The 60,948-nt window shown below is 38.3% G+C and overlaps 1 protein-coding gene across 1 annotated transcript; it reads left to right on the top strand.

The window, feature by feature from the left end:
* Positions 1-2,169: 2,169 nt before the first annotated feature.
* Positions 2,170-43,473, top strand: lmx1a (LIM homeobox transcription factor 1 alpha). Its single transcript, XM_002934164.5, has 9 exons — positions 2,170-2,974; positions 3,439-3,523; positions 7,325-7,511; positions 35,974-36,206; positions 38,827-38,990; positions 39,489-39,566; positions 40,884-40,959; positions 41,548-41,715; positions 42,411-43,473. The coding sequence occupies exons 2-9, from the start codon at positions 3,448-3,450 to the stop codon at positions 42,569-42,571; spliced, it is 1,143 nt and encodes a 380-aa protein (XP_002934210.1). The 5' UTR covers positions 2,170-2,974; positions 3,439-3,447; the 3' UTR covers positions 42,572-43,473.
* Positions 43,474-60,948: the final 17,475 nt, after the last annotated feature.

Raw genomic sequence — 60,948 nt, 5'->3', positions numbered from 1 at the left:
ATTTAGTATCTTTTTAGGTTTTTCTCTTTTATTTGGTCCAGAGCCACTTGCCTGCCTGGACCCCCCACACCCCTGCAGCACTGGCTGCTGCCTTCTCATTTTGGCAGTGTTCTAAGGGTAATGCTCCTGGACAATTAAGTAAAGAATTTAAAAAAAAAATATTGTGTGAAGAAAAACAGTTAGGAATTCTGAAACTGAATTACAGGTTTTATTCCTAACCAAAAGCACTGTGTTAACTGCTGCAACACCAAACTGCAGACTGCCGAATCGATTCAGAGTGAATAGTAAGGGTTAAAATATAACTTTTATTTTTTACAAGTTAAAAAATATATAAATCCAATGTATGGGGTCAAACCTAAAATAAACTTGATACATACATACTGGTGTATGGATACAATTATTCGTTCCAGCATTTACTTAAACCAGCAAACCAGTATTATACTTTGTAAATTAGTGTTTGTGTAGTAAGTACCCTGTCTGTGTCCAGTTTTATACTCACTGGATTATTGGCTAAGGAAAAAATTGGAAATGCTGGTATTACTTAGCCTTATTTGGACATCTTTGCATTCTCAGGATTGTCTCACAGACCAAAAATAGAATTCGAGGTTTGGTCGAATTAGAAAATAGTGAATATAGTGCATCCTTACTAGAATCACTGTATTCCTATGAGTATCGAACATTTAAAACATTTTGGTAGGCTCTGTGCGGCAAGAAATGTGGGCAAGAAATAGGCAGTTTGGGGTCTCAGCTAATTGTCAAATAGACGGGTTTGGTAAGCTGGAGCGCAATTGCGCCTCTGTCCCGAAATTCCTGCATATGTCTGGTGTTTGGGCACCAGATCACTGACCTAAAAGGGAATGAGTGTTGCTCGTGTGTCACCTCCTTAGATAGCCAGTGAAAAAAAATCACTTAAAATCAACTGCGTTTTGGCTGTATATCATCGGGCACAGTGGCCACAGGGCCATCATCCGAGGGGTACTGCAGTCAGGGGGATCATGACAAAGGGTCCCCTAAGAGAACTAAAAGTTTAACCCAAAGGCCATGGAGGGGGTGACGTTTTTGGAGTAGTGGGTTAAGTTTGGGGGGGGGTTAGTATTATGGGGGTGTCTGAGGTAAATAAGGGTTGTGGCCATGCATTGGGTCTCCACTATTTTTGTTGACACGGCCCTCTACCCAGGGTCTCAGGTGACCAATGGATTTCACTTTGGGGGGAGGGCCCTGCTAACTTAGTAGTATGAAGCCCCTGTCCCATGATTCCTGATGGCAGCCCTAAATGGTCACACTGAGATTGGGCAGAAAGCTCCACCCAAGGCTACACTGCATTACAGAACACTGAGATTGGGCAAAAGATTCTACCAAAGGCTACACTGCATTACAGAACACTGAAATTGGGTAAAAGGCTCTACCAAAGGCTACACTACATTACAGACCAACCTGCATTTGTAAGTCAAGCATCTTCCTAAATTATAAGGAGACAGTATTAATCTTTAAGGTCTTTGTGGTGATTAAAAATGTGCACACCAAGGGTACTTCGTTTCATTGAGCCCTCAACTAGCTCTTTACTGAGCTTCCAGCAGTTCCCTCTCTCTCAATGAGCAAACAGCAGCTCTCTCTCACTGAATGACCAGTAGTCCTTACACTGAGCCTACGACCTGCTCTCTGTCACTGATCGACCAGCAGCTCTCTCTCACTGAGTCCCCCAGCAGCTGCAGCTGTCTATCTCTCACTGTCTCCTCTGCTCGGTTTTTATTTTGCATCAGGTTCTTTCTGTCCATCTGTTTCCAGCAGTCTCATGCCTCAGGTTATTCAGGTGTAAATAAAACTGATATATTATGATTCAACAGACACAAGTAGTTCTGTAAAGCTAGAGTGGAAAGATCGCATAGAAAAGTTTACAGTATGTACAGTGTTATAGGAGTAGGAAGCAGCGGCAGAGTGGAGAGGGGTAGGGAGGCAGCACACTAATGACTGATAGAGGGAGAAGGGGGAGCTATTGGGGAAAGGAAAGAAGAGAAGGGGCATATTGGGCGAGGGGTGGGTGCAGAAGGGGGGCACAGAGAAGGTTTGGGGAGGGTCGAAGTGAACATGCCAAGATGGAAGAAAGGATGCAAGTAATACAATAAAGAGAGAGGATTGTTCTATACTGGGAGAAGTGCATCTCCCTGTTCGGACTCTATGCAAATCAGATAGTTTTCAGGTATTCAGCAACAGTCTCCCCACACAGACTGATAAAAGCACAGGAGGGGCCAATATCCTCTCCGCCAGACTCTCTGCCTTCAGAAATCTGCATAAGAGTAAGGGGTGGGCTGCCAGCAGTGACAGGTGTCAAGAGGGTGGGTCACTGGACAAGCCTAGTGACAGCTCCATGCTAACCTGCACTCACTAGCTTCCTGACAGTCTGACAAGACTAAGAGAGTCCCTGGCACTTGCAAAGGGAGGATCCTTACAGCAGTCCTTGCTTATGGTGTATCCATAGCAGCCAGTCCATCTTAACAGGACCATCCCAGCACAGCTGTGTCAGTCAGTGTGCTTCTCGCTACCTGCTCCTGAGATCCTGTGGTACAGCTGTTTCTGTGGCTGTCATTTCCTACTGGGGACCTGATACAACTCCCACACACTCAGTAAGCCAGTGGGTACCGGCACTTACTGAGGAGTGGATCGGATTTCCATAGAAGCACTGTGTCAGTGTGTGGAGACCTACTGGGGAAGATTGTGTGGGTACATCCTGAAGAGGTGATTGGAGTCCTATAGGAGCAGAGTGTCACAGAGTAAAGAGACCTACTGAGCAGCTGATCAGATCCCATAGGAGCTCAGAGTCAGTGTGTAGGCATCTTCTACTGAGTAGCTGATCGGATAATAGCACTGGGTTAGTGTCTGTGAAGCTGCACCCCCATTCTACTGAGACCCCCACACCGGCCCTGGCCAGTTTTCTGTCCCTGTTGCGGAGCTGCTAGGTGCTTCCCTGCATAGCTAGGTAAGAACTTATTGCTCATATGTTATGTGTTATTTGCCTACATAAGTTTGTGTTAGATACTATCATCCATTTACTGTGCATCGCATTTGGGGTTTTATAGATAATAAATACAGTAGGTTTCAAGAAAATAATGATTTGGTGACACTGATAGGACTAAAAGAGAATACTGCCATATTCTTCCTATTCACCTGTTTGGGTTACAAGGGGCAGCTAGGGGTTCCCTGTCCGTGGGCTCATCATTTCATGAGGAAAGAGCTGCAATTTTTCTTGAAACTTACTTATTATATTAGAATTTGTAGCAGTAATAATCTTATACTAAACAATCAAATGTTTTTAGAGAGGCTCACATGCAAGTATGTGTGAATAAGCCTCTCTTTTTGATAAATGAAAGAAATTGCTATCTGTGCTCATATAAATACCCTGCACCTGTTGTATTTTCTACATTTTTATTTTATGGGATAAAGATTGTCAGAATGTTGGATGGACTGAAAATGGAAGAAAATATACAGAACGTCATTGAAACTTCAGCAGCACTTTCCTCCCTGTTCGGTAAGTCTTATAGAATGTTCTAATCCAGATCCAAGTTTACGGTACATATTATTATGTCTATCTATCCATCCAGCTTTAAGTGAATTCTAGATAACACCTTACAGTCTCTCATATATATGAGTTCATGTCAGACCACTAAGTGTATTTTATATCTAAATTCTGTAGATCACCACTCAGTGTTTCTGAATTCTAACAATAAATTGCGCTACTTTTGAGCAGAATTCAGATCTGGCAATAATTTCCTGTGTATATCTGTGAATTTTAGCTAATTCAGTACAAACCCAGATATCAGGCTCTTTCGTGGGGGCAATCAGAAGGCATTTCCCGATTGTAGCTGAATTCTAGATTCTTGTAGATCAAGTCTACTCTATTGTTTTTGGGACTCACACATCTATTTTGGGGGAAAAAAATTGCTTCTTTAGATATTTTTTGTTTATTCTCTAAGGTAATCTTACAAATAGCGCTGATACAGATATTCACTGTTGTATTTTGAAATAACTCAAATTTAGCCCATATCGAAGATTTTCAAGTAATTGAAAAAAATAATAATTTGTGGATCTAGACACATAAAGCCTTAAATTCTTAAAAGTTTAATTTCCCCTGCATTTATTATGTTATATTGGATAAATGTTTACATCCGGGGAACCAGAACGCTAGATGCTTAGGATGTAAATAATGTTGTGCACCTGCATTTATGGGAGTGCAGATTTCACAGATTTACAGTAAAATTCTGACCCTGCACTGTTTTTATACTACTGGAGTTGCATACATACATACTGATAGATATATATATATATATATATATATATATATATATATATATATGTAAGAAAATAACCCATATATGTTGGATAGTTTTAGGGTACAGCTCTGTATCAAAGCTGCATTCTGTTTTAAGCTGTCAGTAAATATTTCTAGTTTTTGATGTCACGATAGATAGAACGAACGAACAAACAATAGGTAGAGAAAATTAAAAAAAAAGATGGAAAAACAGACATTGCCATATTTACAGTAGATTGAATAGATGGATGTATGGGCAGATATGGATATATTTCTGGTAAACTATAGTTGCAATAGATTTGATAGAAAGAGCTGCATAAAAAAACAATGTAAAGCACAGATAAGTGGCATATCAGAATACTGATAATATTCAGAATACTAGAGAAAGAGAGTAATAGACACATAAATAGTAGAGACTGACATACAGAGAGTACAACAGTGAGAATATTTTCAATATTAGAGAGAGATAATATATAATGATAGAGAGAAGAATGCTGAGAATATTCTAAATATTATATAGAGTAATAGACGTGGATAGATGCTGGAGACTGACACAAAGATAGAATAAAGAGACTATTACTTTCCTAATTTCATTCTTCCCCCAAAAAAATCTAATTACCCAAATCCCCCACTATTATGAATTTTTTGGTTGTGTAAGTTTTTCTTCTTGATATCGCTTCTTCCTTTCCCCTCTTTTTTTCCCCTTAAGAGGGTGTTTTATTGGAGCCTCCCGCACAAAGAGTAATTACAGAGAGTCCGTCCGGTGCGGAGCAGCATTCTCACCCCGGGCTGCATAGAGCAGATTTAATAAAAGGGATGGCACGGAGCAGATTAACCCTTCTTCTTCATGATGCCCACTGGCTAATTTCTGTATTAGATTTCTTTATGAGATTATCTGGCAGCTCAGAGCACATTCGGCAGAATGTAGAGGAACAAAGTGTCTGAATTAGTAAACTGCTATTTTACTGAGAAAGGGATATATCTTCTAAATCACCTAACAACTATTTATAGATACAGAATTGCATAAGACTGAGCAATATCTATCTATCTGTCTATCATCTATCTATCTATCTATCTATCTATCTATTCTCTATCATCTATCTATCAATCAATCTATCTATCTATGCATCTATCTATCTATCTATCTCTTTATCTATCTATCTAAAATCATGGAATAATAATATGCATTATATAGTGGTGGGACCACAAAAAATGTGTAAAATGAGGAAAACTTAAAATCAGGCTATGTAAATTGAGGTCTATCTATCTATCTATCTATCTATCTATCTATCTATCATCTATATCTCTATCAATCTATCTATCTCTATTTAAATGTTTTTGTGCTTATGTATAAATATATTGGCTATGTTCTCTTCATATGAACGTTCTGTGTCCTGTGAATGCATTGACTGTTATCTCCTAATTATATGGTGTGGTTCCCAGGTATAATAATGAGTAGGGCACTTGTACTGAAAGTCTCTACTCTCTGTGACTGGATCAAAGGCAGCAGGATGTATCTGACAATATAAATATTTGTATTACTAGATATGGATACCCCTAAATCTGAATTTTTCAGACTCATTTTGTTTAGAACCCACTTTATGAACCAACAATGTGGTGTATGCAAGTCTGTTTTTGAAAAAGGTTTCATAATAAATCCCACATTATACTGTAATTGTTATAAGTTTGAAAACTTTTTTATATTGTAGTCAATATGTTTATTTTCTTCATGCACTGGTATGAGCCACATAGTACAATACAGTGCACTCCTGCTGACACAAAGCTATATAAGTAAAGACTTGTAAAGCACTTAGGGGATACAATCTCATTATCAGGTCCACTGCTAAAAAGGAAATATATCTTCAATATACTTTAATTACAAAATCTGTACAGATTTCTGTTTATGTTAAAAACCCAGATCTTCTGCACTTCAGTTCTCCCTTCTCTCCTCTCACACGGACTTCAGCCTGCACAAATCTTAAACAGCGGGGCTGGTGGCTGCAGTGATTCAAACTGATCTCTCCGAGTTCTGAAGGGCAGGGAAGCAGCCAGGTTAGCCTTAGTGAGAACCAAACACATAAATTAACCCCAAAGCTGCTTCTCTGCCCTTCAGGACTCGGAGGAGGGGGAATCGTTTTGAAGCAGAGCAGCCACTGGCTGTTTAAGATTTGTTAAGGCTAAAGTCCATGAGTGAAGAGGAGGAGTAACTGAAGGGCAGAACATTGTTTTTTTTTTTTTAAAAGTACAGATTTTGTAATTAAAATATATTGAAGATATGTTTCTTTTTCAGCAATTGACCTGATAAGATTTCATTATTTATAATAATAAATGTATTTTTTTTTTATTTAAATCACAACAGGTAAAGGAAAACTATAGAAATGTACAGTTACTAAAAACACTTTAAATGAGAAATGATGTACCCCTTGTAAAATATAAGAATATTAGAAGTCACTAAGGATTTCCATGGCCATATATAAGCAAGAGTCAAGTCTTTGTATACACATCAGAACCTTCTATACACCAGGCTCAATGAGTTATGTGACGCAATGGGAGTTGATGACATAACTTAGAACCTATTATAAAGGTTTAATAGACAGGTTAGTCATGGCAAGTGTGTATTATATCCTAGCAAGTAAAAGCATATACCCTTCCACACACTTTATTGGCAGCACTCTCTAAGAACTCAACTAATTCAACTGGATCTTATAGTCCAAATAATCTGCTGTTGTTTGTAGAACTTATCTCTGCTCTCTCTTCTCTCTTTAACCTTTTGCATTGGCACTTGGTATAGGTTTGAAGAAAAGTATAATAGCCACTGATGTGATTCTCTTGTTACACCCATGGCTACAATTAATTTAAGCCCCTTTTAGTTCAGATTGCGTAATATATATAAATATATATATATATATATATACAGTATATATGTATATTTAGTAACTTGCCAAGCAACCAGAGAACATATGCACCACAGGTTATTACGCATTGAGCTTTAGTAAATTGCACTTTTGTTTGGTGTTGCAGGTCGAGGCATGGAGCAGAAGTGGGTATGTGAGGGATGCGAGAGGGTCATTTGTGACCGATTTCTTCTCCGAATAAGTGACAGTCTATGGCATGAACAGTGTGCCCAATGCTGCACCTGCAAAGAACCCCTGGAAAGCAGCTGTTTCTACCGAGACAAAAAGCTTTACTGTAGGAACGACTATGAGAAGTAAGTGATAGTGTCATCCCATTACTTATATACAGTTTAAAAAAAAAAAAAATCCACAATACCCATTTCAAAATTTCACATATTTTGTTTTTTTTATTGCCATTCAACCAATTAGACGTGTGACTTATAAGATTTTTGTTGATATTCGATTAAGTATGTTACTGACATTTTGGCAAAATGCTGGGATTGGTCACAGATTTTACAATGTGCTAATTCTCCTCATTCAAAGAAAGAACGATTTAATCTGTTTCCTCTGCTTTCTTTGCATTTGTTAAATAGCATTTACAAAAAATGACATTTTTTTAATGAATGTATATTGAAAAGCTGCTTGGAATTACTTTTTCATTCACAACAGTTTCTGGAGAAGGAACCCTTTTACCATTTGATCTATTAGATTATGTTCTTCTTGATCATTGAAAGAATTATAAAGAAACATTTTAAAGATTTCTGGGTCAATTTAGTTGGTAAAACAGTAATTTTAGAATTTTGAAATAAAAATATATGTTGTGTGGCTCCATGCATTATTTGGCATCTTGGCCATGATTTGTTGATAATGGCAACTCCAGTTGTGTTGTTTAGCAGTTATGCTTGTAAATGACCCCTTTTGTGTATTAAATGCATTTTGACTGTGCTGCTAGTGCAGTATTAATATCATTCCTAAACTAGACGCAAAGTGATGTAATATACCCTGCTATGTCATTTATCGCATAAAGCAAGTGCAAGTAGAATGTATTTAATAGCCATCTGTGTGCATTACAAAGAATGTTTTAATGCCTCTGTGGGTGCAGTCTTTAGCTCTTGTAGGCTAGTAGCTTGCCTCGAGGTACCTTGCTACCTTTATATGTTGCTAAAACCAATTTACACAACCTGTGTGCCATTAGTTAAAACCTAGAGTTTGCTGTGGGTTGTGCTTGGAACAAAGAAGATCTTGGCAATGGTCAAAAGGAGATGACATTAATCCAATCCACGGTTTCCTCTTCCTCTATGCTATGCTATGTTTTTTAATGTATGTGCTATACTGAGGGTTTCTTTGTTTGGGATTGCGGCTGCTTGGGTCCATCATTGCATCTTTCATGTAATCCATGGGATTCAGGGCTATAAAAGTGTCCATACATATAGATGGTTTTAAGTACTAATTGCGAAAGAAATATCATGTTGACTATTCTGGTGAATAAGATTACTAATGTATTTATATAGATGCACTGTCAGAATAAAGTAAACAAAATGATGTATGTATGAGCATCTAAAGAGCGTATGATTGCACAATGTAGTTCTATTTTTCCCATGTCTGTCCTATTCTATTTTTGTCTCAGGTTGGGATCATTTTGCTCAAGGGGTTAATTAGCCAACTCTTTGAACCTGCTGTTTTATACACTGGGAGGGATAACTGAAGTTATTCCTGGAATGTCCCGGAGGGACACAATAAGATGCCCCTGCTGGGTGGCAGCCCCTATAGTCTTAGCTTTTGTCTTCAAATACCGGTCACTTTTACTCTGCTCTTTTGGCCTAAAAGGTTATAAAAGTGTTAAATATACAAGATAGAAAAGCTAATTCACACATAAAGGGGCTGTGCCAGTGACATGAGTCTGTCAGGGATCCCATGTGATATTCTTTCATTACCTGCAGTCTTGTTTGCTTTGGTGCTGTTTCATAAAATGCCATCTCACACTTCCATTGTTTAGTATAATGTGATATCTAGTGACCATCACCTCCCAGCCACACTGATACCAGAATTAAATCAGTAGTAACTACTTTCGTCTGAGGTTACTTTGTGACAAACCATCTTCCTCCTGTGTGTTTAGCTGCAAAATATACTAAATTAGGATTCCATGTTTCAGCTTTCATTGGTTGCCTCATTAAGAATGAATGCATTATGAGGTTAGAAAGTGTGAACATAATAAACCTTCTGGGCACTAAACTGCTTCAAGTTATGGAAGAGGTGGAGTGTTTTATCCCCACCCACAGAGTTACTAAATGCTAGGGAGAGAAAATGATTTAAGTCTCCAAGTTAACCAGTACCCTTAGTGAAATACTTGCCTCTGTTGAGATGATCTCCATAGCAATCAAAGAATCAGAACAATTTTGAGGTAATAAACTAAAGTGTTATACTGAAGTCAAGGGAAAGTTTTTGGGTCAACTGTATGGCAATATGGCAGTTCCTCTTTATCTGTTTAAAGGCACATCCACAGAGTATCCTATGTCATTACATTGTACTTCAAAGGCAATATAAACAAATATTTTTAGAGTTATTTCCTCTCTGTGCCCTAAATAGACCTCTGTGCTCTGTACTTTTCACTTAAAGGTCCTATGTCAAATAAGTGCCAAAGTGTTGTGTAAATCAAGAGAAGCATTAAATAGCCATTTTAGGTAGGTCTTTACATAACTACATATTTATGTTAAGTAGGAAGAGGAGTAGTTCTTCCCTTAAATTTTAGACAGGATTATCTGTTCTATTGAGAGAAGGTATCTCATTGTTTTCATTTGTTTGCTCTATGTTCAGCCTTCATGTTATTTTTGCCCCAGGCTGCATGTTATCACTTCATGACCCCTTACTCCCTACTGCGACTCTCACAATAATTTCTCTTCCCCCTCAATCTTTCTTTCCAAATTCTGGTGACTTATGTGACTTAGTGGAGACTACCCTCTGTGGGGCAGCGTAACAAATCCCGTTTACTGAGGCCATCACTGTTGCTCACTGGACCTCCTGCCCCTCCTCACATACCAGATTAATATCATTCATGTGCTAGGGGAAAGCAAAAACCTGAACTTTGGGTGACACATAGCCAAGGATGGGGTGCAGTAAATCACAGAGGAGGCAACTTCCAATATAGAAAATGGGTGATATGCAAGACATTTCTTCTAATCAACATCTGTAGATATTTCCTTTGGCACTTGAGAAATAAAATGTTATCCTACACTTTCTTTGAAGGCAGTTTGTTACTAAAATGTATATCATATAATATATAGTACTGCCAGTCATAACTATCAAAAAAGATGCACGGCAACTTTTGCTAAACATTGTCAATGGTAAACTATAGCAAAAATATGTTAACTTTATATATGAGGCAGCTTTTTGCAATATTCATGTTTTTACATTTTAAAAAATATTTTAAAGTGTAATTTGGGTTGTTTCTTATAAAAACTGATATGCAGATTCTTTTTATATTCTTTACTGATTCTTGGTCAACTGGAAAGAAACCTGCTCATGGCATCCTCTTTTGTGGGTATTGTACAACACAATAGGAAATTTCTGCAGGAACATATGTCTTACTAGATACATCTACTCAACACTATCACTGAAACTGTGTTTAGTAAGATCATAACATTAGATTGTCTGTTGTCCAGGTAACTTGAGGGGTTACCAAGAGATGCCTGTGGTAGACCTGCCTGTGGTATTCTGACATTCTGATACCATTTCAGTCATAGGTCTTGATAGGATAAATTCACCTAAAAGTTGGTTCCTCATTTATAAAGTTTGGATTCAGTTCTACAGTCCTGAATAATTCCCAGCACATATGATTAGTTTCATTGCTTGTGTTGAAATGTATCGGAAACTTAGCAGTTGCATTGGAGATGCAGTGACTGCCAGTGCTATATAAAGCCCTTGCACCTGGGTGACCTTATGGGAGTAAATGTTCAGTATTGTGCATAGGGGCCAAAACAAAATCCCAGATGCAGAGGTTTATCCTAAAATATTCATTTTCATGGAATACTCTAGAGACTAAGCCTCGCCCACTTGGTTTTAGTGCTCGGCCAGGGCAGTATGATGATCGTATTCCCAAATGCAGACCAGTTTCACCATTATTGTGGCTAACAGTGAAATGGAATGATGAGCCACAATAAGGTGGAGTATGGTGGCATAGGAGTCTGCATGGTAAGGAATCGTCAAGTTTCCAAATTGATAGCAGTGTATTTAGGCCTCTCCTTATGGCACTGCTTCTTGGCCAGTAGTTCCACCTCAAGCATTTGCTATCCATTGCGTAAATAATGTACTTTTAACATTTCTTGTATTTGAATCATTTTTTTCTGCTCTCCTTCCAAATTCCTTTGTTTACTTATTTTCCTTTCTGCACGTGGGTGAATAACAGAACAATTGGATGCTATTTCTCTGCAGCTGTAGCAGATGCTAGATACTGGTTAATCCTTGTTATCTAACACAGTTCTTCAGCTTGCCTTTGTCACTTTGATCTGCCCACTAATCTCCACAGCCCTCCAAATTTTCAGATCCTTTTGTATCCCTTTTTTGTGCTGGGTTTACATCTCAATACTGAGTAGGGTGTCATTTGCAGGTGACATTTTACCTATGCTGTTTAAAAGCTCCTATCCGGAGATACTTTGCTATCTGAACCTGGAGATGAGTAAGTCATTTTCCTGATCATTAATCTTTAAAGATGAACTAATGTTTCATATGGAGGTAAAGCTTTAATGATGATGAGGATGAATAGCAAAGGGGTCCTGGATGAACATGAGGGATTTCTGACCACTAATAGCTCCTTTATAAATTTATTGAGCTGATCATAATATATTAATTGAAGCATTTAACCCAGGTGCGTTTTGTGCTTTAATTGCTTTTGCTTAGCTATTATAATAATAGAATATTTATAGTTTCTTTCTGTATGAAATTTCAGTCTGTAAAACTAGTGTACTTAAAAGGCAGATCATAGAAGCTATGGACAGGTAGGAGAAAATAATGGCATGTAATAGGATATTTCATCTGGGGTATAAGGACATTTACCTGTGATGTATTCCTAGGCTCTTAATTCCTAAGAACCTTAGCTTTCGCAAATAAGCCGGTATCCTGGCACAGCTCTTCTTATATCAGTGACTATAAAAAAAATACTGTTATAGCTGCTAGGGACTCTTTCTAATATGTGCCGCCTTGTGGAGAATAATAAAACCCAATTCTGGTGATTTCTAATGACACACACTTAGTTTTGTCACGTGCCTAATGGGGAAAAGGGCAAGAGATAAAGTCTAATTTTCATATGGAGCCTTATACCACTAGGTTTTTGCAGCTACCATATTGCATACCACAATAACAAGGCTGGGACCAGATGGCTCCTGGAGCATATTATTAGCACTTTTTTACTTTTAGGGTTAAAAAAATATTTAATGCTTTCAGTGACTAGTCTGCAGGAGTCCTACAATCCTTTTCTACAGGTCCATACCATCGATCTGCAAATTTCAGTAAAAGACATGTTTACTGGTACCATATCTACCGGACTCACTTATTAGTGCCCCCGATGCAAGAGCAGTGAAAGAGCAATAAAGGGGTTCAAACTTGCACCCCATAGGAACCATTTAAGAGCACTTGCATCTGGGCCAATAGTCTGTGCAGGCTGTGCTTTGCACTTTACACCAGATTAAAAGGGGCAGGGGACACCCACATCCCAAGAGGACATTCATGTGCTACCACCTGTTCTTTATGAATGCAGGGATGCCAAAAACCTTTGGTTTCTTTTAGTAATCCAGGGCCAACCTAAAGCGTGCAAAAAAATGGGTGCTTTTTAATACATTGCTTTTAATACAGCACTGCTACCATTCGGTATTGCTGCATTTAAAGGGGCAGGTACACCCAGGCATTGGAGCACCAGAACCTAAAAGGCACAGCTGCATTGCCCTCTGCATATTGTGTTATACTGTAAAACACAAGTCTCCTAAGAAAAAAAGGAGTTTTGTACTGCACGGAAGAGCGCAGTACAAAAGAATCATCAAAAGGTTAATTAGTTTTACCATAAAAATGTACATATATGGGGTCGATAAATATACAAACCAAACTCTTTCTGTGGGCACTTAAAGATGATAGGCTAAACTAAACACATGCCAACAGAGTGAAATAATACTAACTGTAACGTAGAGTTAATTAAAGTTAAGAAGTAGTGACACTGACTTCTGGGCAGAAAATGATGTGTGTCCCTGCATATGCTCTCTGATTTCTGCACCATTAGACTGGAACTGTTCATGGTTAAGTTCCTAACTTATGGCACCCTTGTGTGATATCTGTCACCTATCCTTTCTTGGGGTGATGTGATCATTCTGCCTCTTCGCAATTAGCTGCAGGCGTGTGGAAGTGTTTGCCTGTCCCTATCCACATAAATTCATCCATGTACTTGTAGCTTCCCTCAGTTTGCTGTAAGACATTACAAAGCTGTGATGATTCTCCAAGCCATCCAAAAGTTACACAAATGCAGTGATCTTGGTCTAAATTTCCTCATTAGAGTAAGGATTGAGCCTCTATTCTCAGAATCGGCCCTTGGGCAGAAAGGCTTTAGGAATGCATCCATGCAATGTGCAGTTTTGGATATTAGGTGCCTTCTGTGCTATTCTTTGAACATTCATAAATGGATCCCAGGAAGCCCTAATCAATGTTATCGCTATGTTACTATGTTATTGATATGTTAGCAAATTTTACTAAATAATTCCTTTTACTTTGACCTTGTCTTTTTTCTTATGAACACACCTATCCATAAAGCGTGGCACAGCTGAAAAAATGTAATTATAGGTCCAAAGTGAGGTCCAGGTATAGCAGCCCATAGCAATCATCTGTTGGATTGCTGTAAGTTACTTGACCTGGAGCAAATCTTGTGCCTGTTATTGCATTAGCCGCCATCAGCAAAGCTGACATTATACCTAAAGTGATTTTGTCCCCTTGGGAAACATGAGTAGTTGTGCAAATTTCTGGTATGCAATATAAAACAAATGCATGTACAGATAAGCCTGTATTGGAGGTCTCTCTTTGTGACTATGTTCAGTGGCAGTATTCACCAAACCAAGATAAATAAAATGGTATTTTGCTAGAAAGCATGGATAATTGTGTGCTTTGCTACTAATTCAGTTTAATGGGGGTTATGTAATAAAAGGCACTAAGTTTGCCCAGGTGCCTTATATTACATATGGGGAAAGGTGTTTAGCTGCTGTCCTAACACAATTGGGGCACAGGGTAAGTAAATAAGTGCAGATTTTATTCAATCATTGTCAACAAAAATGCATGTATACTGGCTGGGCTGTCATTAGTAGTGCCAAGGCCTGACACTGGTTTTCTTGCATGTCATACACCACTCTGTTCATATACAGTTTCATGCTTTACACCATTGCATGATATTTTATGCAGTGTTATTCTTGGGAGATTCAAACAAAATAGCTCTCCTGTTTCAGGGAATGCAACACTGATGGCACTGTTGCTACATTTATTTAGGGTGCAAATATATTCATTGACATTTTGTGAGGTCACATTCGTGTTCTAATCTTGGCCTGCATTTTGCTAGCTGGACCAGATGTCTTTACTCACAATAGAACTTTTTATGTGGAAGAAACACCAGAGGTCCTGTGTCAGTCTAGAAAGCATTTCAAGATGTAGCATAACCTGGGGGCAGGGATGATCAGACAAACAGAACTTGTTAGAAGCTTAACCTGAGAGAAGCAGAACATCTTCCCCACCTGTGCTCTCCCTTCAACCAGAAAAGTTTGAGAGAAAAAGCCTTTCAGTTCTGTAGGACATGCCAAAATGATGTCATAAAACATAAAATAAATGTCATCTGGTCATATTGAATGCAAAATATATGTGGAATGTAGGAAATGACTTAAAAAAAATGATCTCTTACGCTAAAACCAATAATCTATATGTATATAGGTATTTGTATATACTTTTGTGTACATTATATGAACCTCTGGTGCAATCAAAGATTCAGTAACATATTGGCTAAACAGCGCAAAATTAAATTTTCTCACAAGCCTCCCAAAGTGAGCAGTTTAGTACCTACCCAGTATTTTCAATAAAGCATTCTGATCATTTCTATATGGCTTGCAACATTGCACTCTTTGTTTTTAACATGACTGGCTAATATTGTTTTGACTGACACCAAGGAAAGCAGGCAGCGTGCTCCAGGGACAAGCCACCAGATGCAGGTACTGGCAATAGAATTTGTGAGTCCGTTTTATTGACAAAGTCCGTTTTATTGACAAAACACTTTTACGGCTATCATCAAGTCAGCAGCATGCCAGATAGCCTGTGTGTTTCATCCCAAGACACTTAATCATAGCCTGTTGTGTGCAAATGGAGGGATGTATTAATGGACAAATAATCCATCTCTCTTTACTACTGTATGTGAGACAGAGCATGGTATTGTTATTAAGTAAAAAAAGTTCTACAAAAAATGAAATATCAGTTTTAAAACTTCTAACCATAGGTGAATTTGTCACCTCATGATAAGGAAATCTAAAGGGAACTGATCTGACCTGACTTTTATTCTCTCAACATAACTCACACTGTAGATATTTTATGAACAGTAAATATTTCTATATAGTTTAAAAATAATTTTTATTTATATAATATAAAATGAATTATAAAAATGCTGCTATTAAGCTTTAGGTTCTGACCAGGAGAGTTCTAGGCCTCTACTATATGTACATGGAAGAGGCCATATTTACCATAGCAGACCCAGTGAATAGTAGACAGATGCATGTAAATGAGTCATCATTAACTTCACAGTAGCTAGGAAATACATTGGTCTGTTATCTAAACCAAAAAAATAAAGAAGAAAAATGTTAATATTTTTGTATATAAATTTTTCATTGTTAAATAAAATGAACCTACATTTGCTGCAACAGTCAGTAGTAGCCTAATCAGAGGTACCTCTTCTGGTAATAAACTGGTTAAACCAGCCCAGCCCAATCAGGTCATCCAGTGAGGGAGACAAAGCTTTTGGACATCAAGCAAGAAGCGCTCTAGGGATTGGCCAGATGTTTCCTAAGTTCATCCATCCAGCTGTGTAGAAACCATTTATATACCTGGACAGAGTTCCAGAATTTAGTCATTCTGTATTAACTCTTGGTTGGTTGAACAGCACAAAGACAGGCTATTTACCTTGAGTAGTACAGCCCAGGGTCGGACTGGGGGGTGCAGAACCCACCAGGACTGCCACCCAAGGGGCCCTGCCAGCCACGTCCACCGCACCCCATAGGGGCCCCCACTGCACCCCCTAACCCCCCATAGGGGCCTCCACTGAGCCTCCCTAACCCCCCGCAGGGGCCCCCGCCCGACATCCTCTCCTAAGCATGCGTAAATTTTAGGTGTCAGGGGATGAACACTGTCGGCCGTGGGAGCGCCAGCAAGGGTCGGGTCTGGGCTGCTGGGTCCTACCAAGTTTTTTCCTGGTGTCCTGGTAGCCCAGTCCGACCCTGGTACAGCCCGAGGAACATAGCATAACTCACCAGAATCTCTGAACACATTTAAATGCTCTATTGAGCTACAGCTGTGATGTTCCACACCTCTACTCTGTAAATTCTTCAAGCTGCACCATTTGCCACTTGCAGCTCCACTTTGGAATTTGTTACATAACACATTTGAATAGGAAATTCTTTTGCCACAATTGTAAATTTTATATGTAGTATCATCTCTATCGGCAGTAACCATGTTATGCTTCAAAAATTTGCAAGGGAAGTCTACTAAAACCCAAAAGGTCCTAATAGCATCTGACCAGTGAAAACTAATGGTTGAGCGGTTCCTATAGATTATTGGAAGGGTCACATTTTTGGACATGTTAAGACACAACAGTGTACATCTATAGTGGCACATATAGACCAGGTGCACATGTTTCTATGATAAGAACTTTATACTGAAAAAGGAAAGTGATCATCTATATAGTATGACAACACTCACTCGCTTTCATCTATGGATTTTCTTCCAAAGCCATATGTGCATGGGCTGTTGTAATTCTAATGGTTGATTTTCTAAATGTTAAATAGAAGGAATATGAAGCATCTTTTATCTGCATGTGTACAGAGAAATATTTATGTTAAAGGGTAAACTGATATTTTATGTACTCTATTTAACCTCTATTTTAATGTATGGGGTGGTAACATTATAGTATGGAACCCTTTTTATGTAAAATCATATCTAGTGGTTCAGGGTAGAAGAGCTGAAGGCCTGTGGGCCGAATATGGTTCAATATAGGATTTTTGGGTCTGTGTATGGCATCATTATTTTAATTAAATAAAAGAATTTAATTACATAATCACTGTAACATAGATTAACGAATATACATGTATACATTTTGCTGGATATTTGGATCACTATAAGGTGACATTTTGAAGGCATTGCTATAGTGCAGACAGATCATTTCTCATATGCAGATTTAGAATCCAGTGGATCCCCATTTATATTTGGCTTGACTGGATTACCCAAAACAATGCCTTTGGAATAAGAAAATGCACATATATGGCATTGTCCAGTTTTATTTTAGCAAGTAATCCATATCAATAGGAAGCAGCTCATATGTGTCATTGCCCTTTAAGCATGGATTGTACTAACATTCTTCTAGCCCTCTGGAGATTCTTGTTCTGGTTCCACCCCTGTGCTGTGTCACTCCAATGGATCTTCAAGTAGTTTACTTCTGTAACTATTTAACTATTTCAAACTAACAGCAATTTGCAATTCATGGTCATCCAGATGAAGATGGCAACTCTCAGGATCCCTTTTGGGGAGGGGGTTATATTTCAGCAAGATCTGAAAGGCTGAAGGTTGTCTATCCCTGAACTAAACTTTAGTATCTTCTGCCCTCCAAACACACAAAGATTAAATGCAGATTGTTTTAGGATTAAGGGTACAGAGGGCTAATGAATAATAGACTGTGCTGGAGGCCTGGCAGGCTATCTGTTTTATTTGGGCACAGTTAATATTCTGAAAATATTCAGTGCTGTAGATCAGCAGATTTTACAGCTCCAGGAGGTAAAATGTTTGAGATTATGGAATGAAAATATAATCAACATTCATACTGGCTGGATACTAATCACACAGTTTAACCATAGAGTCTAGCAATTGTATTTGATATTAAAGATAGACAAGCACATGGAGATTTTTGGACTATCCACTTGATTGGTTGGATATTGTGCAATTTGGTTACACGCATAGATGCTGAATGGTATAAAACTATGGGCAGACAATCAGTTGAATACCACTGGTCTGTCCCCATCATAACCAAGCACCAATAGTTTTGCTGAGACAGCCAATCAGATTTTCTCTTTAGAACAAACTGCTCTAAAGCAATCTTGTTAGAGGCTCATATCTGTTTTCATGGGGCTCCATGCAGCTGAGAGGTTAAATGAGTATGGCTGAACATCTCATAGAAATATATTAGTCCACTGTGATAGTTATTTAGGGGGCTCCCATGTGGAATACTGAGTCTGCTTTGATATTGTGAAAGTATCATGGTTCATGCCAAAATGAACACTATTTAAACATTAATAAAACACTTTTGATATTCTGAATTTATTTACAGCCTCACAGTAGGGGCAGTTCTTAAAAGGGGACCTATTTCAAAATGTAAAACTTAACATAATCTTCAGCAAATGAATATAATATTTGTTTTAAATACAATCATTTAAAGATTCTGTGCTGTTTCTGAAATAATCAACACTCTACATGCAGCTTTGTGCCGGAGCTAGTTAATCTGAAAGACAGGTCCATCTAATACATTATATAGGGTGCACACAACAAAGAATTTGACCTGTCAATCAAAATCTGACTCCAACTCCTGCATGAAGAAAGACAGATTGCTAAGAGGAGGATATCAAAGTGTAACAGTACAGAATTTCTAATTGGATATATTTAGAGGATTACTTTTTTCATGAGATGAACCCATGTTAAATGTAATTTTCTCATGTTCCCCTTTAACACAATACCCAGTTGTTTTTGTGGATTTTTGAAAAGTTTAGGTGTTTTAGGTATGGTTAAACTTCTGGCTAGCCTAGCTCTATATGGACAGGTGTAAGTATTGCTAGTTCTGACGGGCTATTGCACTCTAGAGGTCAATATTTAAAATATTTTAGACATGAATATTCCCATTTGGCAACAAAAATCATCTAGCTCAGTTCCCTGTTACCATAAGAAACTTGTGATGCTTTTAGCTTATACTTGAGTATATCTTTGCTGAATCCATCTTGGAATCCGACTGTGAGTTTTGACACCACAGAAACACATTTAGCAAAGTGCTTCTATATTTTACCAGGGAGAAATTCAGCACAGAACACAGAGATACAAAATCAACATAGAGGCACTGCCCTAATGTCTATAACCTCAGCTTCATTTGAGTTATGCCTTAACCAAACGAGTGCCAGCATATTCTGGGGATCTTGTTCTGTCTTCCAGCCCACTATAAATTCAGTCACTTATTGCAATTTGGTATTCACTTTTATTGAACAGACTGAGCATTTATGAACAGGTATTCCTTATTGGTAATGTAAATATTACTAGCACTTTAAATGTCCTGAGCTTCTTAACAACATTGCCTTTTACATCAGGGAACTCAGAATTCTCGTCTGAAAGGCAAAGCATATAAGTAGTTCCGTAATCTGTAATTCCCCAAGCCATGCTCTGAGCTCATAGAGGAAACGCTTTACATTAAAACAGACATTCATTATTTATGGCCACTGTAGGTTGAAGCACGATTATCTCCAGACAAGTTGAACAGTGCTGATATCTCAATTGTTATTAAGAGTAAAATTATCTCATAAGGGGGCTGATAGCCAGAGGACAGATTGATACACATGCAGCTGTGCTGTTGTAATGATTTCTCTGCTTTAAACTGTTATATTAATTGTTTTCTTAAACAAAATGTGTGTGCTGTTTTCAGTGAGGATCAATTTAAATTAAACTGGAATTTTGCACAAATGTCAGTACAGTTTATTAGCATGCTTTTTTTAAAAACCCCTTGCAACACAAAACATTTAAAATGCCTTTTACTACAGTATATTAGTTGATCCTCATAGCCATGGCAAAGGCCTTTAGCCTGAAATGGGAGGTGGGGCTGGGGGGTATTAATCCTTGTCACTGTCATAATACTTGTAGGCAGTGTCGGACTGGCCCACCAGGATACCAGGAAAACTCCCGGTGGGCCCAGGTGTCAGTGGGCCCTCCTGCCTGATCATTAGTCCTGCTTCATGGTCATTCCCAATTTCTGAATGGAAACAAAGAGGAGAAATAGATGGAAGTATAGATGCTAGCATGTAAATAAAAGAGACTAGGAGAATATAGATGTTGGGTGGGGAAAGGAGGAAAAATAGTTTGAAGAGTGGGCCTAGGGTCTAAGGTTTTCTGGTGGGCCCCTGAGGGCCCAGTCCGACACTGCTTGTAGGGTGTAGTTTGCTGACACTCACAGTGTAGGTCCACCTTCAGGCAGTGAGTGGCATTTACAGCCAATCACAGGATGAGCTATACACACCTGCTCCTAGTATACCTATCAGATGGAGGCCTTTGCAAAGCAGGACTGTTATACTCTGTGAATCCTGGAGATACCTACAAATAGATCTCCTTTAATGATGATTTTGTGATTTTAGTTCCTCCTTTCCAGACTAAAAAGTATATATAATTGTACTTTTAATAATTCTGTGGGGGCAACTGGGCAAATTTTTGGGGGATTTTCTTAATAAGAAATAGGGATGCACCGAATCAGGTTTTTTGGGTTCGGCTGAACCCCCGAATCCCACCATAAGGGATCCTAATTAGCATATACTAATTGGGATTTGGAAGCGCTCATGGCAAAAAGTTTTCATGTGATTTTTAGGATTTGGATTTGGTTCAGCCAGTAGTGTGGATTTGGCCAAATCCTGCTGAAAAAGGCTGAATCGTGGCCGAATACCTAACCGAATCCTGAATTTGGTGCATCCCTAATAAGAAAGTTAGATATGTAGCATATTCCACCCACATGGACAAAAAATGGCAATAAGTGACTATCTATATTTATTCAGCAGTGATCAGAGGCATTTAAGTGAATCAAAAGTAGCACACTTTCCATTGTCTGGAATGGGTGGCATCTACTGGTGGGTAAGGGTTTTGCATTTGGCACATATAGTATTGTCCCCTGTGAAACAATGGCAGTAGTCATAAAATGTAATGTGCTAGACTAGAGCATAATGGAGCCCTAGGATGCAGGAAAATAAGGTAAATTCTAAAGGAGAATAAAATAGGTGAAGCTAATCACAGTTTAAATCCTGCATCAATTATCTTGCTGTCCAATAGCATGGTAGCCCAGTGCATGAACAATCCTAGGTATGAGTTAGTCTATTTTAATTTGAAATACTATCTGTTTACAAAACACAAATTGTTGTCATGACAATCAACACGTACAGCAGTCTACAACTGAAACCCTTGTGGCCTACCTCTCTGGGAAGCTGAAGCTGTATTTAACTTTCCAGCCAGGGGCTATAATTGCTATAATAAACATAAGCTATAAAATGTAATTGGGGGAAAAGGGTTTATTTACAAAACAGGAAATTAACACAACCATAAAAATGGAAGCAAAATCTCCCTATGATGACTCTTTTAATTACAAACCAAATATTGATAGAGACAGTGGTAATAAAAAAACACGGCCAAAATGTTAATAAGCCTTGATGCACGCATGGCTGGCTACATTGCCACATATATACAGTTTGCTTTTCTGGCCCTCTAATTAACTCCTACCACAGTAGCAGTAAGCACAGTAACGTGTGCTCTTTTGTAAATCCCAGTCACTGGAAGCGGGTTATTAACCAACCAGGCAATCAATCACTTTGAGGCTAAACTCTGGAGGCTACATTAGGACAAGGATACAGAAGGGTTACAGACCTTATTCATGTTCTGTGGAAGTGATTGCTGTTCTCTTGTATTACTAGTCAATGTTATCAGTACAATGCAGTAAACCCACTGTGATGCACACAATCACGTCACATATTTCCCTTTCAATCAAGTTAGGCAAATACCTTTTTTGTTCAACAGAGAGATAGTATATGCAAGTACTGTTAGAAATATGATTTTTGAGAAAAAAAAGTTTATTGCATAGTAAAAAGTTTGAAACCCTAAACTTCAAGTATGGGGAAAACTGAATGTAAAAAACACTCTGCCAGTTGAGAGATAAATAATGTAGCTAATAAAAGGAATCTGGTATGTACTGGTTTTGTGTGTTTTCTCATTGTGTTGAATTCTCATTTAAGCACCAGTATGTGTTTATTTTATACTTGTTTATTATCTATGGTTGGGGAGCGCAAGCACTTTTCCATGCACTTACACAGTGCTATGCATTCCAGGGTAGGAAGTCTTATTGTAATCACTATGGTACCCATATGTAATAAACATAAAGGATATGGTAAATTAAGAATGTATTTTTATTAAAGTACATTTAGTTAGCCACTAACATTGATTTAGTAAAAATATTTCCACCCAATCAGCAAATCATAGAATCCCTTTAAGTCAAGAACTTGGCATCAGCATCACATATTAATTCCCCAAATGCAAGACTGCTTCCCTAGTTCAACAAGCCTTCCGCCTTTACACCTCATGCCAAGTACATAGTGTCATAAGGATGGACACAAGGAAGACCTGTACCCCCTGGGACCTGGGTGCAGGATGTAAGGACAAAGCTTTTTGAATCCTGTGCCCATTGGTTCTCCAAAACGTGTGTCCGAATTTTGAACAAGTTATGGGGCAGGAATGGGGGTGTCTATATGCTTCCCCCCACCCTGCACCCCATGAATGCACTACTACTCACCTGCACTACAGAACACAGGCATTGTAGGTCCTCTGTTCCATTTTTGTTCCTTTGGGCACTTATCATGGGACAGCCTGCTTGGCTGCCTCAGGTGGCATATAATGCAGAAAGGCCCCCTTCTAAAGTGAATGATGGTTAAAAAAGTGAATGAAAAATCGATGGATGGAATAATGTTCATCAGACAGTTTTGAGGAATAATTGTAACATTGTTTATCTAGAAGAAACCAGCAACTTACTCAGGGCTTTGTAGCAGTCCATGTTATGGTGCTGGGGTGTCATTCCTATTTAGAAAATCAGTCCATTAATTGTGACACAATGATGCAACCCCAAAATAACCAGAAATAATGACACTGAGCCTGACCCATGTGTTATAGAGACATTCAGTGGGAAACTGCAGGAAACGCAACACGTATAGCCTACTGTAAAAGGCGACGCCATGTGGCATTTTGTCATAACTCTATTTTTGTTTTGCTAACAGGTCACCAATAATCATTGTAAATTTTCTACTCTATATAGTCTAGAGGAATCACACTGCATATGGCTTGTAGGTGCTACATTAACCCACAAGTGATAACTGCCATGTTTTTAGACATGTATCTTGCTGTGTAACATATCAATGTGATTATTTACTAAAAAGATAACTGATGTGTGACAATTTTAGGCTTTTTGTCAATTGCCCTTGTATGGTGTGTACACCTTATTATGTATGTTTGTTTTTTTTCTTTTTTTGCTTGCTAGAAATTTAACACATTTCAATTAATATATATAATCCAGGATACAAACCCCAAGACATTTTAATCCTAAATCCCTTCGATAGCAGTTGCACTATATTCATACTAAAGGTATGCAGCATAGAGAACACGCAAGCCCCTGGAGGGCCAAAGAAATGGATAAGAAATGCAGCAAATTGTAGCTAGGGGCAAAATGTATTTACATCCTGCCGTGCCTGAGTCATCACATAGTCATTCTATTATTGCTCAGCTGGAGTCGTCGCCATGTTGACTTGTTTCCGTGAGTGACAAGAACACTTTCTGCTCATGGTTGGAGGAGACCATAGAGAAGCTACACATCCTATCACTGATGCTGTCTTACATCTAGAAACTGAGATTATTGTTTAGAAGGGAGGAAGAAAAAACTAGTTACAATATGCTCACGCAGTGTACAACAGAGAATGTTATCCATGCTCATGATACCAACAATGGCACTACACTGGTAACACAGTAGTTACAAGTCAAACACAAAGGTTACACAGAGACTGAAATGTCAGAGGAAAGAAGAAGGATAGAAAGGGATTGAAACCAATGACTGGTGATACAATGCAACTCCTGCTGGGCTCACAGTGGGATGGAGGGAATCGCTGTGCAAGCTTAATAATGACAACAGTGTCATTGACAGTTCAGCTATTAGTCATTAAATAGGCACAGACACACACACAATTACAAATTAGATTATATATGTGCAGTCAATGGCATTGGTGGAGAATAATACAAATTTAGGATGCCCTAGCATTGTTAAGGGGGACCAATAGCTATATATTTATATATAATTAAGTGCAAATCTTTATATTTGTGACCTCCTCTGCTGGTTAATGGTCCAGTTCATCTTTATGTCATATCAAAAAATGATAATTGAACACGTTAATAAACGTGTTATATTTGTCAGTATTATAACTATCAACAGCCAAATGCATTCTGATAAACTAACACTTTATCAGCTTTACTACAGACAGTATTCAAACTGTTTAGTTCAAGTGTTCAGGAAATTACCATTTATTTATAAAGCACCATTCATCTTGCAAATAATTGCTATAGTAACTTGAAATGAAGAAGATAAAGGGTCACTATTGCAAATGAATTCTATGTTGAATAACACGTTAACACGTAAAGCAATAAAAATGCAGAGAATTAAGTTATCCTCCAATATACTCTGGGAAGGTTGTGTGGTAAGTTGAACATTACAACCATATAATATCAATTGTTTACTTCCTGAATTTCCTGAACTATTTACTGCAAATACTGAAATTAATCTAAGACATCACCTGCATAATATACTCAGGGACTGAATTTTATGGCTGAGACAGTAACTGTTAGAATATATACAAGAACAGGATATTGAATCTGTCCACTTAATTTAAAAGTGCTCGTTCAAATAGCAGCCACCTGTAGACTCTTTGCTCTTCTGGTAAACCCTTTAGCCAGTCTATTTCTGGCATGTTTTTTTCATCATCAAATATTCCTCCCATTAGCCGTGTATCAGAAATGTGGTGCTCAATGCACTTTGAGGCGTTCAGGTCCTGTAATTGCAAACTTTCCTCTTCCCCTTACTTACCCACGGAATTCCAGTCCACAGTTAATGTATCTCTGCATCTTTAGTGCCCATGAGATGAAGGTCCCTAGAGGGTGTCATGACAATTTGCTATTTATTGAGGTCAGAAGGGACTAGAGTGGGCAAAAGGGCACACATGCACAAAGGCAGTATTGGACAGATTTAATTAAATCAAACTATTGTTGTGCAATAGATTAATACTCATGACAGACTGCTCAATTTTATTTAGCATGAGATTATTTAGAATAACTTACATGTTAGCAAATTTAACATTACTTTGTGAAAAATGTATTTTTCTAAAAGCTGTTTATATTTGTTATATAATATTATATTAATAAATATATAATATATTTATTACATCTGATGATTTTATGCCATGTGACATTTAATGAATTTACATGGAAATAAATAGAGAACTGACATGCAAGTTTTGTTCTAAAGCAGCTTGTGTTGTTTTTCAGTTAACAGAACAAAGTGTTTTTTCTTTGCACTGCTCACTTCCTATACAAAAGGCAGGGGAATCCACATGCACGGACAGTCGCTTCCTTTATATAATATTGGAATATGATTCATTTATGCAAATCAGCATACACTTAGGGGCACATTTACTAATCCACGAATCCGAATCACGAATGGGAAAAAAACGGATTGGAAACGAAAATTTCTGAAGATCGCAAATATCCCGAAAATGCTTACGAAAAAATAGTATTAGTCACGATAATATCATATTGGCGATCCGAAAGTCACGAAATTTTCGTACCGAACAATTGTAAACATCGGTCCGAAAAAGTCATGCGGCGTACGAAAAAGTCGTGCGGACGCCCGAAAAAATCGGCAAAAATATGCTCGAGCGTTCGTGCTTTTGTAAATGTGCCCCTTAGGGTCACATTCATTAAAGTACAAATCCGAATCACGAAATCCGATAATTTCTGATGATTGCAAAATTCACAAAAATTTTGTTCGCTTAAATACGAAGATTTCGTACTTACAATCCGTAAGTTCCGAAATTTTCGCATTGAAACGATCGTTTACAATTGGCGATCCAAAAGTCACAAAATTATTGTCAGACCAATTTAATTGCTTTTTATGATGAGGTAAGTAAGAAGCTGGACAGTGGGGATGCAGTAGATATAATCTATTTGGATTTTGCCAAAGCATTTGATACCGTTCCCCACAAACGACTGCTTTCTAAACTAAGGTCTATTGGTCTTAGTGAAGTCATTTGCACATGGATAGAAAACTGGCTACAGGATCGGGTACAGAGGGTGGTTGTTAATGGCACATTCTCTACTTGGAATAAGGTTCTCAGTGGGGTCCCTCAGGGTTCTGTACTGGGTGCCACTGGGTGATCGTAAACGGTGCAAAGCTCTTCCTGACTTTGAACCGGCCCAGGGTATTTCTGTAGAAGCTCACTTGTTGCAGTCTTATTCCTCTTCTCTATTTTTCTATTCAGGCCCAGGTAGGTGTATGTGCAATACTGCATTTTTGCATCTGTGTTTGGCTTTTCACTCTGTACATGTGCATCCAGACTGTAATGAAGAAGATAGTGGTGAGTGAGCTCCCACAGAAGTACCCCGGGCTGGTGCAGTTTTTAGCAATTAGGTGCACTGTTCGGGGTGTGCAACATTTTGGCACCACCAAGTGATTAAACCTTTAGTTGCCCTTTAAAAGGTAGAAAGAGGCAGAGTGGGAAGGCAAATAATTAAAAATGGATATGGATAACCCTATTCCTTTGTGTTGGCCCATCATTTATTATTATTTCTAGAAAATAATCTTGAATCCAGGTAAACCTATGCATCTTTCTTCAACCAATCATATTGATTTTCCAATAAGCAATGGTAACATTGAATCTCTCTGTCAAAGGTATAACAAATTAATATTATCCTTTATATAGCACCAATGTATTACACAGGGCTTTACAAACAATATCCCACTGTTTACATTAGTCCCTGCACTAGTGAGGGGCAATTCACATTATAAATGTGTTGGAGAGTATTTACTATGTATCATTCACAATTTTTTTTTGTACAGTTGGTAGCTTCAACCTTCCTTCACTGTCTGGTTCATTGCTATATAGGAGTAATTGTGAGCAGAGGGGCAGTTTGTTCTGGGGACTACAGTTATCAGGAGCAGGGTGGACAGTCCAGTTCCACCCTGCAATACCTAACTCGTGATGCCTTCTGGTAGAAAGGCTGGATAAGCTCTGAAAGAGAAAGAGTGTCAAAGTTTATAAGTAAATGTCAATATTGTAATGATCAGATTAGTTTTCTGTGGGCCAATCAGGATTGCTACATTGTTTGGCTTTTGCTTTGCTCTGTAGGAGGTGTGATTGTTGAATAAAATCCACTACTAAATGTGAGGCACTTGACAAAGTAGCTGGAACCTTTTACTCAAATAAAATCTAATGCCACGTATTATTTTATGAAATGGCCTCTGATTAATAGCACATTGTTCTCTGCTTTTTATACCTATTGTTATTTGTTCCCCAGCAAAATTCTGCTCATATTCCGTCATAGGTTTTATGGTAACTTTTTGTACAAGGAAAGAGAAAACTTTTTGTTTTTCTGCTAATACACTGGCATTCTGAGAAAAATTGTCAATTGTAGATTTTAGATTTTTTGAGAGCATTTTTATGCCAATTGCATTGCACTTGCATTTGTTAATAAGACATCTGAAAGGATGAGTGCAATTTTAAGCACATTGCACTTGAGTCCTGTAGTGTTGATTTCTGGCTGGAAGCTACTGTAACTTTGCTTGAATCAGGGCTTGTCAAGAAACTGTCTCCACAATTATGCTATTTGAACAATAGAAAAATGTACTGTTTATACCAACAAGGAAAATGTATTTTTTTCAGGAGGTACAGTTTACCAATAACAGCTTACAACAGACAGCAAAGGATAAAATGTCAAAAAATGTCCCAAATCCCCATGCCTTTATTCCTCTGTACTTCCAAACATTGCAGTTTAAATAAAAAAAAATAGTAAAAAAATAACTGTGTGGCTGTGACATCTCAACAGTGCAGACACTGAGAAAGATACCGAAAAAGTCATGTACCATGATAAAATGTGGAAGCTGACAGGACAGTGGAAGTGAAGGGTTACTGGGTAAAGAATTCTCCATTACACAGCAATATGCTGGGAATCAGCTTGCTGAGAGCAGGCTACATTGGCAGTCTTTGTTGAGAGGCCTTGTTAAGTATTAACTAGAGAACGACAGAGCCCGGCCTACTCCATGGGAACACTTTATCTCCTCTTCTCTGGAGCCACGGCCTGTGGTGTTTAATTTTTCTCTCTCGGTTGGGCAGCAGCCCTGTGCCGTTCCAGCCAAAAAAATGCTCATATTTGAGAAAGCTTAACTCTCCCTTGGTTGCCAGGTATTAAACGAAAACTTGTCTGTCACAGGAGGAGAGGGTCAGACTGAGAGAATAAGGGGTCATGTTAACTACTAAGGCAAAAAACAAACGGCAGGCTAGCTAATCACGTGAGGCGACTTTTAGCTATGGAGACAGAAATGGAGCTGAGAGAGTCAGAGACTTAGTAAAGACCCTTGGGAGGTATGTGTATAGTTACAATAGCGCCCTGTCTCTCATTACAAACTGCTATACAAGACCTGCTTATATAGGGCCAGTGTTAGCGCAGAGCAGAGAGGCCATTTACCCTGGGTCTCTATTCTCAGTGGTGGTCCCTTGTCAAAAAGAATCTTACATAATATTACAGTTTATGTGGCAATACGTTGTGCCGATACAAGTAAATTGGCAATATATTTATTGCTATTCTTGGCTTCCCCAGCTGCTTTAGAACTACAATTCCTAGCATTCCATTGGCAGCCAACAGCTAGATAAAAGTAAACTTTGATGCTATTCTTTGTGCAATTCTTTAATATTTTGATATTAGTAGAGTTGTCAAATTTATTTAGTCCTGTGAATTGGAACCTTAATATTTTCATATTTTGGGTGTGGATTTTTTACTAAACAGATCTTAAGGGGGGCTTTTCTGCAATATTATTTGATGCAGCCTTTGAACTTAAAGGAGAAGGAAAGCTACTCAGGCATTTTATTGGCAATAGATTATCCACAATAGTGAAGCTAGAACGCTATATTTATTCTGCAGAAAGCTTTACCATACCTGAATAAACAGCCCTAGAAGCTCTCCATGTTTGTTCAAGATAGCAGCAGCCATTTTAGCTTGGTCTTACTTCACTTCCAGGCAGCAGCGTTCAGGCAGGGAACAGCTCTCAGTTCAGATTACAGCAGAGAGGTGAGGGGGAGAGAGGAGCAAACTGAGTAGGCTTGTGCCATGCCCTCAGGAGAGGGCCAAGTCGACTGGGTGCCCTAGGGAACCCGGTCAGTCACCTCGCCCCTGCACCTTCCCCCCCCTCACGTGTGCTTTGGTGTGCATGTGCAGTTCCATCAAGCGGGGGATGGGGGATCAGGGGGTCATTGCCCCCACTGCGTAATGACAACAGGCGTGGGCAATGACAAGGGTGTGCGGACCAATTGTTGCACGCTAGGCAGGTGTCTCTTCTGCCTACCCCTAGTTCCAGCCCTGCATGCCCTGAAGGATTTTTCTGATAAAAGGATGTCTGACACATATATACAGAATAGAAGTAAATAAATGTGGTGTTTCTTTTCACTGAGGACTCAAAACAGCAGTTCTGTTAAGCTGGCCATACATGCACAGATATTATCGTACAAAACGTAGTTTCGTACAATTTTTTTGGCCATGTGTGGGCTCCAAATTATTATCCCGATAATTTTTATACCATGGTGATGGGTCATTTAGTCAGTCGGATAGACTAGAAAATGTTGGACCAATAACGATAAAATCTGTGCATGTATTGTGTATCTGACAATATTCTTGTGGGACCTGCAGTGCATTTCCAGGAAGTCATTTTCGTACAATTGGTGTCTGCCAGCTATTTCATGTTCAGAACATCCTCCGGCTTTATCCTGCAATTTCAGTCTGAATGTTAGTTTTAGATTGTTGCATTTAAATGTACCATCGGTTTCCAAACCTTAGTCTGAAGAAGACTAAAATGTGAACGTGTATGGCCGCGTTAAGTGTTTATGGCTGTACCGTTCCTTCTCCTTTAAGGTTCTTGTAAAGTGTACAGCCCTGTGTACATAAGTAGCCCTTTATAAATAAAGATATACATACAAGATAGCACTACACGCAATGATTAAATGACCACTCTTAATGACTACCAACATGTTACACTGAGTTGTACAAAAATAAAAGGGGTCAAGAAAAAGAAAAGACAAATGAAACAGAATTGAACCATAAAAGAAGATATTTTTGTGACTGTTTGGGCTATGACACACTTGTCTTTGGTCAGCAGTGGTCAAAATAAAGATGAATCTCTGCATATTTTTTCCAGTTGGTATGTAGATTAGTAGACACTTGTAGAACACCCTATGAACAGACCAGCCAAATATAAACAAGTTGTATGTGCTTTGTGCTTTACTGAATGCATAACCATCTACATATTTATATTATCAGCTTTTTTAGCGGGTTTTGGGGCTTTGAAGTTTGAAAACACAGAAAACATATTAAGTGCATGGAAAGTATATTGTGTATGAAATTATTATCTAATAAGCTACACTTTCCCCACTATCATCGGTGTATCATAGCTCAGTTCTGGCCTTCTTTATAATTATTCTGCTTTTTTCATTGGTTGTCTTGCTCCTAAAATATTGATAAGGCAGATATAAAAATAACAACATAATATTGAGTCATCAGAATGAAGAAATTCACATGGATAATTAAAACTGGCACATGCTAAAGATATTATTTTTAATAGATTCTGAAGGCAGATTACCACATTGACACATGAAATTAAATCTGAAAAATCTGGCCGCCCACTCATCATCCATCTGATTGTTTAATGATTAAGTTCAGAAGGCCAGGTTTTTGTGTGTTGCTCATGGAATGAAATTTTTTTAAGAGGTTTGGCTAGGGAAAATGAAAGCAATGGGGAAGATCCTATGGGGTATAGAATTACAAAAGTTGCTCCTCTAGGAAACACCTTGGAAGCATAAGCAAAGTGGTTGAGACAGTTTTGTAATTAAAAAGTTAGCATTAGTTGATCTCTAACTTCATTATTACAACTGTGCAAAATATTTAGATGCAGATGCATAAAGAGCATGTGTCTGATTTGGTTTGAGATCTTGAAGACAATTCTGCAGGTGAAAGTCTTGCCCAGTTTATCCTTATACAGCAGCAAAGCCTATGTTCATAGAAATGTCTATCACCAAACCACTGTGGCTGTTTTGTAAATTGTCTAATCCCCTAGTTTAATTAAAGCAAAATAAAAATACAGAGTACATAAATCAGTCTGTTGTTGGACTTCTTGAACATAATGTCAGCCGGTAACTACTCAGTAGGGGAGGATAAACCCATGAAGGAATCTATAAGGTCCATGTGTTAAATCCTCTTATCCCTTTCCCTCCTCCTTCCTTCTTTCACCACTGTCCTGCTGAGAGTGAAAACCTGACAGTATGCAGTTAACTGCCAACAGAACAGCCCCAGACCTAGTTAATTCTGAAAGTTAGTCATGGAAATGCACTGTTAAATTGAGCTGAATCAAGCACCACAGCCAAATACCTGAAGAGAAGCTGCAAAAGCTCGTAGCTCCCAAATGTCGTAGCTCCCAAATTGGCGTGTATAATGCTTTACACCCTGCAAATATTTACTCACTCCTACATTCCACTAGATGTATTTCAATATATATTTATGAAACAAATTAGTATAACAGGTTAATAGTGTTACATTTATTTTTTATTTGTAATGGTGCATTTATATATATGGAGGCTGGTTTCTGTATTTAGAGCACCTGTAGCAGGCTGTATGGAACTGGAGACCATGGATTTGCAGGACCACTCAATAACAAGACACTAGAAGAAAATCAATGTTCATAGGCACAATTAACCATTTTTAAAAATAGTATTTGCTTTTATCACTTTTACTACTGAACTGTTTAGCAAACCACAGAGACATAGATTATGCTGCACATTACTCTTTGTAGGGGGTGCAGAGATCATAACCTCAATTGCGATGCAAGGGGGGCTCATAAGCAAAATGTATTCCATATTTCATCACAGAAAACTAATTCAAAGTAATGGACCCAATACACAAGTTTGATCTACTTCTAATGTAAATGAGTTTCTTGTCCATGGGGTTGTGGGATTAGGACTGACAGTAGTGGTTGTGCTTTACTGCTGCTCTGTAACAATGGCCTCTGCTTGCATAAACTGACTTTATACCTGGTGTCTGACTGTGACTGTACAATTACCCATTCTGATTATAATTTGCACTCCTCAAAGAAGATCATTTCTGTTATACAAATTAGTGACCTTGATCATTGTTTTTTTAACCCCATATCCATTATGAAGGTCACTTGTAAATGACCAAAATGCTGGACTTAAAATGGACCATTAATACTAATAAGCAGTAGTTTGAGCTCATGTTCTCCTCAGTGCCGTGGTTTTCATATATATTTTTATTTTGTGACATGCACAGGGCAATATTTTTCATATAACATGTTCTGATGATTAGGATTTGTTATTGTTATTATTATACTATGTTGTAAAAGTTGTTCTTTATCACTTTCAGTATCGAAAAATGGAAATATTTGGCAGAAATTGGTTAATGAATATGTTAGCATAATCTTGCTGAGCAGGATGGGGAGTTCTGTGCAGAGAGATTGATGGTCTCTGACCTTGGGAACGTTTGGTGTCTGCAAGGAGCAGTAATTCTTTCACCAATTGAGTCCTTTCCTGCCCTTCTTATCAAGCTGTTTCCTGAAGCTTAAATGTATAAATGTGTAGGATGGGAAACTCTTGGCTTCATGGAAAGGTTTTATAACAATCTTTTGGTTTGATTGCCTGGACAGCCGCTTTGATCATTAGCACTGAGGGGCAAAAATTAACTGACATTTAAATTCCTTATGACTGAGCGCGACAGATTGTCCTTTATCTTATTACAGAATGTTCCTCTGCTTTGTTAATCACTAGGGTAGAGTGGACAATTCATACAAATAGACTATATATAGAGAGATTTTTGTACGCTGAGACATTCTGGGTACTGGACTGCCATCAGTGTAATCTTCATGGTGTAAAAATCTTTATTTGTGTTACAAGTCCATTCTTTATAGGCATATACTGCTAAGGAATTTGGCTATTGATCAATTCTAGGCGCCAGAGTACAAATGGGACACCCCTGCATTAAAACTGCACACAGATATACACAAAGCAAGTATGTACATTGGTACCTTACAGCATTTACCTTACAGAAATATTTGAAAAGTACCTTCATATTTTCAAAGTTCCAAAGAGATCCCCATAATACTGTTATTATATAGCATTACTTTGTAAGAAATATGCTATCCTTAAGTATTTAGCAAGTGCTTATTGTGCACACCATAAACTATGTACAACTTCATTCATATTAAGGTTGAAGACACACAGAGCTACTAGTAGCAGCTACTTGTCACGGCTACAGACAATGCTGATCATTTACTGATAATTGTCTCAATGTGTGTTTTAGCAGAGGCAATTCTCAGTATAGTCTATGGCAGGGTATTTTCTGGCATTTAGTAGCCATGACAAGTAGCTGCTACTTAGTAGCTCTGTGTGTCTTCATCCAAAGGGCAGTGGCACACGGGAAGATTAGTTGTACATGATAAATCTTCGCTACTGCAAGCGACTAATCTCCCCGAAATGCCACCAGCAAGGATGCAAATTGCTGGTGGGATGGCATACGTGTCGCTAATATAATATGTCCCTAATATAGAATATCTAGTAAAGATTTATAAATTGTATGGTTGGAAATATGTGCTATAGACAGTTTACCTAGCTAAGTGCCATTTTTTATGGTTATGTTACCTGCCACTGATCAGGGAGTGTACGGAAATACAGAAATATTGTTGCTTTTATTAGTGATTTTGTAATTAATAATTAAAAACATTAATTTGTTCCCAAGTGTGTACCCATAGGGAAAATAACAGCCACTCAATAAATTCTATATATTGCAGCTAGTAGTACTGGAGGAATACATTAAATTACTTTAGATACATGGTGAATGATGTGTAAATGATAGTTTGCTGTTATTGATATTTCTGGAGGTTAAGCCTAAATTCTACCTATTGTCTGGTTTTGATATCTTTGAACTATAGAAGGATGATTGATAACAACAATTTCATATATCTTTATCCTTGTTATGGGGTAAAGGGGCCCTGGCTAGATGTTGTACCTCCAAATAGATTTTAAACCTGAAAACTCAAAAACTTTTGACTGAGTTTAATGAAATTGAAATATTCTGAGTTTGTTTCTATCTTTAGCTTTATTCAAATGTATTTTCTTTCTTTTTTTATGTCTCAGTCCAATGTAGGATTGTTCTCCCTCATTAATATTTCAGTCGCTTGCCTTATTCCTATATCAACACTTGGACATGATGAAAGGCACAATTTTAATTGAAAATGTAGATTTTGCCTAAAATTGTTTGTGGGATCAGTGGCCCCTGTGCTGCTACTGCTTAAACAGCTGGCTAGGATCAGGGATTGGAATGATTCTCTTGTAGGCTATGTGTGGTTGGACAAATTAAGCTAGAGGCCATGTTATCCTGTCATGTTATTGCTGGAGTTAAGCAGATTAACTCGCTACCAAACCTTTAATGGGCTCTGTAAACATTCATTCCTCCTCCTCCTGACTTGTCACTTTTCTGGGGAAATATTAAGTAACCAAAGCTCTGGCCAGCAAATACATGCTGTAAAATAAATGTTTACATACTTTAATTGCAGGCAATGCCATCAGTTCCAATTATTCTTTGCCTTTTAACATTAAAAAAATGTAACATTATTCCAACCTATTGTATGCAACAGATTTATATCCATGATTTTCTTAGTTACAGTGTGTTCTGTGGAGACTCCAAATAAGGGCCACCTACTGACCAGGGAAAGCTCCAGGTTTCCCTTTGTGCCAGCATCAATAGGCGTAGCATACCTGTGCCTAAAGAATTGTACACAGACTAAAATTATGCCAGATAGACCTTCATGTCCAATTTGAGACAAAGTTTGGCAAACTGGACATAACTGTGCCAGACACAGCACAAAAGCTCTTTGCCTATATGCATCCACAATGACATTCCAGTTGCACTTTGCTCACTGCACTTGCAGATTATCTTGGTAACAGCTGTATTTGTTTAAAGATGTGCTTGGCCACAAGGTGCTGGATGCAAAGCATGGGTAGATGGTTATGGTCTAGGTCTTAATCATTTAAGGTGTTTAGGCTTGTAAGATCCTTCCCTGTGCCAGCTGCACCATGATAAGACTTATTAAAGTTTGGATGCTCTCTTCCTCTCAAGCCATGGTGCAAGCTCACGCTGTCAGGACTCTATGGAGCACTGAACAGCTTATGGGTATCCCACAATACATTTTTTTATAGCTCTCTGAATGAAATAATTGTGTGTTTTTCTGAAATTAAAAAGCTTTAAATTTCATATCAGCCTATTACATCACCTTGAGTATTAAAGTGCACAACTTGTGGTTTTCCTGCTTATGTAGTATACATATGCCCTTATAACTGTGTCTCAGTTGTAACCAGTTTACTCCATTTTCTACAGGCTGTTTGCTGTCAAATGTGGAACCTGCCTAGATACCATAACTCCCAGTGAGTTTGTCATGAGAGCACAGAAAAACGTCTACCACTTGGGCTGCTTCTGCTGCTGTGTATGTGATCGGCAGCTCCAAAAGGGTGATGAGTTTGTTCTGAAAGACGGACAGCTGCTGTGCAAGAGTGACTATGAGAGAGAAAGAGATCTGCTCAGCCTGGTGAGCCCAGCAGCCTCTGATTCAGGTACAGCACTGAAACAAATGGGGAAAAGTAAATAATCATTAATGTGTTACATTATGGAAAGTTTTAGTTTGTATTCAGGTACCCATGTATTAATAGTGCCTTAATCATAAAAGGGGGCAAGGTACAATGTGCAAAAACAAGCATAAAGCCTTTCCAACCTAGCTACAAACTCATAACAGTGACCAACATTATTTATGATTTTATTTGATATGCACCCCCCCCCCCCACCCATTCTTCCCCTTCTGTCTAATGGCTAACTTTCAAAGAGCTTTTTATAGACAAGAGTGTGTGTGTGAGAGAGAGAGATCGTAAGCTAAACCCAATTTTATTGGAAAAATGCAGAGGGGGGAGAGCGGACCAGCCGATCCCATATGCTGAGACTAATCTCCAAAGCTCTTACTTCAATTACAGACTCTGACTACTCTAGCACCCAATCCTAGGTAAACAGCAGCAACTCAAAAACCATCCCCATTTCCAATTAAGTGCCCTAACTCTGCCTCTTCCCTTAATTCCCCCAAACCAAAGAAGTGGCTATTCAAAGCACTGAAAGAGATGATCTACGCAGCTTCATTATACAGATGTCCCCTATCCCTTATCCCACATTGATGACAATCTCCTTTTGTGTAAAATGGACCACAGAATCATGTAAAGCAATCCATGCCCAGCTCATGAAAGGTCATCAAACACAATATGTTTTTTGCTTCTTGCTCTGGACTGAGGGATGAGGGTTAAGGCTTAATTAAGCACCACTCCTAGTGCCTAAGACGTTTAAGGAGGCACAGATTTCGCTAATTAAAACTAAGTCTCCTGTCCTTAAATTTGCATTGCTTTTATTAGATGCCTACTTTCTTCGCAAGCCTGTTTTCCTTTGTAGCAGGTGGTGACAAGCTGGGCAATATTAGGGCCCTAGTGTGCTAGCAATCCCCTGTGTGCTCATGTCTGCTCTTTCTCAGGCAGCTCCTGCACCAAGCATGTCTGTAGATAGACTATTGGATACATTGTTCTAAAGAAGATCTAACGATAAAAAACGTCTGTCATCATGGAGAGAACAGATTAGCCACTTCATTTAATCCTACACTTTTTCCACTAGAATATAATGAACAACTGCAAGAGGGACCTTAGGGAAATCTTTTTATTAAAGGGGAAGTATACCTGTTGAATAAGTGCCTCTTATGCTATTAAACAGAAGGACTATCGACACTCCTTGGAGTGTTATTATTATATTTTTATTTTTGCTTTGAAGTCTGTGAGTTTCTACTTGTGCAGACCTTTATATAGCAATTTGTATGGGTTTTTTTTTACATTATATACTCCTATATAAGAGATCCACAGAAAAATTGTAGCCATTTATATGCCCAGCAGAAATATTTAATGGATAGATTAGTTTGCCAATCTAATGTATTCAGCTGCACAGTTTATAACCTTGAAGGGTGACGGTAGATGGGGCGTTGTCACCCACACTAAATCTCCTCCAGCGCAGGAGACAAAACTTTGAAAATATACATATGTATTGGAGTTAATCTGAATCTGCATGTGTGAGACATTTGAAAATTTGGGAGAATGAACATTTGAATTGAAATGTTTATTTAAAAAAAAAAAAAAAAAACACTATCTATAAAATTGGAGGCATAGCACATCATAGCAGAGAATTACACAAGAACTTGGTGATAGTTGTGAAAATAAAGTAGTCCATGTAAATAAAGGGATTAGGGGGGGATTTTTGACATGACAGCTATCATGTATATCACTGAAAGTTCATTTTATTATTCATTATTTATATATACAGCACTTTAATGAAATGTGGTTATTGTTCACATCAGTAAGTGGAGCTAGCAATCTTAACACACTTTAACTTTGATAAAATATCTTTTTATTGGAAGCCAAATAACCTGCATATTTTTGGAGTGTGGAAACTAACTGGGATTCAAGATGGAAACCCAAATATATTGGGGTGAACTCCTTGCAATGCCCAGGTCAATTGAACTCAGGGTGCCAGTGCAACATGGCAGAGGTGCTAACCATTGAGAATCCATGTAATGCAATGGAGATTAATATTTTTCAAAACGGACACTTCCCATTTTGATGAACTATGGTTCCATCATTCTCCTTTGTTAAACTATATGAGTTACTTGTCAATTTAATCTATACATTTTATTTCCAGTTATTTATATTGCACTGACATGTTTCCACAGAGCTTTACAGAGATTATTCATCATTCACGTTAGTACCTGCCCCAAAGGAACTTACAATCTAAGGTCCCTATCACATTCACACACACTATGGTCAGTTTAGTCAGAAGCCAATTAACCTGCCTGTATGTTTTTGGAGTGTGGGAGGAAACCTGAGAACTCAAAGGTAACCCACACAGACATGGGGAGAAAATACAAACTCCTTGTAGATAGTGCCCTGGCTGGGATTGAAGTCAGGACCCCAGCACTGCAAGGCAGAAGAGCTACTGACCAAGCAACCATGCTGTGTATTGAATAAGAGCTCTGGTTTAAAAAAATACTAACAATATCTTTGCAAAAATATAAAGACATATGAATATCAGGCTTTTTTTCCCATGTATGTTGTAATATTAATAATAACAAAAATTTCCACAATCATTTCCTGCTGTTAGGTAAAAGTGAAGATGAAGATGATGCTGGGAAATTTGATGACAGCAAGGGTCCAGAGGATGGAAAAGATCAAAAACGTCCCAAGAGGCCAAGAACTATCTTAACAACACAGCAGCGCAGGGCATTTAAGGCTTCCTTTGAGGTCTCCTCCAAACCTTGCAGGAAGGTATGATTTTGACAGGAATATCTGTTGTTGTTCAGTAGCTATCTATTGAATATACTCTTCTTCAGACTGATGGTACCACTAACATAGGGGTGCCCATACTTTACCCAAGTGGGGTCTACACTTCTATAACATTACACTGAAGGAAAGATACATTTTGCATTCAACTGAACACCACCCATTTCTCAAGTCATAATAATTCAAGCAATGTGTAGAAAGCATCCAAAAGAGTAGGGTAATGGAGTTGTATGTTGAATGCAGTGATCTACTGGTCACCAGTTCAAGATCTACCCATAGTTTACAATCTATCTTGTGGTGATTAATAGTAGCCTCAACATTGCAGTCATTACTAGGTGACTGGTGTTGTATTCTGATCAATCAGTTATGTTGCTACCCAAGTTCCCAAGAAACTTAGTCTCCTAGGGGGTTGGTATATGTATTTTCCACAGTAAAAAGAGGGCACTAAAGATACACAAATAATGCATGTGTTTCTTTGTAAAGGTGAGAGAGACCCTGGCAGCTGAAACTGGCCTCAGTGTTCGTGTGGTACAAGTCTGGTTCCAAAATCAAAGAGCCAAGGTAAGAAATGTCAAACATTGGTGGTGTCTGGAATGTAAATATTCAGTGCAAAACATGAATCTGAGTTTGTAAAACTTTGGTAAAAATAAAAATCGAAAAGATTACATTTACAAACAAATCCAGTCAGTTTGTTATTCTTCAGTGTACATCACATTTATAGTAGGCAATGGAATTTTCCTTTCCTGCCATTTATATTATCATGCACTCAACTATCATTTTTCACTGTTTTTAATATAGAAATGGTTTATTAGAGAGCTTTCCTAACCTAACATTTTTTTCTGTTGAGTGCAAAGCAATCAAGCTTTTTTGTCAGTAGTACAGAGCAAACTGCTCATGGCTTGAGCGTGTTGGTTGAAGCTGCAAAAAATTTTGAGGAATTCACAGATAAATCAAGTATCGGTATCGGACCCCTTATCCGTCTCCCATAGACTCCATTTTAATCAAATAATTCATAATTTTAAAACTGATTGCCTTTTTCTCTGTAGTAATAAAACAGTACCTTGTAATCGATCCCAACTAAGATATAAATAATCCTTATTGGATGCAAAACAATCCTATTGGGGTTAATTAATGTTTTATTGATTTTTTAGCAGACTTAAGGTATGGAGATCCAAATTACGGAAAGACCCCTTATCCAGAATACCCTTGGTCCCGAGCATTCTGGATAACGGGCCCTATACCTGTATATACAGCACTGTTTGGCCTTAGTAGTCTGAAACTATTTATAAAATTGTTTTGCATGAAGGTAAACATCCATTACTAGTGATGAGCAAATCTCTCACATTTCGCTTCACCGAAAAATTTGCGATTCTTTCAAAAGTTTCTCAAAGCAGCTAAAAATTTGCGAAACAGTGAATTTTTTTTTTTTTCGCTGTGGTCAATAATTTTTCGCCATGCGGCGCATTTTGCTGCCCGTTTGGTGAAACAATCCGCCACTGGCGAAACACAGAGCTTTGCTGCAAATCCATGCCTGCCAAATTATTTAGCCCATGACTATCAATTACCTGACACTGGGTTGGGGAAGACAACCCTCTAGCAGAGTGCAGATAACATGGATTCAGTATGGGCCAGATACAATTTAATGAAAAAAAATAATTCTGTTCTTAATATTGTTCTATTTGCTGCTTTTCATACTACCACAGTGCAGATTTAGAGCTGTTATCTGAGGTTTAGTTTAACAATACATAGACAAAGGCGCAGTGAAGATAAGTAACAAGAATTGGGTAACAGACTTATAGCCTGCCTGAACAACTTACTGTAAAACAGTACATACTGTCAGTTTACAAGAAACCCAATCTAGTGCTTTATTTATAACAGATGAAAAAGCTGGCAAGGAGACAGCAGCAACAGCAGCAGCAGCAAGATCAGCAGAACCCAAGCCGCATTCCCTCAGGTAAGTGTTTCATTTCTCAGCAGTATTAACTGGATGAAATAGAGTCACTAGGGAAGAAAAGAGTATTACACTTTATACGTATGCCATTAATAATGCTAACATCATTAAGGTTTCTTTATTTTACACAACTCTGGATGCTCTACTACATAAAGCATAGGGATATATAATTTCCCAGAAAGATAACATTCGGACTGATGGGTAAAATAGCCAGAACTTAGTGTGCTAGTAATATACTGAAATGGCTCAGCAATCAGGACTGCCAGTGGGCTACAATGCACCTAACACTCCTGCAGGGCCTGCTGGTTTTGTTGTTACTCCCCTTGAACTAAAACTTTTATATTGAAACAAGCAATGTTCTGTCTTTCTCTACTTTAATCAGTACTGCTTCCCAAACAAATCACTGCACTTTTACTTTCCCTTTGAGGATATAGGAGTTGATGGTGAGGCTTTAAAAATTCTTTTTCTGCAACCCTACACTGGCTGCCTCTAATACATGCAGAACAAAATATACCCATAATGCAAAAAACACAATTAACATTGATTATTGTCACTGGTGTATATTTAAATTCTCATGTTATTGTTTTACAGCTCAAACACATAATTCAAGCAGCTCCAGCGTTGAAGGAATCATGAATGTTTTCACTACCCTGCCACAGCAGCAACTTCTTTCCTTAGAGCAGAATATTTACAGTGCTGACCCATTTCAGCAAGGTCTTACTCCCCCACAGATGCCTGGAGACCACATGCACCCCTATGGTATAGTATTGTAGTTCTTTGAGAATCACAGTCCAGTATATACAAACCTACAGGGGTTTATAAATGTTTTGTACTATTTCATGAGAACAATTTATTATTGACAAATGTTGGGCTCAAATACTGTTTAGAGAATGTTTTCAACCTTCAGGTAAACACCAAAATAAAGGGAAGCATCATCAGTGGGTTAACCCACTGAAAACCAAACTTTGTTATGTATTCTACATAAAATCACTACCTACCGATACCCTGATTTAGTTGTAGTTGAGTTGTACATTGTTGCCTTGCACAATTTTGCATTAGCTCCCAACATCTACAATCTACAATCAAACAGTCTTCACTTTCTGTTCCTATTGCAGATATTGGGCAACTGTACATGTCCTTCATGTGTCCATTGCCCTAAGTATTATAGGATATAAATGAATACTTTTAGAACAATACCCTTATTTTTTATGTCCTTATGTTCATTTGAAATGCATGTTAGACCCTATACTCACCGCAGGGCTGTCCAATTGGAGGCCTGCAGCCTAAAGGTATTTTTATGGCTTCCTGCTATGACATCATTATTTTAATAAAATCCAGCCTACACGGGTGATGTTAGATAAAACTGACTTGATATGTCCCAATAACTAGCAGCAGAGTTGAATTTCTGATTGTATGGCATTTAAGAATTGTGATTTTCTGTTTCCTTTTCAAAGGTGGTGAGTCCCTTTTTCACGATATTGACAGTGATGATGCTTCCCTTAACAACCTGAGTGAGTGCCTTCTACCAGGACCAGAATTAGGATCTATCCAGGGCAGAGTTGGAAACCCAATTGATCGCCTTTACTCTATGCAAAACTCTTATTTCACATCCTGAAGAGCCAACCTTAGTGCTAGAACAGATATTACGGAAACTCTGGTATCTTGGTGTTTGGCACTTTTTTCGATTATGCCACACTTTATTAAAATAATAGCAGACTGTTTCCTGCCAATGATTCTTCTAAGGACATGAAAGCTAAAACATTGTGTACACTTAACTTCCACAGTAACATTTTCATTGGCGCTGCAAGCAAACAGAATGCAAGGGTACCGAAAACACTGGCTGTTTTTTTGTGAGGCTAAAACCAAACATGCTAACTCTTGAACTGTCCAGCTGCTGTTAAGTCAACAGTCCACTGAATATCCTGAGCTGCTGCTACAACTGAAATATGGCCGTACAACTGGATTCTGGATTTCTCATAATTAATTTGAATAATGATGATCAAGTGCGACACTTGGACTAAACTAAATACGTCTCTAAACATACAGTAGCTGACATCTTTATGGAAACTATGGTGATAAAGCACCACTCTGCTACTCAGTATGCATGCAGTGTTACCAGAAGGAATATACAAAAACTGTGCAACATTGCTAATACCTGTGAACATCACCAGCAATGGTCCAACATGAATTCAGGTTGAAACAATACCTAATCGTTTGAACTGAAAATCGGTCTTACTATAGAGATAGAAAAGACAGCGTTGTTGGTACTTGTGCCATCAGCCATACACTGGAAAATAGTAGACTGATAATTATATTTTTTCGTATTCACTTTACTAACTGAATTGCTCTGATACAGATTGTACAGACAGGCAGCATTGTCTTTGGGATATATTTAATATTGCACATATGTGCACTTAACTTATACAAAATAGTAATTTGCATTATAATCTTGTAGTAGATAGGAAAATCTTGTGTCAGCCATTCTACGTGAATTAAATGTTCTTGTGTTTCATCCAATATGACTATACTACTGTATTTTAACAGCCTGTATTATTTAAATGGTGTATCAAGATGACGGGTGAACAGTCATCAGTAAAGATCAAAGTGGCCAGTTTACTAAAATTCGAGATCACAGTGATTTGAGAAAATCACGACAAACAAATATCTCAAATGTGTTTCAGTTTGAATTTTTAAATTTTATCACCATCATCATGTATTTATATAATAGCACATACATCTATAATCACATTAGCGACAATTTGCTCCCAATTCATGTTTCCTGGCTAGTAAGAGCCCATTTTTGCCCACTAGTGCAGTTGTGGTTCCTGTAGTCAGTTGTGCATAACACCGCTTTTATTAAAGGACACATAAACCCTGCAAACAAAAATTTAGTGAACAGCCTGTTTGAAATTTTTCAATACCTGCCACACTGGTTGTCCAGGGGTTAATAGTAAGGCTGCAACATCCCCTTAATCACTTAGATTTCCTTCTCCTCCTGAAACCCACTCAGGTTCCCCATCAAGAATTTGCTTTGACTTCTGGCTTGTGGGCATGCTCAGTTGTTCTAAGCTCAGATTACAGTCTAGCAGCCAGTGAAGAGATGGCATTGCTGGTTCCCATAGAAACTCAGATGTAGCTGTCTGATTCAATTTCTTTCACCTAACCTTCTCTTCTGAGCTCAGCTCAAACAAAGCAGAACTTTTATCAAAGACAGTTCTGCCTGTGTGAGCCTGTATTCTTGATGAAATGTATGCTGAATAAGGGTCTGTGTGTGTGTATGCTGTTGGCAGATTTAAATGTATCTGATTATGTATCAGAGGAAAAATGGGTGAAAGCTGCTACTTGCTTAAGAATAATGTGATGGTGCTGGCAAACAGAGGGAATATATGCAGTACAAATTATGCCATTTGGATGGAGGAGATGTGCATAACTGATATACATTGTAGGCAAATGTAGGCTTTACATATCCTTTAAAGGTACTTGCGTCAACATGTGCTCCTTACACTTATGCAAATAGTTGCACTCAGTGACGCTTATTCTTTCCTGCCTTCTGTTCCAAATCGGGCACTGCTGTGCCAATTGATGCTGGGGAACCCTGGAGCTACTGTCACCCCTGGACCAAGCCCTGTGTCAATCACCATAGTTCAGCTGCACCAAAAGAATAGGGCACGCCCTTTACTTGCATGCCGAACACCTGAACTGATGCCAGCGGACACTGGAAATGATGGCAGACTTCCAAAATGCATGTGCAGTTGATTCCATTATGGCGAATGTATGTAATTACATCAAGAGAATCAATTGTTTGCGATCTCAATGCTGCAAAGTGGGGAATAAACAGGGTAAAGTTTAACTAATTAAACCAAAAGGAAAAATAGAAAACACAATATTAACATAAATTATTATTAAACTTAAAAATTAGAGCTTCATAAGGAGCAGATATGTTTTCCCACCCACACAGTAGCCTACTTATAAGGCTGGCGTTATGAAATTTGTTCCAAAAAACATAGAAACATAACTATCAAAAGTATTTAATAACTCCTACCTGATTGTCTATTCTGAAAACCTTCAAAATGTCCTATAATCATTACGACCCTATCATGATTAAAAGTTCTTGACACGATACCTAAAGTATCGATAACTAAAGTAGCACCTGATGCCAATTTGCTTGGTATCCCAAACTTTATCAGGTGACGGAATAATTTAAAAATTAATGACCTCAATTAAAAAAAACAATAGGGAAAGGTTCTCATAATATAAGACTACTAAATAGAGTTAGCCTATTTAAATGAGATAACACATTTCCAGGTATATATACAGTCGGCCCAAAGCAGAGAATATGTCATCAATCACCCAAAAAACACAAAGCATAGTGCAAACTGACACTTTTACCTGTGGAAGATATAAAACTTGCAAACTCATTTATAATGTACAGGATATTAGGGATATATTTAGTAAGAAATACCAGATTTCTCAGTTTTTCACATAAAAATAAAGGGAGTGATATATATGCTCTAATCTTAAACATATGTCAAGCATAGACAATTCCCAAAATCTAATAAAGAGAAATAAAAAAATTGCCTCCAGTAAGCAGACTTTTTTTTTTTTGGAATTTCACAGTGGCAGATGTATCCATTGGAGGACTTACATTGGCTATTAGGAGAGGTGACACTAAACCTTACTTACCTTTCCAAAAAAGGTGAATATATGTATTTACTCACAAGTGCGATTTATTTTAAATAGACTTATGCTACTCAGCCGACAAGTGTTATGAGGACCTTACCCTGCTGGTTGTTTTAAGAAAAGTAAGTGGTCGTTATGTCCATGGAATGACAAAGCTTATATGCCCTGTGAAACGCACATCAGGCGCTATTTTACTTTTGAGTTAGGCATGTGTCACAAACTTGTGTTCATAATGGGACATTTACATTTATAGTAATTTGTTGAGGTTTTCACAGTACTCAATAAGGCAGGGTGATGGGTCAATGGAAAGATGTTAGTCTGATATATCATTTTGGGCCTTTAATACTGGCCACAACGACTGCTTCACATACATTTTCCTTTCTTAGAGTTTGGTCCTAGGAGTAATGTTATATGTATAGCCACCAAAAGTGTAATGTAATTAAAGGCATTACATTAATTCAATCGTTTTGATACTTCACAACACCAGGCATTATAAGTAGGCTACTTTTTTGTGCATGGGGAAACATTTATGCTCCTTGCTTTCAGCTTAGCTCCAGTTGTCAAGTTCAAATGTAATCAGGCCCCCGTATCTTTGCGTCACACCTGCCCCCTCCTGTTTATGCACACACAGCCATGCACACGCTTCCATTGTCGGGTCCGGAGCACAGAGGCATTAAATACTATCAGGTCTTGTGCACTTCTCCAGTGCTTCGGACCCAATTTAGATACAGCTAGTTGGCATGCTGCCCCTAGAGTCCTACCTCCCTAGGCCTGGGCATTTGTGGCCTTGCCACAAATCCAGGCATGATATTTTTCATCTCTTCCATTTGCTATTTTTCCTCAAAAAGTTAAGTTTTACATATGAATTCATGTCTTCCTATTTAGGAAACCTCAATGGAGTGGTGGTGAAGTTTTGATGGGTCTCTAATGAGATTTTTGATTTCTCACTATGCAAATATTCTGACCTGCACAGAAGGTCCTGACCTCTATTTTGGCCTCTTTTCTATTGTTTTACTAAGCTGAGGGAGGTGCTTATAAAGTTAGCTATTTATTTATATTTATTCATATAATATGAATGATTCATATTCATATTTCATTTATTTATTCACATAGTATCAGCATGTTATATAGCACTTTACATTTATTGATAACAAAGAGAAGCCTTACAGGGTTACACAATAAAAATAGGAGCCGAGGGTCCTGCTAAGAGGGTTAGGGAACATCTGAAACATAAAGATAAGGAAAATCATTGATGATTCTTTATGATAAGGTGATTTCTTATTAATCAGGGGACACTGAATATACTTCTCTATACAGCTGGCTCTTTAGGGAACATTTAAAGTTTTGTAAGGAAGGGAAGAGTCTGATAGGTCAAGGCAGGGAGCTTCAAAGACAGACAGAAGCTCAATAGAAGTCTTGTAGTTGGAAGTGCAATGAATTAAAGAGAAGAGAAGTGAAGGTCAGAAGCAGGATGTAGGTTGCATTTTGAAACAGAACTGAAATATAGGAAGGGGCTTCAATATTAATGGCCTTGAAGGTGAGTGGAAAAGTTGATTACCTTTAAATGTAGCATATAGTTTCATATGATATGTGGAACTAGCTTGAAGACTGCAGACAGTTAAATATAGTCTGCTGTAACATCTACTAAAGAATTACCCCTTATTGGAAAGAAACAGCCACATCTCTATGCATAACTTTGTAAATGTATTTATATAAGTTTACTAAAGAGAAGGGGGGGTTATTTTTTAACATACATTTTATAAACATAGTTAAAGGTAAGGCAACACATTGTGATTGTTGCCTAACTGGCATTGATTGTGCTTGTGGGGACAGACATTGTGAATAAGGGCTGGAAATGGCTCAGCCATCTCGGTTCACATTGGTACAGACAACCATAGGGGCTGGAAATGGCTCAGCCATCTCGGTTCACATTGGTACAGACAACCAAGTGATCGGTCAGAGAAATGGAAAAGATATTAAGGTGAAATTCTCAGTGCATTAAGAGATTTCTGCATCCTACATCCTACTACTCTGATAGTAGAGTCAGCTAGAGATACTGTAGATGAGAGAAGTTAGAGCCATGGCACACAGGGAGATTAGTCACCTGCAGTTAAATCTCTGCTACCACGGGCCTTCCCAAATGCCTTTCCACCTGCAAAAAAGTAGGAAGGCATACGCAGTGCTCTGTTTTCTGAAACGTAATAACTTTACTCAAAATTACTAGAAGGTTGGAGAAGATATTAAACTAGGGTCAGGGTAAGGTGCTATTTTAGTCTAAAGCTCAGGGTTAGGCCTATAAGCCAGGTAAAAACAAGAAACAAAAAATGCAAGGTCACACAGGGAAGCACAGGAAAGTGAGTATTTGTAGTTTACAGTAACAAATGCTACAAATATTCAAAGAATAAGGTTTAACCAGAATTAATAGAGGCAAATTAATTAATGTAAAAACCCATTTATTTTACGATGCTGTAAAATATGTTGGCACTTCAGAAATCCATATGAATATATTATAATAATAATAATAATAATAACAATAATAATAATAATACTATAGTAATGGGAGCATTGCAGACATAGGGCAAAACATATCTCCACATTGAAAGGAAAATGTCAGTTGTTATGAGGGCTTTTAGATAGCTGAAATTGCAAAAGACCTGGAAAAATACATAGTAGAGGAAAAAAATGTACTAAAAGTGTTATACAACAACCAAATATAAAAGAATGGACAGATATTTATTAAGGCAAACATTTAGACACCCTTTCTGCCGGATTTGCATTAAATGACCAGGGTCATTCTCCATTTTAAGTGTACCAATTGCATTGTCACTGCTTTTGGAGCCCACACTGCCCCAGAAGGGAAGTCTTTTGGTGGATTTACAAAACAGGGCAGAGATTTCACAGTACCGAGAGTCCCTCAAATCAGAGACACCCACTAACTAACTAACTCCATGTCATCAGAGAGATGATCCAATCCTGCCATGTAACTGACCATATTCACTTTAAACCAAATAGTTCCATGGAATAGGACAAGAGCCAGTGATCATTATCAACCCAGTAACATGCAGTGATCTCTGAACATCAGTTCAGAGATAGATACCTCAGTCCTACAGTTCTACAGCCGACTTTGGATCAGGATTTAGATACTGTCTGTCTCCTATGTCTTAACCGTGGCCCTATGCTGAGGTGACATTGCCTGTATGGAAGGGTACTTACAGCTATTTTCCTTGATGGAGCCAAAAGCTGTTCTTGCTTCCCTCCCTCTTTATCTCACTTTCCTAGAAAATGCTCTACAAGAGTAACTATCTAATTGGTCCTCGTTCACGGGGTCCCTGTCCCTTACTTCACTAGAGTAGGTGATGACTCTAGGGTAAGTTATGGCTTTACTGGGGCCCTGTTGATCCCAGGCTCAGTTGACCTTCCACCTGAGGCACAGAGGCAGCCAAAAAGGAAGACCCACCCCTTTGCTAAACACTATATTGGAGTGCAAAGGGTGGAGTCAACCTGTAAACCAATAAGGCATAAGTGCATAACTATAAACTGATACATGGGTCTTTGCCCAGTAACAGCAGAAAACTAAGGAAGTTGTAGGGTTTAAAGCCGTAGGGGCATATTAACCCTATGTGTTCTTACACATGCTTATCACAGCAGTGGTCAGATTATCGAAAGCAGGACATGTAAACGTATATATGAAGAGGACATTCTCTCTTAATTTTAGCTAGCCAAGGAGAGGCCCAATGCCTGTAAATTACAGTTGTTCATTACTGTAAGGGTTAAACTAGATATTTAAGCCTGGACTTACAGAACCCATAATCTGTGAATGGAGGTCACATCTTTATTTTATCCCTTTAGTTATGGCTGGATTCCAGGTGACACCTGTTCCAAATGTTCAGATAAAGGGGAGTGGATCAGCCAGCGCATAAATTAGCACCCGATGACAGACTTAACTACAGGACTGACCTGTATGCAGCTTATCAGCGCAGCAAGGAGATGGGGTGGGGGAGTATGTAGCGATGTGTTCAACATTGTAATGATTTCAAATTAGATTCAGCAGTTCAACATACTATATAAAATGAACATATTATTTAGCAGGAATAACTAAATATTGTGCTCCAAGAAGCTGCCTGAATGTGATGTATAGAAAAAGTAATTTATGTTGGCCAGATCAATTATAATCACACTGGCAGCTGTCTGTCTGTTTTCTTTGAAAGTATCTAATGGAAATATTTATATAACAACATTATGGCAAGGAATACTTTAAATTGATGCTTATCTGCAACTGTGAAATAGTTTTATACTTGGTTATTTGAGTTCAGATGTCATAGAAAGGCTCATTTACAATCACAAGGATTAGTGCTGGGAGCAAAAATGGTGTTGAATGGTGCTTTTTAAAGATGTACACAGTATGCCTGAACCTGTGGTGCAAGGGAGTAGTCCTGTACCTAATACTTTGATCGGGAAAAATGACGGTGGGCCCCCGTGGCCCAGACCCGACCCTTGCCTGCGCTCCTCCCCGACCGCTCCGCCCCTGGCATGTTAAGCGCACTCAGGGAAGGACGATGGGTTGGGGACCTTGCGGGAGGGGACATGGCCGACGGGGGCACCTGCAGGGACCCGGGGGCAGGAGCCCCAGTGGGCGTTGCACCCCCTAGTACGACCCTGACCAGGCAGTATGCAGAAGGCCACCTTTGCCTGAATAACCCATTTGTTGCATTTTGCACTGCATTACTAAATGAGCCCTTCATTCTTGACCAAGGGGGCACAATTGAAAGAGCACTAAGCGGTGCAAGAACTCATTCTAGGAGCATTTGTGCTGCCCCCTGCACGCTACACGCTGCACTGAGCACCAGATTAAAAATCATGCACAGCGTCAGGAGCGCAGCTCCCCCTGACCACCATTTACTAATACAGCACTGACCGTCCCAGTGCTGTATTAGTGAAGGGAGTTGCAGGTCTCTGTGCTTTTAAATGTAGCACAGAGGCCTGCAGCTATTTGCACCCCCCAGATCCAGTCAGGCAAAGGCCCAGGCCAAGGGCAGCACTAATTCATGCCACCCAAGCCGCACCGAAATTTTGCCCACATACGGAGAAATGGGAACCGGACGCGCAGAAAACTTCAGCACGTCCTCTCCCCACTGCTCCGTATGTGAGTTTAAATGGACGAGCAAAAAGTGCAAGTGCTTTGCATGCTGCATCAGGGTTCACAAATGAGCCCTATTGTGTAAAATTGCATGCCTTAACATTAACAAGTGAAATCTCTAGTGAATTTATAAAACATAATGGGATCCAGCAAGGAGGTGCACCACTGCTTTTCAGCCTTCCTTTGCCCTCCACTGCTTAGGTGCTCTATGCTTTTAAGGGCAGCATCTATGGCATGGGATTAGGCAGGGGGTGTGCCAAATTTGACCCCAATTATATTTATTTATTTATTTATTTACTAGTGAAGTTGGTATGGTAGGTTCTGATGCCGTGACACCCATCATCACTCATGTTTGGTCTATCCTTTATTATCTACTGACACCTGTCAATATAACCTATATACTGTATATGCAGCTCCACATGCTGTCTCAGAGTGCATTGTAAAATCCATGCAAATAAGTTGCACAAAACGAAGCAGATTTCACCTATATGTTTAAACCGAACAATGGAACATTCATAAAAGACACAGCATGAAATACAGTAAAGCATTTTTGACCAATATGAAAAAGGAATTGGACAGAAAATTAAACGAGAACCCATAGAATTGTATGTGTACCGTTATTTGTATTGGTGGTAGTATCTAAAACTGGAATATGCATTTGCGTGCATTATATTTGAGACTGAGAAGAACTCTATTTCCTCTATTGACAAAAATATTAAACAACATTTTTTTAAAAGGCTAAATTGCTGAGTATTGGATGACCTTCAAAATAGCAACCACTTAGGTAATAGCTACCAAAATCCAACATTTTTTTGTGTGCATTTGTTATACTGAGCTATTGTTTTGTGCTGTATCTACATTCATTTATATATTTCAGCCAGAAAATGTAGTTGGCAAGGGCACTGTTATCTTGATAAACTAACCTTCTTACAGTATGGTTTTTTTTATAAACTGCAGTATACAGTAGCCTGTTGTCTAAGCAGCCAAAGATTTGAATTTCAGCAAAGTTGTTCATCTCATTCTGGCCATGTACATATGAAAGATGCATAAAAATGTGCCCCAGCCCAGACCCCAAGGAGGCACATAGTGCATCCTGTAAGCTTTACAAGGCAGAGGCTGGGTCACAGCTGGCTGGACCTGGCTAATTGAACAGTTGGCAGTGTGTATCATGTGCAATGTGGATATTGCTTACCCACTACAAGCCACCTAATTAATATATTAAGGGACAAAACTCCACTAAAAATCATTAAAAATTGTCCTGTATATTGCAACATAAGCTGGACAAAAGTAATTCCTGGTCTGGCAAGCTTGCATCTGATTCATTCAGAAAAGCAACCTTTTAGTATCCATCTTGTATGCAGATGCCAAAGTAAGCCCCCACTCTCATCAGTTGCCAGATCTTTATGGACTATTACTTGCTGTTTGATCTACATTGCACTCTGTTAGAACCTATATCCCTGTTGCACCTACAGTATGCCAAAGTAAGCCCCCACTCTCATCAGTTGCCAGATCTTTATGGACTATTACTTGCTGTTTGATCTACATTGCACTCTGTTAGGACCTATATCCCTGTTGCACCTACAGTAAGCTCTGACCTGAGAAGGGTTGATGGTTTTCCAGACATGGCCTATAGCTTCAATAGCAATAGCAAAATTTGTGCATACCCCTAAATGATTAAGTTATAAAGTGGGGGTAAAATGAGGCTATAATTTCATAACCAAAATGTCTCTCTTACACACTCCTCTGCACCTACCAATATCAACAGATGTTTTCTGCATAAATCTACTCAAAAATGCACTCCCCTCTAATTAAACAGGCTTTGTTTTTCTATAGATTGCAGCACATTTTAGCTGGAAACAGGCCTGACCAGTTTTACACCCTTGATTCATTCAGCTTTCCAACACGCTGTGATGATGCCTGTGGTATCAAATAGATAAGGCAACACTTTGGGCATCTTCTTACATAAGGTAACTCGGGGATATTTTAACAACTCTTTCTGGTTAATAGAACAAGGCTGCTATCTTGCTTTTAACAAAACTAAAACATGATTGTGACTTTTACATTTTAAGCAGTTTAAGCCTTTCTGGGATTTTAGCTGGTGAGTAGAGCGCTCTGTGCTTCTGCTCCCACTGGTGAGATTGACATGCAGAAGTACTATTCCCCCTGCACGGCAGTGTGAGCACAATAGCCATGTCACAACAATGAAAGTGATCAAATACCACCATGCAGTTACAATGAGGGGAAATACATTTTCAAGAAGTTCAGGGGTACTCTGAAACAGATCTTGTTTCTTGCCTGTTTGAAATGTATTCCTGCAGACAAGGGGTCATTCATTCCATAGGAGCCACTATGCAAGCAGTGCTCAGCCGTGCATTAAGTTTACACTAAGACGTATGAAATGAATGGCATTGTTCTTAAGGATGAACCCCAATTCATACCAACCCTGAGATACTGAGCATCTTCTCTTCTATAGTAGTGGATTTTATGAATTAGTAAAACGTAGAGCCACTAATTATTCAACTTTCATATCATAAATGCACCCTTTCATTATTATGATTTTTATTATTATTGCTAGATATTATATTAATTACAGTTGTATGTAATACTACTAATTAAGAAAATCTTGTAATCTTTGCACAATCAATCAGGTTAAAGTTTCAATAAAAAATAAGTCACAAACTAACAATAAATAAATAAAATTATAAAAACAAAATTAATCAATGGTTTCCAAATAAATATTAGATCCACCCAAGGGTACATAGAGCAGTGGTTTTGGAAGGCCCAGCATGAAGGCTAATTATGGGGATATTTCTTCTTATAGATACTCCTGTAAGCTCAGCCTTATGGTTTATTAGGAGTAGAATTCAAGTTATTTGCTGTCCTAAATGTTCTTTCAGCTATAGTTTTATTACTTACACAATGTCTTCATATACCTACAGCTGTGCTATCTAGTAATGAGCGAAATTTGCAGCAAATTTCCACATTTTGCCCCTGGCGAATTGTTTTGCTCGGCACACATCAAAATAGGCGAATTCATGGCAAAAAAAGATGCTGGTGAGAAAAACGTCATGTGACAAATGCGTTTCCTGGACAGGGACAGATTCGCTCATCACTAGTGCTATCATCTATGGCAGTGATCCCCAACCAGTGGCTCAGGGGCAACATGTTGCTCCCCAACCCCTTGGATGTTGCTCTCAGTGCCCCCAAACCAGGTAGTGATTTTTGAATTCCTGACTTGGGGGCAAGTTTTGGTTGAATAAAAACAGTATTTACTACCAAATAAAGCCCCCCTGTAAGCTGATAGTGTGCATAGTGGCCCCTAATAGCCAATCACAGCCCTTATTTGGCTCCTCCATGAACTTGTATGGTGCTTGTGTTGCTCTCCAAGTCTTTTTACATTTGCTTGTGGCTCACAAGATCATGTCATAGTCATAGTGGGTCATATCATAGTTAAGACATAAGATGGTTGCCTCCATCAATGGCTGCACAAAAAGAATAGGGTACACATTTCACTCTCACACCGGAAGCCAGAAATGACACCAACCAGGTAATTTTGATGCTTTCGCTGGAATTGCATCAGGCGCATCTACCCCTGGAGATGGTTGGTGACTTTACTTTTTTTTTCTTTACTGAGTTGATATTACACTTTATTTTCTAAATCCATGTCAATACAGCTAATTTTCTACAGTGGGGGAAAAGTGTAGAACAATTTAAAGGAACAGTAACACCAATAAATGAAGGTATTTTACAATAATTAAAATATAATGCACTGCTAACACCGGTGTGCTTGTTTGAGAAAACACTACTTTGGTTTATATAAATAAGCTGCCGTGTAGCCGTTCAAGCTGGAAAAAAGGAGAAAAGACCGAGGTTACATAGCAGATAACAGAATTGTAGAATTCAATGGTATTTTATCTGTTATCTGCTATGTAGCCTTTTTTTCCAACTGCAATGGCTGCCCCCACAGCCATTCTGTTAATACATTTTCTTTTTTGGTGTTACTGTTCCTTTAAGGACCCAAGACCCAAAAAAAGTTTTAAGCATAACAAAAGAAAATATCATTCTAATCAGCAATTCAAAATAAATTCATTAAAGATTTACAATCTTTTAAAAGTTCTTTGTACATGTAATTGCTATTGAAAGCTGTTCTCCTCTAGGTCTTTTAATCAGCTTTAAACAGCTAGCTTGGAACAGTGTTTCAGGCGTCAGAGCCAGGAGTGCAGAGAATGTAAACAGCAGGACATATATTGCTTTTAAAGGGGTTGTTCACCTTTAAATGAACTTTTAGTATGATGTAGAGAGTGATATTCTGAGACAATTTGCAGTTGGTCTTCATCTTTAATTATTTGCATTTTTTTGAAATATTAACTTTTTGTTTAGCAACTCTCCAGTTTGGAATTTCAGTAGCTATCTGGTTGCTAGGGTACAATTTTCCATAGCAATCAGGCAGTGGTTTAACTGAGAGAGAGGAATATAAGTAGGAGAGGGCCTAAATAGAAAGATAAGAAAGTAAAAGTAACAACGACAATTAACATTGAGTAAAACTCAGTCAGAAGGGGAAGGAAATGAATTCAAAAACTATAAAATTAAAACCAATTATAAGGTTGTTAATAAAATGCCTTCTATAACATACTAAAGGTCAACTGAAAGGTAAACTGCCCCTTTAATAGCAATTACATATTCCAAATAAAAACAACTGAACACGTGTATAGGTGAAATTTTCTTAGAATTATGTTTCCTTTCACTGTGCAAAAACATTTTTTGAAGAGGACCTCTCTCATTTCTTTGAACAGTAGTTCTTCATGGGACTAATGGATAGAACTTGTAGCTGTAGCCCTAAAAGGTGTGTGAATTTCCCTTTAACTTGTAGTGTGTAGAGCTAGTAAAACAACTTAGTTGCAAACCAAAAAGCATTCACAATCAGGAAGCATCAATGCAAGTTAGAAAGGTGCACAATCAATGCATATAACTTGCAGCAGGTAACTAAGAGGACTTTATGTCAAAGAAGAAATTTGCAGTTTGAACAGCATACTGTCTCCTGATTGGTTAACATTGCGTGCATGCTAAATAGGAAATGACTTGGTGACTCGGGAGCCAGAAGGTGCAGGAACACCAGGCAAGCAACCAGAGCAGGTGAATCTTTTGCTAGATCTCTTATCTTAGCAACTCAGCTCAGTTACGGGCTCTAAAATTGTAGTTAACTAATAAGTTGATCAGTGCAAATATGCTTTATAGATACATGCTGTGAATATAAATGTACATTATGTGTGTTTTTCTTTTATCCGTAATGCGACTTAATTACATTTTTCTTGCTTGTTTTGCTACATCCTGTCAGACAACTGTGAAGTGGATGTTCACCAGTTAAACATATTTCCCCTTGTCTATTAGCTCTATATAGGAAACACAAATTAATGGCGGCATAAGGAAATTTTGGCCCACATTTCAATGTAAAACACAATGAATGGAACAATTTATCTATAGATTGACCTAATATGCAGATACAGGGAGACTTATTCTTCCTGCACTGACTTTTTGCTATGGGTTTCTATTATTTATTTCAAAGTGCTTGGAATTTATTTTATCCACTGGTTAAACTTAACAGCATTGACAGTCTTCAAATGTTTAAAGCACCAAAAAGAAATTGTTAGTGCTAGGTCAAGGAACCCCCTATCCCCCGGATTTGCCCCCCTTACCACCAAAGTAGACATACTGTGTAAAGCACCAAAAAGACATTGTTAGTTCTTAGGCTTATATACAGTATATGGTATAAACGTCTGCAAATGACTGTACAGGGAAGTGGTGGCTGAGTGTAAGAATACTGCTATTGTTATGTACATGTGTATCACTTCTTTATATTACACAAACTCCAGTGTGCAGTATTCTGAAGGTAGAAGACAGTTACCTAGCCCACCTTGGAATAAACACTATGTGACCACGTGCAGGAGGCCAGTCCTAATGTGATAACATCTCACCCAAAATAGTATGTGCATTGTGCACCTTCAGGGATCCAGTTACTCGGCACTGGCTGGCAGAGTCGAGTTCAAGCTGGGGATGACTAACCAGACGCATTAAAGGGTTTTGTTATTGAAACTCAATATCAAGGAAAAGGGGCAAGCTTGCTGAGCCCGGCAGGGCTTCTCTACAGCATAGACTGATGCATATCATTCAGAATCTGCCACTGGGGATCTATGTATTGGGCATCCAACACCCTTTGCCTGTGTGGCTATAACACCAAACGGTACCATAGCACTTATAATGTAATACACCCATGAAAGGGAAACGTTTCCAACACGGAAACATTCACAGATTTGGTCCTTGCAAAAGTACTAAGACTTCAAAATTTTTAACTCCACCATAGCCACAGAGGGATTGGGTTTCTGATAGCAAAATGGCTGAAAAAGTAACATTTAGTTATTTAAAGAAATAATTGAATTTTATTATATCCTGTGTCTGGTGAAGTCAGGGAGTGAAAGAGGTCAACTTTGGGTACTCACCTTTTCAATTTGGGTGGTATATTGCCCTGGGTTGATCTTCCAAAACCCCAACTCCGGGCCATGGGTTTTGAACAATTCTTTGATTCATCCCCTTCAGGGCCACTATAAGGTACCCCCACAACTGCTCCAATAAATTCTAATAGGACTACCTTCAGGTGGCATAGAAAAAAGTCTGTTTACTGAAATAGACATGAGGTCCAGGCTCACCAGCCTGTGCCAACAGTGTTGGGAAAAGATAAAAGATCACACACATTTTAATATATCCTTTAGGAACATTGTGCAGGTGGTAGATGCAGGCAGCTCTGTGTTCAGAGGAAGGTGCAACCCTTTGCATTTCATTCTAGGAGCAAAAAACTTTGCTCTCCATTCTCAAAAAATTGTGCCTAAATCTGCAATCAGTGTGGCACTTTGTGCTTGTGTTTGCACATTGCCCCTGGCTTTGTAAATGAAGCAATATGCTTTTTCTGATAAGTGACTACTTTAAAGATTACAACAATAATAATGTATGTAATATGCTAATGTTCTGGGTTATCCTTTAAAATATCCAAGCAGGGAATTTCTGCAGATGTATGTATGTACATATAACAACTCTTAATTGCTCAACAGAGAACTATTACCTTAGATATAAATCATGTGACCACCCAAAGGGGTTCATTTATTATGATGACAATGTCCATGGTGAAAAAAACAGGAACAGAGCAACACTCTGCTTTTTGCCCCTGCCCCCTTGGACTACTGCCTGCCTCTGTATGTGGCCCTGCCTGTGCCTGATAGCACTGCATACAGGAGAGGCAAACGGTCTCAGATTATAACTTATAACCTAATAAAGGTCTTCCTTGTGCCCCTGAGGTGTTTTTTCATCTCCTTTGAACCATTACCAATAAATGACTCCACTTGTATGACCCCACACCATACCCATACTGCAGATTGAATACGCTTGAAGAGAGAAACATACAAAAACTGTAGATATAATTTACCTCTAATAACTGTTTTTGATCTGGTTTGGATTAGAGACAGGTGATTTTAAAGGAGAAGGAAAAGTTAAAGTAAGTTAAAGTAAGTTTTATCAGAAAGGTCTATGTAAATACATACACAATTCTTGTTTCCTTTTTTAAACATGTTCTTGGGTATCTGACTTCCTCTCTTCATTCCCAGGTGCAGAGTCTGTGCAGCTCTCTCCTCCCTCCTACTCCCCCCCTCCCATACAAATTCATAAAACTCACTCTCCCCACCCTTAGGAATGTGTAATGTGAGCTACCAAGCCTAGAGCTGCAAACAGGAAGCTACTTAAAATGGCAGCTGCTGTCTTAAACAACCAGAGAAAGCTTCTAGGGCTCTTTACTCAGGTATGGTAATGCTTTCTGCAGAATAAATATAGCGTTCTATGTGGCACTAATGGCAGTAAAATGCCAAAATGACTTTGCTTCTACTTTAAAGTACTCATCAAAATCTAATTATATCTACTAATCTACAATATTTAGTAATGATCCAATTTTTTCCTGTTTGATTTTGAATAAAATTTGTATTTCAAGTTTAATTACATTTGCTACACTGCAAATGAAAAATTCCCATAGTGCGTTTTTCAAGACCTTAATAAAGGTGGCTTATTGGCATATACACTGAATCCAGTATTTGTTTTAGATTTATACCAGTAGTTTTTGCAGGATTTGGTTCATTATTTTGATACAGAATTATGTTTATGTGTTTTCCCTGTTTGAATTTAAATAAAAATGGCATTTTATTTTTGTGGTTTACTAAAAGTTTTTTTTAATTTATCCAAATGTTTCTTTTTAATCTAAAATGGTTTGTGAATCTGTTCTAACCTATTTGTCACAGAATGCAAACAATTTTCAAAACACTATTTTAGTTAATAGCAGGGACTTTTTTCCTCTGCAGGAAAAACTGAAAAATAGGGTAGTTGATTTTTTCCCAAGGGAAAAAAAATAAAGTGTTCAGCTGAACTGAATGTAAACCCTTAGTGGAGTATGTAATAAAAGAGAATAAACCATTGGCAAAAAAGCAAATGAAAATTGCATATGGCAATGGAATATTGCTTATTGTTATTGTTTATGTTTATTACTTTGCAGATTATAAATGCCCATAGCACCCTGTTTAAACGCTCCCTGAAGGAGGCATATTTAATAGGTTATTACTTTAAGAGGTTATTACTTAGACCACACATTGGTACAAACTAGAAAATGTGAAATCTGATTTAATAAATGAGACTCTACAGGTTCATAAAATGAATATTTATCATGCGCAATGGTAAAATGAAGTACTAAGAATAGTTTGCGTTGCGCATCATTTTAATGTTCACGATTTTAATGACATGTGACGTGCATATGACATGTGTCATGTGACTCATTTTGCTTACTTTTAATAGGTTTGGGGATGATGTCTTTAACATTGCAATTTTTGGAGAGTTCTAACATTGTTGGTGCTTAATTCAGTAATGGAAAAATCCAAGTACAGAGCGGCTGCCTGAAATCCTGAAGTGTATGCTGGTGCTGCCTATCAAAAGCCCAAATCCCTTACATTCCTGTGTGCTAAGCCCAGGTGCACATGACTATAAACTCCTTATGCACACTGCAGCCCACCTCAGAGACAGGCCTGTCAGGGAGACAAGGTGCCTTTTGTCCTGTTCTGGCCAAACTGAACTACAGATTGAAACGTTCTCCCAAAACATAGCTCACCTGTTTATTGCTACAAACCTGTAACTTCTTTCAGCACCTTGGCGCAGTGAATTCACAGTCTTTTTTCGGGTTCTATTCAACATCTTTGATCCTATTGCTCAAAGAATTAAACCTTGCACTTTATGCACTGTTACACTCTGCCTGGAGTCTATCAGACTTTTAACTTCAAACCATATTAAAAACATTTAATTCTGTTTATCAAACTCAACTGATGCTCACTCCTTGATAGATTTAATGGAGTACTGTACTTTATAGACTTTGGGTCTCATTTAACAATGTTTCTGCAGAAAGTGAGGAGCACTAAGGGGTGCAAAATGGTGCCACAGTCATTCACATTGGACAATGCTGCACACGGCACCTTGCAACAGAATAAATATACAGTGCAGAGTACAGTGGTGATGGACACATGGTGGCTATCTCCTTACCTTTAAGACGTACAAGTTAAGGGCAGGTAGGGGTAACGCCTATGATCCCATGTCTGACCCTCATAACTACCGAGCTGCACTGTATTCATGGGACAGATGCTTCTTTAAACAGGGTACAAATGTGCAAAAAACATGTTTGTGTGATATTTTTGCTTTTTGCACCATGCTCTGTACTTGGCACTTGGACTTTTTACACTGCTTTTGAAATTGTCAAGAGAACCCTTAACTTTATGCGGTGTCCACTTTTCTTTTATGATTACCGGTGTATTATTAATGGCAACAAAGCACTGCTCTTCTCACATGGAAGGAAGTGTTCCTTCCCTATGGGGCACATTTACTAATCCACGAATGCTCCGATTGTGTCCGAATTCGTTTTTTTCGTAATTAGCGGATTTTTTGCGACAATTCCGTACTTTGCGCAACTTTTTCGTATTTTTCGCAACTTTTTCATACTTTGCGACAAAATTTGCGCGGCAAAATCGTATAGTCATGCCGAGTATGAAAGTTTTGAATTCATTCAAGCTTCGTTATCGTGACTTCCCTTGGGCCAGGTTGGAGCTGCA

The sequence above is a fragment of the Xenopus tropicalis genome, chromosome 4 (assembly GCF_000004195.4).
Source record: "Xenopus tropicalis strain Nigerian chromosome 4, UCB_Xtro_10.0, whole genome shotgun sequence".
NCBI lineage: Eukaryota > Metazoa > Chordata > Amphibia > Anura > Pipidae > Xenopus > Xenopus tropicalis.
The sequence above is the reverse complement of the archived record's forward strand: the minus strand, read 5'-3'. Positions and strand labels throughout refer to the sequence as shown.

Coding starts and splice junctions, on each gene's coding strand:
- lmx1a (XM_002934164.5), top strand. CDS start 3,448: ATGTTGGATGGACTGAAAATGGAAGAAAATATACAGAACGTCATTGAA. Junction 3,524..7,324: donor AGCACTTTCCTCCCTGTTCG/GTAAGTCTTATA, acceptor TTGGTGTTGCAG/GTCGAGGCATGGAGCAGAAG. Junction 40,960..41,547: donor CCCAAGCCGCATTCCCTCAG/GTAAGTGTTTCA, acceptor ATTGTTTTACAG/CTCAAACACATAATTCAAGC.